The 72,089-nt window shown below is 33.7% G+C and overlaps 2 protein-coding genes across 6 annotated transcripts; both read right to left on the bottom strand.

Moving 5' to 3' along the window:
• Nucleotides 1-17,904: 17,904 nt before the first annotated feature.
• On the bottom strand, nucleotides 17,905-22,632 carry LOC114168617 (N-terminal nucleophile aminohydrolases (Ntn hydrolases) superfamily protein). Of its 5 annotated transcripts, none has more exons than XR_003600712.2 (10): nucleotides 22,414-22,632; nucleotides 22,158-22,329; nucleotides 20,750-20,834; nucleotides 20,498-20,579; nucleotides 20,276-20,402; nucleotides 19,712-19,815; nucleotides 19,392-19,611; nucleotides 18,699-18,822; nucleotides 18,529-18,633; nucleotides 17,905-18,227 (listed from the first exon to the last, which is right to left on the bottom strand). XR_003600712.2 is itself a non-coding variant. In XM_028053504.1 (10 exons), the coding sequence occupies exons 2-10, from the start codon at nucleotides 22,217-22,219 to the stop codon at nucleotides 18,144-18,146; spliced, it is 942 nt and encodes a 313-aa protein (XP_027909305.1). In that variant the 5' UTR covers nucleotides 22,220-22,329; nucleotides 22,414-22,632; the 3' UTR covers nucleotides 17,905-18,143. The 5 variants fall into 5 exon arrangements, 2 of the variants coding, with proteins under 2 accessions (XP_027909305.1, XP_027909304.1); XR_003600713.2 differs by having other exon boundaries at nucleotides 18,699-18,815; XR_014986240.1 differs by having other exon boundaries at nucleotides 18,699-18,815; nucleotides 19,448-19,611.
• Nucleotides 22,633-54,987: 32,355 nt separating this feature from the next.
• On the bottom strand, nucleotides 54,988-58,676 carry LOC114170695 (serine carboxypeptidase-like 35). The gene is made up of 9 exons (XM_028056228.2): nucleotides 58,564-58,676; nucleotides 57,013-57,285; nucleotides 56,737-56,841; nucleotides 56,451-56,639; nucleotides 56,274-56,353; nucleotides 55,857-56,138; nucleotides 55,608-55,747; nucleotides 55,425-55,517; nucleotides 54,988-55,348 (listed from the first exon to the last, which is right to left on the bottom strand). The coding sequence occupies exons 1-9, from the start codon at nucleotides 58,643-58,645 to the stop codon at nucleotides 55,090-55,092; spliced, it is 1,503 nt and encodes a 500-aa protein (XP_027912029.2). The 5' UTR covers nucleotides 58,646-58,676; the 3' UTR covers nucleotides 54,988-55,089.
• Nucleotides 58,677-72,089: the final 13,413 nt, after the last annotated feature.

The following is a 72,089-nucleotide window of genomic DNA, read 5'->3' as shown; positions in this document are numbered from 1 at the left end:
CATGAGGAAGTCTACATGATAACACCACCAAGTGTCTCTCACAAAACTAGTGAAATTTGCAAACTTCAAAAAGCCCTCTATTGTTTTAAACAACCACCTCGTGCTTGGTTTCAGAAATTTTCTACAATTGATAATTGACATTATCATGTTTTTATTTTAGTTTATTTTTATGTTTATTATTATTTTATTTTCAGATTTATTTAATATTTCAGGTTTTATTAAATAAAGGTGAAAAAGATAAATGTGTGGGTTATATTCTGCAAATAAAGGGAAATCTCAGAGATTTGGAAAGATTATCAATAGAATGAGTGAAATATTGAATAGTCAAAGATTATCAATAATATCAGATATCCATAAAATTGGTTACTCAAATTACAAGTCAGAATAATTGAAGATATATATAAAGAATTATAAGATATATATAAAGAATTATATCTTACAATTTATTCAAGTACCAAATGAAATCTAAATTTAGGACCAGTCCAATTATGAAAGTCTATAAGTTGAGGGCCTGACGTAGGCCAAACAAACACTTAAAGAGAAAGAAATTTGATAACTTCACATTTGAAGGTAGGAGGGCATTTTGAAGGATGGAGACATTCAATTTCAACATTAGTCTAGTATTCAGTATGCTTAGGAGTATCTAACTCCCTCATTCACGAGGGATGTAATGTATTCTTAATTCTCCTTGAATTCCATTAATCAATATAATTATTTTCCATCACTCTTGTGTTATATTCTTGCACTAACTTCATATAATTATTGATTGCATATTTATGGGTATCTAATCATTGAACACCCTATTAGAACCTAGACTAGAATAGACAACTAATTGATTATGCATCTAGACATAGAGTACACCATTGGTCATTCATAATATCAAAATTTTGATCATTAATGCGAACTCTTTATAAGAAAAGGTCTAAGACATTAGGATTATTATTAAAGTTTAGACTTGTCGCTAAGACATTAGAGCTTATTATGTGAATGCGAGAGCAGGAATTAGAAGAATATTGTTTGGTGTTTTGCGTTGAATTGGATGATGAAACCCAATTCTAGTGAAACTTTTATCTGATATTTTTGTCAATCAAGTTCTTTATTTCCATTGTGTCAATTCCTTTTGTCTTTATAGTTTAATTCATAATTTATTTTATTTTATCTCAACCTAAAATGTTTTGTTATTCTCTTCTTTTATCAAAGTAACTAACTAATTAATTTAAAATGCATTAGTCCTTGTGTGATACAATATCTGGACTTGTCCACTTTAGCACCTGTATGATTTGGTACAATTGCCAATCCCATAACAATAATAATTGTCTCTCTTGGTTTTGTTGCTAGTCATCATGATTTTGCATTATTTGTCAGGAAAATCAATGCATGACATATTTTGCTATCCTTATATGTTGATGATATGGTTATTATTAGTGATGATTTTAATAGAATTCATCTTTAAAAACTACATTATCTCATCATCTTAATATGAAAGATTTGGGTGTAGTGCGTTGCTTTTTGGGTATTGAGGTTGCTTCTTCTTCCAAAGGTTATCTTCTATCTTAGTCCAAGTATATTGCTGACCTATTTGAGCATGTTCGGCTTACTAACAATAAGATTGTTGATACTCCTCTTGAAACAAGTGTATAATATTTCCCATCGAATGGTGTTCCTTTGACTGATTCTACTTTATATCGAACTATTGTTGGGAGTTTGGTTTATCTTAGTGACTCATTCAGACATTGCACATGTTGTTCATGTTGTTAGTGAGTTTTTTTCAACTCCCACAATAGTTCATTGAGGTTATGTTCTTCATATTCTAAGGTATCTTTGGGGCACTCAGTTTTAGTTTCTTTTACTTTCTTCTACCTCGTCTTAGACTTGCGTGCCTATTATGATGCAGATTAGAATGATGATCCTAATGATCGGAAATCCAATACTGTGTGGTGTATTTTTCTTGGTGATTCACTTATGTCATGGACGAGTAAGAAACAAGATGTTACATCTCGATCGTCCACAGAAGCTGAGTATCACGCCATGACTTTAATTACTTGTGAGATTATTTGGTTGTGTTGGTTACTTGCAAATATGAGTATCTATTTGAAAGATCGTAGGCCTCTACGTTGTGACAATAAAGTGTTATTCATATTGTTCGCAACTCTGCTTTTCATGAGCGAACTAAGAATATTGAAACTTATTGCCATTTTACTCATCATCATCTTCAACTTGGCACTATATCTTTACCGTTTGTTCCTTTGGCTCTACAAATTGAATATATATTTACCAAGCCGCACTCCGTTTTAAGCTTTTGTTTCTTATTTGATAAGCTCTTAATGCATTTAGCCATAACATCGTTGAGGGGAGATGTCAGCATAAGCTCATGTTTTAGGCCCATTTATTTGTAGTTTTTAGGGTTAGCTTTGTGTTTATATATAACACACATTTTGTAACATTTTATACAAAATTAGTATTACAAATCCCCTTCATATATTTCTTTATTTTCTACAATTTTAACCTATAAAGAAATTTATTTTAATTTTTTTATTTAAAAAATCTTGAATGAATTTATTCACAAGTGTATTTTATTTAGTAATAAAACAAAGATAACAATGAAAAAAAATATGTGAGTTTTAGTTTTTCATTTGCCTTTTAATTTTCAATTAAATATATTTTTATTTTATTTTATTTTATGATTAATAAGTTTTAGTTACGTGATGTGGTTAAATGCATGTGTAAACCTTTCAAGCTAGTTATTAAATGTTAACAAATTAAAAATATTTGCTTAAAATAACTTTTGTATTTTATACTTTTACAGGTATTTGTACGTTATCTAAAAATAATATTGTCTTTATGGGTATACGGATATGTTCCTATTCAAAGATAGATGTGAGGAAGAGTAAGTGAATAGATTTGAAGGTGTACATGATAAACTATGTGACTGTATATTTGAAAATGTATGTTGTTTTTGATATTATATAATGGTTATTTTCTATTAGTTTTTCCCATGTTTCATGTTTGTGTTTTTTTATTATGATTGTATGCGTAGAACGAGAGCAGATGTTAATGCAAGTGGTGATGCACAACAGTAGAAGACTGGAGATGCTTTCTCAATCCTTAGGAAAATGTATATATGTACTTTGAAATTTTTATTTTTATACTCCTTTACATGAATCTCTTTGAATAATTGCAAAATCTCAATTTGTAAAAATCTAGTTCTTATTGAGGAATGTAAGTAGTCTTTATATGCATACAATTTTTCTATGGTTGTGAAGCAATTGGTAGATTACCTACGTCTGACGATATATTCCATTACTACTAGTTAGACGATCCACTAAATGACATTTTAGTTGATCTTTAACTAGAGGTGTAATAGAGGTAATGCGAGATTGATCCATTTTCTCTTGTATCTCTTTTTCTTTCTTTTTCTCTAATTGTAAATCTCTCATATTGTTCTTTCAATTTTTTTACAAACTTGTTGTTTTCTTCTTCAACTTAATCTTTATTTATAGATGTAGAAGAGATGATTGTTGAAGGTGACTTTGTTAAAACTGAATCAATTTGAATTTTTTAGTAATGCGTATCAACATCTTCATGTTCAACACTTCATGAGGAAAGTCTTATATTAGTGTCTTCAAATTAATCTTCAATTTTTTTTGCTCGAAGCTTTTTATCATGAAATATCTTCTTTAAAGCTTTAATATTTAGTTTCCATCTTTTGATCAAAGAACGCTTTATATATAATGATGCAAATATGTTTTCTCCATTGCTCAAATTTTCTTCACTGTTAAAGGAAACTTTTCAAAAAATTATGTAATTATTACGTTAGTAGCATAATCAACTAAGAAAATAGATAAGTTTAAGAAAAAAAAAATATTACTATCTTATTGGTGCAAGTGGAATATTTCTATATACAAACATAAAATGATCATTGATGATTTATAATTTGCTTATGAAATATTTTGATTTAGATTTGATTATCTAGAAACATTTTTAACGTTGCAACTTGTTTATTTCTTTTAATTCATTATTTAAGAAAATCATTAATAATAAGAGCAATAAAACAATTAAAATGTTAACATCAAAACGTGTTAATTCTAAATCATAAACCATAAACCATAAACCTTAAATCATAAATCATAAATCTTAAATCCTAAACTCTAAACCATTTAAAAAACTTGAATTTCCCTTTGGCTTAGTTTATTTAAATAGCATTGATATTCATTTTTTTATGGAAATGATACAATTTTATGTTTTTTTTTTCTTTAACACTTGAAATATGATAATTTGTAATAATTGATTGATATTGTGACTGATCTAAATTATGTACGATATAGTGTAATAATGTCATAATCTCCGAAAATTGTTTGGATTGTTCTAAGTTGATAGAAATAGTTGATTTTGAAAGTTTGTGAGAGTTTTCCACCTTGCTTAAATTTTTGTTCGACTTACAATCATTATGTTATTGAAATTTCTTGAATGATGAAAATTCATTTGTTTAAATATGGAAAATGTGAACTTATTTGTGATAAAAGTTGTGGTACTACGTCTATAATGCATTAATAAATATTTTGAAAATCGTGGACAACTTAAAGGCAAAAAATTTTAGTGTTAAATATGTTTTTGGTCCTTAACTTTCAGTTAATTTTGGAATTAGTCTATTTTGAAACTTTGAACGAATTTAGTCCTTCATCTTTCGAAATACGTAAATTTAGTTCTTTTAATCAAATTTTGTTAGGTTTATTTGATGTTTCATATGCATTTCAGAATTATATTTTAGTTGTTTATATTGTTTGACACATTTTTACTTTAATGTTAAGTTAAATACTATTATGAAACACGCTTGAAATAACCAAATATAAACAAGGGTACGAAGTTCGTATAAGATTTATGAAAACCTAAGGGAACACGATAATGGTGATGCACATAATTACTTAGATAAAAGTAATCATAGGCCACACTATCCATTCTCATTCAGTATACTATAAGGCAATTACTTCCAATACCGTATCATTTTCTTCGTTTATCCTATCGCTTTTCTCCTCTATCACTTACGAATTAAATTTTTAAGAACACAATAAATAATTTTTGATTTTGTTTTTTCGACAATCAATCACCATCTTTTGAATGAAAGATATTTTCCAAAAGCTTTTATTGGAATAGGGTAAAACTTGATATGGTACAAGAATATTTTTTTCAGAACACAGTAAATAATTTCAAAATTTATTTTTCGATAATCAATCACTCCATTTTTCTAAAAGCTTTTTAATGTGAGGAGATAAAATTTGATATGGTGCATTTTTTTTTCAAAACACAATAAGAGATTTCTAATTTTTTTTTTCCAGCAATCAATCACCCATATTTTTAGGGAAAACATTTTTCGAGAACTTTTGATGTGATTGAGGTAAAATTTGATATGGTGTAAAAACACAACATATAATTAAATTTTTTTTTTCCAACAATCAATCACTCCTCTTTTTACGAAATATATTTTCGAGAAATGTTTTATGCAATTTTTCTTTTCAATCAATCAATGACCTCTCTTTTAACGAAAGATTTTGATGAAATTTTTTCTTTTCTGACAATCAATCACAACTCTATTTATTGAAGACATTTTCTAGAAGCTTTTTATGAGACAAAGGTAAAATTTGATATGTGCAAAAAAAAATTCCAAAACAAAATAAATAATTGATGGGATAAAGGTGAAATTTGATATAATACAAGGTTTTTACTTCAGAACACAATAAATATTGTCAATTTTTTTTTCCTGACAATTAATTACTCCTCCTTTTATGAAATACATTTTTAAGAAACATTTAATGGATTTTTTTCTTTTCCAACAATCAATCACCTCTCTTTTTATGAAAACTTTTGATGATATTTTTTCTTTTCCGACAATCAATCACAACTCTTTTTATGGAAGACAATTTCTAGAAGCTTTTGATGGGACGAAGGTGAAATTTGATATAGTGCAAGACTTTTATTTCAGAACACAATAAATACTTCAAAATTATTTATTTCGATAATCAATCACCTCTCTTTTCACAGAAGACATTCTCTGAAAGCTTTTGATGAGACATAGGTGAAATTTGATATGGTGCAAAAACAAAAATCCAAAACACAATAAATAATTTAAGAATTTTTTTTCCTTCTAAAAATCAATCACTCATCTTCTTACAAAAGACATTTTCCAAAAACTTTTGATGGGACGAAGGTGAAATTTGATATTGTGGAAGGTTTTACTTTAGAACACAATAAATATTTCAAAATTTCTTTTCCGACAATCAATCACTCCTTTTTTACGAAATACATTTTCCAAAAACTTTTAATGGAATTTTTTCTTTTCCAACAATCAATGGCTTCTCTTTTTACAAAAGTTTTTGATGAAATTTTGTTCTTTTCTGACAATCAATCAACACTCTTTTTATGGAAGACATTTGTAGAAGCTTTTGATGGGACGAAGGTGAAATTTGATATGGTGCAAGAATTTTATTTCGAAACACCATAAATATTTCAATTTTTTTTGACAATCGATCACCTTTCTTTTCACAGAAAATATTTTTTGGAAACTTCTGATGAGACAGAAGTGAAATTTGATATTGAACAAAAAAAAAAAAAACTTCCAAAACACAATAAATACTTTAAGACTTTTTTTCTGGAAATCAATCACATATCTTTTTACAGAAGACATTTTTCGAAAACTTTTGATTACAAGTATGTGAAATTTTATATTGTGGAAGGTTTTTACTTCAGAACACAATAAATATTTAATTTTTTTTTTTGACAATCAATCACTTCTCTTTTTATGAAATACATTTTTCAGAAACTTTTAATGGAATTTTTCACCTCCAACAATTAATGGCCTCCCTTTTTACAAAAGCTTTTGATTGAATTTTTTTCTTTTCCGACAATCAATCACCACTCTTTTTATGGAAGACATTTTGTAGATGGCTTTAATGGGAAGAAGGTGAAGTTTGATATGGTGCCAGATTTTAATTTCAAAACAACATAAATATTTAAAATATTTTTCTTTTGACAATCAATCACTTGTCATTTTACAGAAGACATTTTCTAGAAGTTTTTGATGAGACAGAGGTGAAATTTGATATGGTACAAAAAAAAAATTTCAAAACACAATAAATAATTTAAGAATTTTTTTTTTCTGGAAATCAATAACCTATTTTCTTACGTAAGACATTTTCCGAAAACCTTTGATGGGACGGAGGTGAAATTTGATATAGTTCAAGGTTTTTACTTCAGAACACAATAAATATTTTTTTCAACGATGAATTACTCCTCCTTTTACAAAATACATTTTTCAGAAACTTTTGATGGAATTTTTTCTTTTCCAACAATCAATCACCTCTCTTTTTACGAAAGCTTTTGATATAATGTTTTCTTTTCCGAGAATCAATCACAACTCTTTTTATGGAAGACATTTTCTAGAAGCTTTTGATAGGACGATGGTCAAATTTGATATAGTGCAAGACTTTTATTTCAGAACACAATAAATACTTTAAAATTTTTTATTTTGACAATCAATCACCTCTCTTTTCACATAAGACATTTTCTAGAACCTTTTGATGAGACAAAGGTGAAATTTGATATGGTGAAAAAAAAAATTTCCAAAACACAATAAATAATTTAAGACTTTTTTTTTTCTTGAAATCATTCGCACATCTTCTTACGGAAGACATTTTTCGAAAACTTTTGATTAGAGGATTGTCAAAAATTTATATAGTGCAAGATTTTTACTTTAGAACACAATAAATATTTCAATTTTGTTTTTTCGACAATCAATCACATCTCTTGTTACGAAATACATTTTTTAGAAACTTTTAATGAAATTTTTCATCTCCAACAATCAATGACCTCTCTTTTTACGAAAGCTTTTGATTGAATTTTTTTCCTGACAATCAATCACCACTCGTTTTATGGAAGAAATTTTCTATAAGCTTTTGATAGGACGAAAATCAAATTTGATATAGTGCAAGACTTTTATTACAGAATGCAATAAATACTTTAAAATCTTTTATTTCGACAATCCATCACCTCTCTTTTCACAGAAGACATTTTCTATAACCTTTTGATGAGACAGAGGTGAAATTTGATATGGTGCATTAAAAATTCCAAAACACAATAAATATTTTAAGAATTTTTTTTTCAACAAATCAATCACTCACCTTCTTACGAAGACATTTTTCGAAAACTTTTTATATGACGAAGATGAAATTTAATATAGTGCAATTATTTTAATTAATAAGACAATAAATATTTCATTTTTTTCCCGACAATCAATCACTCCTCCTTTTACGAAATACATTTTCGAGAAATGTTTTCTGGAATTTTTCTTTTCAATCAATCAATGGCCTCTTTTTTAACGAAAGGTTTTGATGAAATTTTTTCTTTTTCGACAATGAATCACCACTCTTTTTATGGAAGAAATTTTGTAGATGCCTTTAATGGGATGAAGGTGAAGTTTGATATGGTGCAAAATTTTTATTTTGAAACACCATAAATATTTAAAATATTTTTCTTTCGACAATCAGTCACCTGTCCTTTTACAGAAAACATTTTCTAGAAGCTTTTGATGAGACAAAGGTGAAATTTGATATGGTGCAAAAAAAAAATTCAAAAAACACAATAAATAATTTAAGATTTTTTTTTTGGGAAATCAATCGCACATCTTTTTACGGAAGACATTTTTCGAAAACTTTTAATTAGAGGATTCTTAGAAATTTATATAGTGCAAGATTTTTACTTCAGAACACAATAAATATTTGAAATTTTTTTTTCTGACAATCAATCACATATCTTTTTACGAAATACATTTTCGAGAAATTTTTTATGGAATTTTTCATCTCCAACAATTAATGGCCTCTCCTTTTACGAAAGCTGTTGATGAAATATTTTCTTTTCCGACATTGAATCACCACTCTTTTTATGGAAGACATTTTGTAGATGCCTTTAATGGGACGAAGGTGAAGTTTGATATGGTGCAAAATTTTTATTTTGAAACACGATAAATATTTAAAATATTTTTCTTCCGACAATCCGTCATCTGTTCGTTCACAAAAGACATTTTCTAGAAGTTTTTGATGAGACTGAGGTGAAATTTGATATGGTGCGAAAAAAAAAATTTAAAATACAATAAATAATTTAAGATTTTTTTTTTCTGGAAATCAATTGCACCTCTTCTTACGAAAGACATTTTTCGAAAACTTTTGATTAGAGGATTGTCAAAAATTTATATAGTTCAAGATTTTTACTTTAGAACACAATAAATATTTCAAAAAAAAAAAATTTCGACAATCAATCACATATCTTTTTACGAAATACATTTTCCAGAAACTTTTAATGGAATTTTTCATCTCCAACAATCAATGACCTCTCTTTTGATGAAAGCTTTTGATTGAATTTTTTCTTTTCTAACAATCAATAACACTCTTTTTATGGAAAATATTGTTTAGAAGCTTTTATATGGGACAAAGGTGAAATTTGATATGGTGCAAGATTTTTATTTCAAAACATCATAAATATTTCAAATATTTTTTCAAACCATCGATCACCTATCTTTTCACGGAAGACATTTTCTAGAAGCTTTTAATGAGACGGAGGTGAAATTTGATATTTGCAAAAAAAATTCCAAAACACAATAAATAATTTAAGAATTTTTTTTTTTTTGTGTAAATCAATCACCCATCTTCTTACGTAAGACATTTTCCGAAAAATTTTGATGGGACGAAGGTGAAATTTGATATAGTGCAAGGTTTTTACTTCAGAACACAATAAATATTGAATTTTTTTTTTCGACGATGAATTCCTCCTCCTTTTACGAAATCCATTTTTCATCAACTTTTGATGAAATTTTTTCTTCTATGAGAATCAATCACAACTCTTTTTATGGAAGACATTTTCTAGAAGCTTTTGATGGGACGAAGGTGAAATTTGATATAATGCAAGACTTTTATTTCAGAAGACAATAAATACTTCAAACTTTTTATTTCGACAATCAATCACCTCTCTTTTCACAAAAGACATTTTTTGGAAGCTTTTGAGGAGACAGAGGTGAAATTTGATATGATGAAAAAAAAATTCCAAAACACAATAAGTAATTTAAGAATTTTTTTTTTCTGAAAATCAATCACTCATCTTCTTAGAGAAGACATTTTCCGAAAACTTTTGATGGGACAAATGTGAAATTTGATATTGTGGAAGGTTTTACTTCAGAACGCAATAAATATTTCAAAATTTCTTTTTCGACAATCAATCACTCCCTTTTTACAAAATACATTTTCCATAAACTTTTAACGAAATTTTTTCTTTTCCAACAATAAATGGCCTCAATTTTTTCTAGAAGCTTTTGAATACATAGAGGTGAAATTTGATATGGAAAAGAAAAATTCTGAAACACAATAAATAATTTAAGACTTTTTTTTCTAGAAGCTAATCACACATCTTTTTACGGAAGACATTTTTCGAAAACTTTTGATTAGAAGAATGTGAAATTTTATATAGTGCAAGGTTTTTAATTTAGAACATAATAAATATTTCAAATTATTTTTTTTCCAACAATCAATCACTTATAAAATACATTTTTCAGAAACTTTTAATGGAATTTTTCACCTCCAACAATTAATGGACTCTATTTTTACGAAAGCTTTTGATTGAATTTTTTCTTTTCTGACAATCAATCACCATTTTTTTTTGGAAGATGTTTTGTAGAAGCTTTTGATGGGACGAAGGTGAAATTTGATATCGTGCAAAATTTTTATTTCAAAAATCCATAAATATTTCCAATATTTTCTCATACCATCGATCACCTCTCTTTTCACATAACATATTTTTTGGAAATTTTTGATGAGACAAAGGTGAAATTTGATGCGGTGTAAAAAAAAAATTCAACACACAACAAATAAGTTAAGATTTTTTTTTTCTTTCTGAAAATCAATCACACATCTTCTTACGGAAGACATTTTTCGAAATTTTTTATTAGACGAATGTGAAATTTTATATAGTGCAAGGTTTTAACTTCAGAACACAATAAATATTTCAAATTTTTTTTTTCCGACAATCAATTACTCCTCTTTGTACGAAATACATTTTCCAGAAATTTTTTATGAAATTTTTTGTTTTCCGACATTCAATCGCCTATCTTTTTCCGAAAGTTTTTCATGAAAATTTTTCTTCCTAACAATCAATCAACACTCCTTTTGTGGAAGACATTTTGTATAAGCCTTTAATGGAACGAAGGTAAAATTTGATATGGTGAAAGATTTTTATTTCAAAACACCATAATTATTTGATATGATGGAAAAAAATAATTCGAAAACACAATAAATTTAAGAATTTTTTTTTCTGAAAATCAATCACCCATATTCTTATGGAAGACATTTTCGGAAAACCTTTGATGGGACGAAGGTGAAATTTGATATAGTGCAAGATTTTACTTCAAAACACAATATTTTAATTTTTTTTCTGACAATCAATCACTCCTTTTTTTACGAAATACATTTTTCAGAAACATTTTTTGATGAAATTTTTTCTTTTTTGACAATCAATCACCACTTTTTTTATGTAAGACATTTTGTAGAAGCTTTTAATGGGACGAAGGTAAAATTTGATATGGTGCAAGATTTTCATTTCAAAACACCATAAATATTTCAATTTTTCTGGAAGCTTTTGATGAGACAGAGATGAAATTTGATATGGTGCAAAAACAAATTCCAAAACACAATAAATAATTTAAGAATTTTTTTTTTTCTGGAAATCAATCACCCATCTCCTTGTAGAAGACATTTTCCAGAAACTTTTGATGGGACAAAGATAAAATTTGATATTATGTAAGAATTTTTTTTTCAGAACACAATGAATAATTTTAGAATTTTTTTTTTGACAAACAATCACGCATCTTTTTACAGAAGACATTTTCCAAAAGCTTTTAAAAGGACAAAGGTGAAATTTGATATGGTGTAAGAAGCTTTAGCCATACTTTATTGTTAGAAAAGTTGGTATCACACTCATGGTATTCGAGAATGGATAGGTTAAACCGTGACTTGCCATACATAAATTTGAAAAGCTGGTTCAAATTTACGTAGATAACATAAATTTTTGATCTACTGATAATTCTTTGTGTGAAGGATTTGCAAGTATAATACGAGAGTTTAAAATGTCAATGATGAGAGAATTGACATTCTTCTTAAGACTGCAAATGGAAAATGGAATCTTCATATCACTGTTGAAGTACTTAAGAAATTTGGAATGGATAATGCTAAGGAAACAAGTAATCCTATAGGAACATCTTGTTATTTGGATAAAGATGAATCATGTATGGAAGTTAATCAAACCATGTGTAGAGGTATGATAGGTTCTCTGCTATATGAATCTATTGATTCTCTCCCAATTGCTTGGACTGTAGGTGCGATGATTTACTTCACGAACGAGGTCTCTGGTTCAAGTCCAGGATGGCCCAGCTGCATCGAGGAAAAGAATAGAAAGAAAACTGACCAAGCGCACTATAACATTGCAGGGAAAGAAAATATCTTCCTTTAAAAAACTAAAGTAGTACTAAATCAAAGAAAGACATGAATTGCCCGAAGGCCAGGTTCTTTATTCCCATAGGCAAAGACCGATCCGTCCGTCCTAAACGAAGAGCGATCGCTGAGAGCGAAATGAACTGATTTGGCCGGAGGGGGCCACGGGATTAGACTCTCGATATATTATTACATTTCTAGCGGGAGGAGAGTAGCCTCGAAAGAAGTCGGTTTTTACTACGAATAAGTGTGATATTATGCAAGTTGTATGTGTGTGTGCTAGATTTCAGGCTAATCCTAAAAAATCACATCTTATTACAGTAAAAAGAATTTTAAAATATTTAAAAGGAACTACTTCTTTTGGACTCTGGTATCCATCAGGAGCCTCCCCTAGTTTACTAGGTTATTTTGATGCTGACTATGCTGGTTGTCAATTTTTCTGGTTTTTACTCAAAATAATCGATTATCTGCTCATCAAATTTTTCTAGTTTTTCAAAGATTGAAACGATAATCAATTATCACCTTACGGTAATCGATTATTACACGTTGTTGGGCAAATAGCTTTCGAAAACTAGTCATTGTAACGACTAGATTTTTCTTGAAAACTTGAATCTGACTGTTGGCCACTCTTCCTCTATAAAATTTTGACTAGGAATTACATTGTTCCCTCACAAAAACACCAAAATTTTTTAGTCCCTTTCAAAGCACTAAAAACTCCTTTCTTCTCTTCACTATTTCCTTCTTTGTTCAAATCCTTATGCATCCAATGACAGAGGCATCTCGCCCGACTCTCAGAAGAACTAGCTCACGTTCAACTCAACCTACCACACGAAATGCTTCAATTGAGGGGTGGATTTTCGATGAAGAACGAAAATCAAAGTTTATAACTTTTTGGAAAGACAAGCCTCTTATCACCCCAAAATTCATCAAATCCCAATGGTTTACCAATCGTGCATTTATGATTCCTACTCTTCTCGCTGAACAAGGAGTAAAATTCTTTGCAAAAATGCAAGGGGCATTCTATCCTGATTTGACAAGGGTTTTCTATTACAACTATAGATTCAGAGATGGAGTTGGTTTCAAAAAAGTAAAGGCAGTGGATATCCTCTTGACGATGATATCTGGGAAAATGTTGCCAAGTTTCCAATTCATGACGACACTTTTCCTATTCTGACTACTAGAATTGATGGGTTTAACAAAATCTTTGCTTATAGGTCCTTTCTCTGAAAAACTTACCAAGAGATGGGCAAATAACTACTTGTAGGACCTCTAAAAGTGGATGAACGTCTTCCCCATTATTTAGTTGTTTGGATCTTATGTCCTCAAGGCATAAATCATGCTTAGTGCAATGAAGCTAACCTCATGATCAAATATGCTTTGCTGAACCACATTCCTATGAACTAGCCAAGCGTCATTTTAGATACAATGCTCAAAGCAAAGTGTCTTCCTCAATATCCATTACTATACTCCTTGCTTATCTCTCGAATTTGTGAGTACAAAGGCATAAACACATTTGATGAACAATTTCATTGCTCCACAAATGCAAACAAAATTTCAGATAACTCCTTGAAATAGATGAAGTTCATTCGTCTTGGAGACTCATACACTCACAAAGATGATATACCACAATATAACAATGAAGAAGAAGAAAATCCTCCTATTGATCTTGTTCCCCCTATTGACACCAATATTGGTTCTTCTAGTGGGGCTGGTGGCTCCTCCTCTTCTTTAGAAGAAAACATTCTAAACATGAACAAAAGACTTTAAGAATTTTTTCTTCTTTCAACTGCCCGACAAGAAGAGGTTATTGGATTAATTAAAGGGCTTGATTCTAGAGTCTCAAATCTAGAAAATAGATTTTATCAAGAATTTACTCATGATGATGATGAAGATGATGACATGAGTATTGAATTTTAAGGGGAGGAGGTACCAGTATTATTTGTTTGTTTTAAATAAATTAATGATCAATGTTGTTGTTCTTTAATCAAGGATTTTTTTTTCTGAGTTATTTGTTCTTTTATGATTATCTAATTGAGAGGGAATTTCTTTATGAGCAATGATTTTTTTTCCCTAATGATTAAAACATGGGGAGAAAAGTTTAAAGAAAACATTCAAATTAACTTATTTAACTATTCTCTTTGTAAGACTTCTAACCACAGAACATTCCAGATACTTTAAACATATTGTTTTGATCATTATCAAAGAGTGGGAGATTGTTGGTAAAAGTGGAAAACTTTGATGATGACAAAGAATCTCAAGCAATTTGGAAGTTAATTTGAAGACAAGTTTTTTATGTTTAAAGTCTTCTTGTAAATAAGTTAATCATATCTTGAAGTAGCTTAGAATCAACAGCAAAGCTCTTAATCTTTCTAGATCCTTTTACTTGTAAATAAGTTAATTGCAAATTTCGTTGTGATAATCTATTATCACTTAGGATAATCGATTATCTTAAGTTATGTTCACTTTTTCAAAAACTCACTGGAACAATCGATTATCCAAGATAATTGACTATTTGCTCATTTTTTTTAGAAAACACACTGGAATAATCAATTATCATAAGTGATAATTGATTATCCCTGACAATTTTGGATTTTCCTTTTCAACTACTAGACCTAGATTTCGAATGGCTTTAAATAGAACACCTTTTCACTTGTAAACTTACCTTTTTGAGAACCAGATTTTTAGTGTTGTGATTGCAAAGAGTTTCTCTAGGTGTTCTTAAAATAGCTTTGAAAGCCTAATGTGGGTAGAGTGACAACTTTTCCTAAGGGGGTTCTTGGGAGATTGGGTGTTACTGTTGTTACTAAGAAAGCTGATTTGTTCTCTGTGATTCAAAGTAAATATTTCTTCATCTCTTCTGTCTTTAAGAGATGTGTTTTCTGTTCCTTATTCCTTTTAATCTGATTGTACTCTGATTTTTATAGTGATTAAGTTAATCTCTTTGTTTAAAGAGATTAACAACCCAACGTAGGGTCTTTTGATCTCAATCAGTATAAATATATGTGTTGAATCTTCTCCCTTATCTCTTTAATTTATCTACTCTTGCATTAAAAGAACTGAGGCTTTAATTTAAACCGTAAATTTTGAGAAAAATTTAAAAGTATTAATTTTATTAATAAACCAATTTAATCCCCTCTTGATTTTTGTCCATTAACAAATTATTCAACTGCTCAATTACAATAACATGACGTCTAAAAGTGGATGGACGACTTATTCACTATCTGATTGTGTGGATTTTGTGTCCTCGGGGAACAAATCACACTCAGTATAGTGAAGCAGACCTCCTGGTCATATATGTGTTGTTAAACCATATTCCCATTAACTAGCCAAATGTGATTTTAGATACAATGTCCAAAGCCACGTGTCTCCCTCAATATCCTCCATCGTACTCCCTACTTATCTCTAGAATTGTAAGTATAAAAGCATGAAATTATCTTATGAATAAGTTCACTAAACCATAGATGCAAATAAAATATTAGATAATTCATTAAAGCAAAGGAAATTTATCTGCCTTGGGGATCAATATATGCACAAAGATGAGATACCCTGGTATGAAAATGAAGAAGAAATTCCTCCTACTGATCTTGTCCTTGACACCAATGTTGGCTCTTCTAGTGTCATTGTTGGGTCCTCTTTCTCCTTAAAAGAAAATATCTTAAACATGAATAGAAGACTTAAAGAATTATTTCTTTTTTTAACTTCTAGTCATGACGAAGTTCCTAGGTTGATTAGAGGGCTTGATTCTAGGGTATCAAATCTAAAAAATAGGTTTGATGAGAAATTCAATCATGATGATGACATGAGTACTGAGTTTTGAGTTTTAAGGGGAGTGTGCTTGCTATGCTGTTTGTAACAATGAATTGATGGTCAATAAATTGTTCTTTAATCAAGTTTTAGAATAATCATTTCTCACTTGAGTTATCTATTCTTATATGGTTATCTAATTTAGGAAGAGTTTCTATCATAAGCACCTTTTATCTAATGATAAAAAAAGGGAGAAAAGTTTAAAGTAAACATTAAAATTAACTTATTTAATTATTCTCTATGTAAGTTTCTTAACTGCATATATTACATATGTTTTAAACACTTTGTTTTTATCATCATTAAAAAAGGGAGATTGTTGGCAAAAGAAGAAGATTTAAGTTAAAGAGATTTTGATGATGACAAACGATCTCTAGCAAATATCGGAAGATAATTTGAAGACAAGTTAATTGATGTTTAAAGTTTTCTTGTAATAAGTTAATTATATTTTAAGTAGTTTAAATTAACTTAGAAACAACAACCAACTCTAAATATTTATGGGATTCTTTTATTTTTGTAAAATTCGATTATCACTTAAGATAATTGATTATCCTAAGTTGTGTTCATTTTTCAGAAAGCTCACTGGAACAATTGATTATTAGCTCAAACTTTTGTTTTTAGAAAACGCAATGCAATAATCGATTATCACTTATAATAATTGATTATCTCTGGCAATTTTGAACTTGTCTGTTCAGTTGCTTGACTTAATTTTTGAGACTCTACTTAAATAACTGCATTCAAACTTCGAATTTACCTTTTTAAGAATCATTGTTCAAGTGTTGTGACTGCAAAGTGTTTCTGTGAGCATTCTTAAAAATTGCTTTGAAAAGTCTAGTGTGAGAGTGATAACTTTTCCTAAGTGGGTTCTTGGGAGATTGGACGTTGTTGTTGTTGCTAAGAAAGTTGGTCATCCTTTGTGTGATTCAAAGGAAGTATTTCTTCATCTCTTTGTCTTCAAGAGAAGTATTTTCTAAACTTTTATTGTAATGTAATTATTATAGTGATTAAGTTAATCTCTTTGTTTAAGAGATTAACAACTGAACGTAGAGTCTTTTAATCTGAACCAGTATAAATATCAGTGTTGATCTTCTTCTTTATACTCTTTAATTATCTGCACTTACATTTAAAGGAACTAAGACTTTAATTTAAACGATAAATTTTGGAAAAAAAAAATTTAAAGTATTAACTTTATTAATAAACCAATTCACTCCCCTTGGTTTTTGTCTATGAACAAATCATTTCGCTACATGATTATAATAGTGTACATGTGTGTGTGTATATATATATATATATATATATATACATATATATATATATATATACATATATATATATATATGTTTATGTGTAGACTTGTGTGTATTATGTTTAAGGAAACTAAATTACAAGCATAGAATAGATCATAGATCAGACAAAACTGCAAGACATTCCGGTATGTTTAGTTTTTATGACATTTTCAGCATGTTTGTTTATACTTTTAAAGTACTACAAATTACCTACCTATCATTACATAATTTCATCTTTGCATTATTTCAATGAAATGCTTTTCTTCATAGCCCATAATTCTAGGGAACTTGGTAAATGTTGAAGACAGATAAATTAATTTCACATGAAAACTAATTAAGTTCTGTATGACTCAATCCATAGAACCATTGACCATTACTTAACAATCCACAATGAAATCTTATATCTTTCATAAACAAAATGGCCTGAACTAAAATGATTATCGATAAACTGTATATAGAAAATCAAGTAATTTTGTTGGTGTCACCAACTTCACCTCATCAGCACGGAAAAAATTTGACCTCGTGGTCACAGTAACTATCCATTTGAAAGATCTATCCGTGCTCCAAATTGATCTATTGACATCCTGCTTTGTTGTTTTGTACTTCTAAGAATGGAAACCTGGATCATAACACAATAGGAAAATATCACTTTACAAATGGTTTTCTGAGAACCATCAGTTTAGAGGGAGGTAAAAGGCAAACCAGACAATATATGGTAACCTTGCTAATTTAAAGATTTCATTCTAAAGACAACTTTCTGAGCTATTTGGACCACCATAATGTGATGATTTCATAATGAGGCATCTTTTTAACATCATGAGATGATTTCTTAAAATGAACATAACTAACTTAAATTTAGAAAAAATTATAATATGAAATCTTCATATGATGATAAATCTCAGTCATAACAGTGCTGCTACCTTGGGACGTTCCATAGAGCTTCCAAAATATCCTACTCCAAAGGACAAGGAAGTGTATGCAGCAGCAATCTCTACAGCTTTCAGTCTTGATGATTTTCCTTGATCCTAAGGAAAGTAAAAGATTAATAATCTTCACAAAACTATTAGGTGGAAAAGCTGAAGGGACTAACTGTTAAAGATGCATCTGATTGCACAATCAAGATCCCTGCACTGCTATCAGTAACACATTGCCTGCCATCCTCAACAACAGAGCGTAAGATTTTTGTGCAAGCAGAAGCAGCGCCAGACTGTGAGCTGAAAGAAAGTCAACATCAAAAATCCACCCCATGGTATATTGAAATACCCCACACATAAATGAAATTATGCAACAATGCATCAATACCAGAAGTTGAAATTTCTAAAGCCAATAATCTAAGCTGGATATTAAAGAGATCATATTTTCAGTATTCACACAAGAGAAAACATAACCTGAACAAATCCTAACCTACCAATTTTGCACAGCAAGTAAATTTGAGATAAAAATAATGTCTTTTTCATTCATTAATTTCTCAAGTGAAATTTTAAAATATTTTAACATGATAAGTGAAATTTTAAAATGTTTTAACATGATATTTAATATGTGTACAACACAATGTCCAGTGACCCATACAACAGCATAAAATGTTTCCAAAATGTAAATTTCAATAAAAGCATCATTTTAGACATTGACTATACACTATTATTTCTTAGGTGGAATGTCCTTAAGAAATATCAGCTCATTTTAATTTTAAAAGAAAACGTCCAAATGAAGTGATTATATTCTACTCCATGCTATCATATCAAATGAAGACACGGTAGAACTTAAGCACACGGACAAATCTTACATAAAAATTCTCCCCTATCATGGAAATACAAACAGATGACCGAGAGCCAACCATACAGTGACAATGAAACACAGCATTCCCTAGCTGCAAATCCTTTCATTAAGTACTCTCCTGCCCCAGATACACAACAACCAGCCATGAACGGAGATCCAAAGGGCCCTTTTGATGATGCCCAACAACCTGCACCATACATTGCTGCCAACCCAACACGTCCACTGACCTGTTGGATATTTCATACATAATTATGTGTAATTACTTAGTAATCTAACGTGGAACTGCAGAGCACTTGAAGAGAAGCAAACGAAGAAAACCATTTTCACCTTTAGAGCAATACCACCACTGGAGGCTCCAGTTGCAACATGCCCCTCGTTATCTATACAAATAACCCCAACGGTGTCCATTACGCGACCTTCTAAAGCATTATCTGCATATGAAAGAGCACATGACTTTGGCAGGTGCATCACACTAGTAACAATTGAAGGCTAGGAGAAAAGATCACAGGCAAGATCATTTTTCCCAAACTCCTACGCATTGCAATATCGTTTCCAATAGCATATGGATACTTAATTTGCAATACAACCATTTAAATCCCTAAGCAATTTAAGATCTCTCTCAAGGGAAGGTTTTAGTTTGGATTTAGAAAAATTATCTATAATTGCTACAAAGGCTTAGCTTCATATCCTAACATTAAGTCATAAGACTTCAAGAATTTGAAGACTTCACAAAATCTTTATTTTGTAGTAAGATTGTTTTTACAGTAGTAGGCTTATGCTAATTTTCATGGGCAATGAATTTAAGATCTCTGAAGCACTGTTGTTTATGATTTGAGAGTTTTAGAAGCAAAAAGTAGGGTGAGGTCTTGCAGAAGTGTGCTACTAAAATACCTGGTATTGTGGTACTTTGACAGACAGAAGAATCAACCTCAGGAGTGTTGTCTGCCTTAGATCTAGCAGTTTCAACCATGGATTTGTATTTTATCCATTGTGCTTTAGCCCTTTCTGTGACCAGCCACTGTTACACAAAGTAAAAAACTATGATTTCAAAGTGGCAAGACATGATTCAATTAAGTTTCAGTGCAGAATTTAAATTATAAGTGAAAATATTACCTCATTGGCCTCCTCTATACTTGTTGGCAAAGCGATGTCTTTAGACTTGGCCCATTTGCGAGCCCCTTCGCCAACCAAGAAGCTGCATTAAGAACAATTCCCATAAGAACTCCAGCAATAGATATTAACAGGAGGACTTGTTTGCAAGGTCAAAAAGGAGAAGGCTTTCTCAAATACTAATTTTGGCAGTGTGTTACATGAAGTAATGCACAGGCTTTGGTAACAGATACAGAGATCTTGAATATTGATTACATTGGAGGAATCCGACCAAGCAAAGGAGATCTCATTAGTTGTTCTTTGGCCAATAAAGCAGCAATTTGTATAGCATTGCGGACACCTGGTCTATAGCGAATGGAATAAATACAAAGATAACTTGGTATAAAATAGTTAAATTCCAAAGTCTCGAACAAGCCAAAAGTAAAGCCAAAACAACATTGTATCCCCACAGCGTTAGATTACCCAGCAATGTAAAAACTTAGAATCTTTCCAGTTGTTCATGGAAGCAGGAAGGAAAATGCATTATTTAGCACACTGTAGAGTCAAGCATGTTTGGTTGGGATAAGTTCTGGAGAAACGCCTTTCTTATTTTTGAAAAACTCTTCCAAGAACTGCAAAAAATATGAGAGAAATGCTAATGACACACTCTCACACACACTTTCCAACACATTCCTATTGAGGGTATGATTTGCACATAATTTAAGCCTACTTACTTTTTATCCAAAATAAAATGATTGTATTGGAAATAATGCAATGACAAGAGTGTCCCTAGAATTTCTCAAAAAGAGGTTTCTCTAAAATAAATTAAACAAAACTAACTAAGCACTTCGGATGTGTTTGAAGGTTCTTTTACAACTTCTTTGGACTTATCTTATCACATGAGCATTTATGTGATTAATAGGAAAAGCTTACAAAATAGCTCAAGATATAAGCTGCTTCCAGCTCTCAAAATGGCTAATGAAAACAGAACAGTTTAACTCCACTTTCTCTTCTATTGTAGAAAGTTAAAAACAACTTTTACACAAATGTTTAACTAAGAGTCTGTTTGGATACATTGCCAGAAATGCTTCGAAAGATTTTCTACTAGAAAAACTTTTACTGAACTATTTGGATAAACTTCTCCGTAGGAATTTCTAAATAAAAACATAAAGACATAAGAAGAAAAGCATACTTCATTAACTTATGCATAAATTAAAAAATAAAAATTTCGAGAAACTATATGAAAGAACCTCTACAAACTAACTTATAAATATATTAATTTTAACTTATGAATGAAAAAGCTTATTTCACTTTCTTGTTGTCTTTGCGGAGAAGTTTCTCCAAATAGGATTTCAAATAGCGAAGCACTAAAAAAGCACTTCTAGCTTGTATACAAATAGACCCTAAATTTTTTTTATCCATAACCTCTTAGAGAACTTTACGACATGGATTTCTTATTCACTAGTAAGCTTGTAAAAGAAGTCATATGCTATTTCCGTGAGCTCCACACAGGCTCTACCAAATACCCAGTCGCTGCTATTAATTATTAACCATTCAAGCTTAAGCAGTATAATTGGAGTCATCTTCATTTCTCCACAGAGCGCAGTTTCAATTCAATTATTGTATGTGACTATCACCATATTCATGGGATCAACGATTTGAGAGGTAATAAGAAATCAAGTACCTGGCACAGCTCCAACAGCCCCAAAAGCTCCAGATTTTCCGTCCATAACACTGGCGTCGCATTCCACGCCACCGTCCTCGGTCAAGTTAGAGCCTCTGCCAGCGTTCGTGCAGGGATCATCCTCCAACACTTGAATGGCGGCTACTACGGCATCTAGGCCAGTTCCCGAGCCCTAGAAACACGAAAGGAGTGAAAGAGCGAAATTGAAAATGAAAAGAAAAGAAAAAAAAAGTTAGGTTGGGTTGGGTTGGGTTACGCTGGACAGAACGGAAGCGGCTGCTTGACAAGCGCGGTTCATGACGGACCTCAGGGCCTTGTCGTTAGACGGAGAGTGGAAACCGGCGCCGACGTGAACCGCCACAAAAAATCTCTTTCCCTCCATCTCATCACCCTCTTTGCTGTTCTACAGTCACTTTGGTCTTTTCTTTCCCACTTTTTCTTTCTCTCAAGCTTAAACCCTATGTTACAAAATTTCAGTTGAAGTTTAAAATGTGAAACAACAATAAAGGAGAGGTAATTTTTTTTTCTCATAATTTTTATTTGATTTTTATTTAAAAATAATTTTTATAAAATTTATTTGTTCTAATCCTAAAATTAAAAAAAAAAAATACATCAAAGGGTAGAGTAAGTTTGAAGTCTATCATAATTTTAAATATTTTTAATTAAATTTCTATTAATTTTATTTCTTTATTTCATATTTTTTATTAAATTTTTTTTTTCATAATTAAATCATTTAGTTGCTATTTTATCATGTTATCTTTTGTATCAACATGTTAAAATAATAGTAAACTGTTATTTATTAATATAAAATAATTTTATGACTAATATAAATTAATAAAGAATTTTGTAAATTTCGAAATGTTATGGTTAATAAGATTCTCATAGACTTGTCATTCTAAATACAATGATAAAATGATGTTTTTTATGATAAACTTCAATGGTATCATGTATACATATAAAAATTATTCAGAATACCATTTTATATTAATTACACAACTTCGCATCTTTTTAACACAAGGAGATAAATGGACAAGTTAACAAAATAATCATTATTAAAATTATAGAAGTTCTGAATATTCAATAACCTAAAAAATTTAAAATTTAAATATATTTTTAATTTCTAAAATATAACAGATTTTATTTATGTTCCAAACTTTAACATCTCACGTTTGAAGATGAACTCCTATAATTATTATCACAAAAATGAAGTTAAGTATTTATTGACATAATACAATCACATCAGCTAGTGACATAATTGAAAAAACCTAGAATTACAAATGCTTAAAACTTAATTAAACTAATGAAGAATATATTTATTTTTTATTATGTTTTTTTTTCATTTTATTGGTTCTCATGCATGAATAAAAAGTATATTTCAATTCTTAAATAAAAATACATGTTTTTAGTAGTTATGTTATTAATATGCAGTGTATGATTTGTATTTAAGAATGAAATGTTATATAAGATACAAACCAAATTTTAAATATTAAGAATTTTCAACAACTTTGACACTTCTTCTAAAAAATACTTATGTGAATATCTACAATTGATCTTCATTATAAACCAAAACATAAAGCAACAAATTTTGACTTGTAACTCATTTTACACCAATTATTTTAGATACTCATTCCATATCATTCTAATATAAAGTTATATTTTTTTTTCTATTCATTACTAATTATAAAAATGCAATTATTAGAGTCAATCCATCTTGAAGATGATATTTGGATCCTTCAAAGGTAGACATTTCAAATTCATTCAGAATTTGTGTCTATCAACAATAACAAAACTCTTGTACCACACAAAAACACTACGCCAAAACAAATATTTGTTTAAAACCATTAACGTAAAGTAAAACTTCATAATCTACAAACACTTGATATAAAAAAAAAATGTTTTACACTACAATCAAGAAGTTCATCACCAAACTATACACTATAGAAATAACCATTCAAAACATATTTTTAAAATGTGATCAAAACTTTGAGAAGTAAGATAAAAAAAAATTGAATACTACATACCTCCCAGTCAAACATCAAGCAGTTGACCAACATAAGGTTGATCGTTCAACTTCATTCATATTGGGATGATCAATCAGCTAGTAAGGCTCAGCGGTGCAACACGATTAACAGCCTAAATGTGGTTTAACAAAGGAAGATCATGAATCAACTAAATAATAACATTAAGATGTGTTTGGCCCAAATTAGGCAAATGGTAAATAAAAGCTCAATGAGTAGTATAAATACAGAGTCCAAGTAAGTTGGTTAGGTTACATGATTACAACATTTAATATAGCCTATACTCGGACCAATACCAACTTAAGCATCCAAGTGTCTTATACAGGTCACTCCGAGTGGTTTGGATGATTAGGAGACCATTGCGATTGAGAAGCAGAAAATTGAAGTAATATGAAGGTCGAAGCATCTAGAGTTGAAGTGGTCAATCATTTCTACAAAAACATTTTGGCACCCACTGTGTGGCCGAATGAGCACCTACATTGGATGCATCACACTCAATTTCAAAAGTTTTGGAGAAGTTGGGGAGGGCTAAGAGTGGTGCATTGATCAATTTTTGTTTTAAAGTTTCAAAAGCCTTTTCTTGATCTTTGCCCCACTTATAGGCCACACCTTTCTTGACCAATTCCTTGAGAGGGGCGGCTATGGTGCTAAAGTTTGGCACAAACCTCTTATAGAAACTAGCTAACCCATGGAAAGACCTAAGCTCACTTACATTCTTTGGGAGAGGCCAATCCTTGATGGCCATCACTTTTTCTTGGTCCACATGGACCCCATGTTGATTTATTTTGAAACCTAGGAAGATCACATGATCCATCCCAAACACACATTTCTCCATGTTAGCATACAAGGATGCTTTCCTTAAGGTTTCTAACACACTCCTTAATTAATGCAAGTGGTCATCTTGAGACATACTATAAATGAGAATGTCATCAAAGTATACCACAACAAACTTCCCTAAGAACTCTCTAAGAACATGGTGCATGAGTCTCATGAATGTACTAAGTGCATTGGTCAAGCCAAAAGGCATGACTAACCACTCATATAATCCAAACTTAGTCTTGAAAGAGGTTTTCCATTCATCACCTTCTTTGATTCTAATTTGATTGTACCCACTCTTCAAGTCTATTTTGGAAAATATGGTTGCACCATGTAACTCATCAATCAAATCATCTAACCTAGGAATGGGATGCCTATACTTGATGGTTATGTTGTTGATAGCCCTACAATCTATGCACATTCTCCATGTTCCATCCTTTTTGGGGACTAGGATCACGGGCATTGCACAAGGACTCATGCTATGTTGCACCCACCCCTTTTCTAACAACTCATTCACTTGTTTTTGAATTTCTTTAGCCTCCTCGGGACTAGTCCTATAGGCTGGCCTATTAGGCAAAGATGAGCCTTGTATGAAATCAATTTGGTGTTCTATACCTCTTAGGGGTGGGAGACCCTTTGGAGGTTCTTGAAAAACATCTTTGAACTCATCTAAGACTAATGACAAGTCTAAGGGACATCTAGAGTGAGGGTTTTGGAAGGAGGGGGAAGATTCACTAGGATAAGTTAGGAAGATGGGTTTTTGGGCAAGCATTACCTTCTTCACCTCCTTGAGGGTGATCATGCTCTTCTTGGACTCATGCCCTTGCGCCTTCTTTTGCGCCTTCTCTTCTTTTCTTTTCTTAATCATTTGCAATTGGTCCTCATTGACTTCTCTTGGTGAAAGAGGTAGTAATGTGATCTTTTTGCCTTGGAAGCTAAGTGAAATCCCCACTAGACATTAAGATAACAAGCTATCTAGATGTGAAGGTTCCTTTCACAAAGCTCAAGAGAAGAAGATGATGGATTGATTCAAACAAAAAGGAAATGGAAAGCACATAAACCATAGAAAACCAAGAACAATTAAAGGAAGAAGAAAACATAAAATGGAAAGGAAAGAAAGGGTAAAAATGTGAGAAGCACGCCACTACAAGACTAGGCTAGAAGCCATGGAAACCTTGAAGATGAGTGGATGTGTGCCGCCACTTGCTATGCAAGATAAGGCTTAAAAGTATTCACTCCCTAGGGAGGAAACTCTCACAAATGGTTGAGACACAAGAGTGTTTTTACTTCAAAATCTTCAACCCTTTTACATGTCTAGGAGCACCCCTTATATAGAAGAGTTTAGGGGCCTCTAAGCAAATAAAAGATACCTAAGGATGTCTCTACAAAAACCTAACCCTAGCTTCTAGAAACTAGGTCAAATAAGGTTACAAAAATGAGAGACAAAAGACCTAACTATGGTGTGTGCAAGGCTAATTTCGTTCTAGCACAAAAGGAGACAAAGAATGTGTCTCACATGTCTCCAAAAAGTGGCCAAAGTATGCTAAAAACAAAGGAGACCAAAGGTACATAGGTACACTTGCTTCATGCCTTTTACTTTATGCTTTATGCCTTTGCTTTACTCTCTCATCCACATCATTTATGCTCCCCAATCACCATGCACCACCTAGCATTGCTTTCTTACTCCTAATTAACCTACAAAGCAAATAAACATAGATTAGCATGTTGGCTTAAGTCAAGTCAACTATAGTCAACAAGTCAAACCTAGTCAAAGGTCAACAAGTCAACTAAAGTTGATTCAACTAAGTCAACTTTGGGAATCAAAAATAACAAATACAAATGAAAGGGATGAAGGATTAGTGACCTTCCTTTCTAAACATGCTTAGTCTTCTTAAGCATGTGCCTCCATCCTTGGTTGGGGTCAATCCTTCATCAAACAACTAATAGATTTCACATGCTAGACATAAATGTGAAACATTTAGTCATTTATGATATCAAAATCTTGATCATTAATTCGAAATTATAGTAAAATTTGCTAGACATAAGATTTTTATTAATCAAGTTTAGACTAGTCGGTAAGACATTAAAACTTGTTACAAAAGGTGTGAATGCTAGAAAAGGAATTAGAAGTATATTGTTTGGTATTTTTGCTTTAAGTTGAATCATGAAACTCAATAGCAGTGAAGCCTTTATCATATATGGTTTCACACCCTATGTTTGATAAAAATACAAAAAGAGTTTTGTTTTTGTTTTTCTGAAATATGTTATCTAATTGAGTTATAAATTACAAAAGTTGTCAAGTGTTGCACAAGTCTTTTGGGAAACGATACTTGAACTTTTCATTTTATTACTTGTGAGATTTTGGTACACTATCCAATTTCGTACACTAGCTAAATGGATCACTCAGACAAAGCGGCACTTGGGAGAAGAATGGCAAAAGGCAGAAGAAGAGATGTAAAGAAGCTACAAGAGGTTGACTTCATAAGAGAAGTCAAGTACACCACTTAGCTTTCAAATTTGTAGATGTGCACCAATTTCACCAGCCTTACCAAAACATGCACGAAGGATTCCTACCTCGTACCCAGCATTGCCCAATTAGTAGATGGGGTGTTCGGTCATCAAATACATAGTTTCTTAGACACGTACTTTGGATACAACTAGATACCCGTGTATCATCCAAACAAAAAAAAAGTTGCCTTTATTACTGATTGAGCCAACTATTGTTACGAGGTCATGTTATTCAGATTGAAGAGTGTTGCCACAACATATCAAAGGCTAATGGATAATTTTTTTTTAATAATAGATAGGTAAGAACATGGAGGTGTATGTGGATGATATGGTGGTAAAGTTTGAGTCAGTCGACGACCATGCTGATGACATTAGGGAGATTTTGGGTCAAATTAGAAGATACAACATGTGCTTAAATCCCACTAAGTGCCTTTTTGGGGTTGGAGGAGGAAAATTCTTGGGTTTCATACTAATGACTAAAGCCATTAAGGTCAAACTAGATAAATGCAAGTCATCATAAATATGAGGAGCCCTGTAAACCTAAAGGAAGTGCAAAGCTTAGTGGAAAGGCTGACCTCCTTATTTTCACGTTCAAGGTGTCAAATAACCAGATAGAGTATGAAAGACTGATGGTTGGCTTTTATTTGGTAAAGGATATGGATGCAACTAGGGTGTGCTTAAAAAATCGACTCATACTTGGTGGTTGGCCAAGTCAAGGGAATGTTTCAAGTAAAGGACTACCTACTGGTTCGATACTACCATAAAGTGGTACAACTAATGAAGGAGTTTGAGGTAGAAAGCATAGAGCATATCCCATAATCCAAGAATACTAGAGCTAACTTCTTATCTAAGCTAGAAAATAACAAAGAAAAATGGCAGTTGAACATAATAATACAAGTCATGATGGGGCCAACAATGAAAATATGTCTAAATATTACAATATTTTTTAAGCCCGATTAGAGGGAAAACGTTAAAGCAAATAATAAAACAACAAGAGGATGGTAAAAGGCTGACACTAATAGTTGCCCAAAAGTTCACACAGTTTGTTATCATCGACGAATATTTTTGCAAAAGAGGGTTCTCGATCCCCATTTTGAAGTGTAATTCGAAAAATGAGGTTGATTATGTTATAATCGAGCTACACAACAACATGTGCGGCATGCATTGTAAGACTCGAAAAAATTAAATAAAGAATAAATATTTAATTACGATAATTGTGGATGGGGGATACACCTAAAGGAATTAAATGGGTCAATCATAACAAGGAACATTGATAGCTCAAGTGGTTGAGTGTGTTGGGTGTTGTTGAGAGAACTTAGGTTTGAGTCCTGCATATGCCATTAGTGGGATATTTAATTATTATTTTATTTTGTATGTATGCATGAGCATATGATGTGACATTATAAGTGAATGTGTGCATGAAATTTCATGATACATGTGATGGCTTGATGGTTGTGCATATGCTTGGTGATTGTGTGCTTGAAAGTTCGAACCTTGGTTAGGGCTAAATACTTTTTTTTACGCTTGATTACAATTGGTCTCATTTAGGGCAGAAAAAAAATAAAGAAGGGTTTGTTTAGTGAGGGAAAGAGGGAAAATTCGTGTGGCAAGGGTAGAGCAATTTCTGGGCAAGGAGGAGCTCTAGGAGTGCATTTGGAGCGGGAATTCCAGGTAAAGGGAGTTGTACATACTTGTTTTGTAAGAATTATATTATTTTTCGTGATGCCCAGAACCATGTGTGCCTCTTTTCCTTAGTTTCATGTTGTTTTTCTAAGTTTTTGCAATTTTGCAAGTGTAGGAAAACATGGGTTTTACCCAGAACCTGATGCACTCCCTGGTGGTATTTAGCTTGCTGCTAGGCGACAACCAGTAACCATTAGTCTTTTGTGGTTGGCTGTGTTTGACGCGAGTTTGAGATTCTTTTGGGGTTTAATTGGAATTATGCATGTAGTAATGGGATAAAATGAGACCAATTGTAATGTTGTGGGTTTAATGCACTAATATGATTGGATAGTTATGTGTAACTTGATTTGGGATGAGATCTTGGGTGAAGGAAATTATGCAGTTTTGGTCAAAGTATATGGTGTGACGTGGGTTATGGCATTTTGTAGTTGTTAGTTTTGTGTTTTTCCATAAGCATGATTATTCCTTTATAGATTAAGTGCTAATTTTAAGGTGATGAATGCATAAACATTGTAAGATCGGGAAAAATTAAATATAAATAAATATTTAATTATCAATAATTGGGGATTGGAGATACATTTAAAGGAATTAAATGGGTCAATCATAACAAGGAAGAGTGGCTCAAGTGGTTGAGCGTGCTGAGTGGTGTTGAAAAGTCTTGGGTTAGAATCTTGCGTATGTCATTAGTGTGTTATTGATTTGATTTTATTTTTGAAAGTATGCATAAATGTGTGGTGTTCCCTTGTATCGCGATGGACCTAGCGAAAATTGAGACGGTGTTGAAATGGGAGCGACCCTAGACAGTAACAAAGGTTTATGGAGGGATTCTCTAAGATGGTGAGTCCATTGACATAACTCATCCGAAAGGATCAACCATTCTCTTGGACTAAAGAAGAGGTTGACTACTACTCTAGTCAGGCGTTACCAGATATGACTAAGGCGTTCAAGGTGTACTGTGATGTATCCTATCAGGGTTTGGGTTGTGTGCTAATTAGGGGTGGCAAAACAGGCCAGTTCGGCCCGCCTGTGACCCGCCAAAAACGGGCCAGGCCAGGCGGGCCCGCCACCAATAAACGGGTTGGATATTGTAACTCGTCCCGTCTTAGGGCAGGCTGGCCCGCCTTTTTTTAATTTTTTTTTTTAATTTTTTTTAACTTGTTTTAATTTTTTTTTATAAATCTATTATATAAATATATATTTATTTATATAATATAAAAAAGTATTATTTTTTAATTATTTTTTATTTTACACATAAAATAATTAAAAAAAAAAACGGGTTGGCAGACCAGGGCAGGCTGACTCGTTTTGGCCCACAAATTAATGGGCTACTCGGGTTACAATGGGTTGACGGGTTGGAAATTCCAACCCGGCCCGCCTTTTTCTTGGCCGGCTGGCGGGCCTAGACCGCTTTGACATCCCTAGTGATAATGCAAGAAAAACGACCTATAAGTGTGTTGTGATTGTCAGATCAGGGTTTGGGTTGTGTGTTAATGCAAGATAAGTCACTTCTAAAGATCTAGAGACATTATCTCTATGGCTCTCAATTTCAAGTCTTTAGTGATCACAAAAACTTGGCGATAACAAATACGACTAAGGCATTCGAGGTGTATTGTGATGCGTTGTATCAGGGTTTGGGCTATGTGCTAATTGTAACATTCGATCGGATATTACGAATTTAAATAAAATAAAATAGGAATTTAAAATCAAAACCTCATTTATTATAACATCATTTCCCAAAACACGGGAAATTTAAAACATTTAACACATCGGTAATGATCCAAAATCCACCATTAATAAAGCTCGATTACAATATCCAAGTCTGGTACATAAAAGGCTTACAAAATTATTCAAAACCATAAATGGAAAATAAAGTCCATAAAAATCATAAACTCCATGAAAAGTGTTTCCTAGCTAGCCCTTCTCTGATGTTATGCCTTACCAGAACCACCTACAACATCATCTGCTTCCGTGTAATGCATTACACGATCATCGTGAAACACAAGCAGATAGGATGAGCTAACATATAAACATGTAAATATATAGTTCAAAAATATGCACACACATCAAAGGAACTTTATCCTTTGATTCCATAGCAAATGGCCGCCACCATGTTATCCATTTTTTACGTCTTTAGATGAATACCTCAAGATCTCCATTGTTGTCACACCTATAAGCCACAACTTGGAGAACACGTCTGGGAAACCTACTACGGACAACACTCTGCAAAGTTAGGTGGAGTTCCTGATACAAACCATAGTTCATAATGTCCCAAGACTACCAAACTCGGTAACCAACACCGAAGAGGGCAATTTATCTAGATCCATCCGTACGAGCCACAACTCGTAAAGTCACATCGAAAACACTAGCCAATCCGAGCCACAACTCAAGGAATGCTCGTGTTCATCCGCCATCCCAAGCCACAACTCAAGAGATGTCATTCCGAGCCACAACTCAAGGAATGCAACACGTTTACCCTCTATCTCGAGCCACAACTCAAGGGATATCATTTCGAGCAACAACTCAAGGAACACTTCAACAAGTCAATCTTTAAGGTATCACCCAAAGCCTTGTAGACCACACATATCCAAGAGTACAAAAGTCCCGCCTCTACATTATCGCTTGGCGCCAGGAGAAAGTTAGTTCCAGACCGCCTGGCGGAAACATCATGTCCTCAGGTGCCATGCGCCCCTAGGTTCTTGTCCCTGCAGAGATCGCCTGGCGGACAATTCCCATTGCCAGGTGCTACACATTCCCAGTACCACTGCCCACTCGTTTATCGCCTGGTGGGACTAATCATGTCGCTAGGTGTTGCATTAGTACAACGAATTGTACTAGTTTTTCTTTCACAAACTTGCATCATTCTTACCATAAGCAATCCTTCCTAAAAATCCCAAAAATACCACAAGTATCATTAGACCTCCACAACACTTACAGATCATCCAAATCCTAGTCACGCATCCTTACTCTTATTCCAACCCTCTCCTAACCATTCTGAATTTTCATCTCATTCAATCTATATCCACTACCTAGTAGTTATACCACTACACCTTTAAAGTGACCATGCATCAACAACCCCAATTACTAAGTATTATCTTGAAATAAACCTATGCATAGTCCTAATTGATTAAGCCTCTTCCATGCATCATTGGTATCCCAATTATCACAACACCAATCAACTCTACCATTAGTCCATAACAATTCTTCACGTCTTATTTACCCTTCTTCATCCTCTCTAATAAGTCCCTAGTCTACTTTACATGACTCAAATTGACCCAATAGAAATTCCTAGTCCTACACTGCCTAACTCAACTACCTGGTGCCACTTTCACTATGCTAGCACCTGGCGGCAAGCATAATGCATCCCGTTCCGGAAAATCCAAAATCCTCCTACACCTGTGAACCCTCAAATCTCAATAATCTCTCGTTCCCTCAATTCTCCACACATTACACTCAAATCATGCTCTTAAGTTCACAATTATTTTATTAGATTACAAATTCACATGATTTTATTGCTTTTTACCACTCAATTTATATTCAACCTTAAAATCCCCAACTTCAATCCTTAATACTCATATAAATATTCATCCAAATTTACTCGAACTACAATGAAAATTTCACAATTAATCCTTGTTCCCAATCACTCATGATTATAACTCCTTTCTCCATTGATCGAAAACACCCTAAAACAAGCACAATCCCCAAATTGAGCCATGTTAGCTCGTGTCGCCTGACGGGTGTTCATCACCGCCAAACCGTTTATATAAAACGCAGTAAAGTAAGTGAGTAGGGATGCATCGCCTGACAATCAATTCATACCGCTAGGCAATTTCCGGTAGGAATCCAGAAACCCAATACAATTCACATGTGTCGCCTAACAAGTGTTCAAGACCACCAGGCGGTTTTTAGAAATTTTCCAGAAACCTCCAGATTTCAGCGAAAATATATGGCATAAAATAAGCATAGATACAAACAATAGTTCATGCCATAATCATGACTAATTTTACAATGTAATAACACCTTTAACCTGGATTCCTTGCTAAATTTCCAAAACCTTGGTTTGTGTTAGCAACGTGCCCTCCTCCTTGTCTCCTTCAATGTGCTTCCAATTTCCCTTTCAACTCTTTGTTTTCAGTGCTAGTTGTGTGCTTGTACCAAAAGGACACTTTATCTCTCCAATTTCCCTACTACCCTCACTCTACAACCTTCATTTTAGTTCCCTTAATGGCTTAAACGAAAACTGACATTAAAATGATTTTAATGGTTATGCAATGGTTGTTTTTAGATGTCTTCCCAGCCCTTGCAATTGATCTTGCAAACGGCTAGGGTTTTCTGACCCTTCACATCCATGCCAAAAATAGTTTTGGCAAAAAGGAACTTATTTCGCATAAGCCAAGGTTCAAACACACAACCACACAATTACAAAGCAAGTGCGCAACCAATTAATGTTTCGTGATAATTCCTATAAACCTAGGATTTTAATATCACTCATCATAATGAAGCATATTACCAAAATAATAAACAATTAAAATAACACGAAAATGACATACACAAGACTCGAACCCAAGTTGATGGAGCATGGTGTTGGGATCACATCACAAGTCCTCTTATAACAATCAAGTACTCTCAATCATTTGAGTAAGTACTATTCCACATCATACAAGCTAACATTTATTGTTATAAAGGGTCCCCTTTCTCGCAGTTATTAATTAATTAATTAAATTCTCGGGCCTTACACAAGAGAGAAGCGACCTCTAAAGACTTGGAGACATTATCTATATGACTCTCAGTTTCAAGTCTTTAGCGATCACAAAAAGCTTGAAGTACCTGTTTGATCAAAAAGAGCTTAACATGAGGCAAGCTTGAAGTACTTATTTGATCAGAAAGAGCTTATCATGAGGTAGAGAATGTGGATGGAGTACCTCAAGAACTACGACTTTGAGCTTCTATACTATCCGAGTAAAGCTAATGTGGAAGCAAATGCCTGAAGTTGGAAGCTAGTGCATAAGTCATCCATGATGGTGAAGGAACTAAAGCTTATTGAAAAGCTTTGAAACATGAATTTAGGAATGCAGTTGGGTTTTGATCATATCTGGTGCAGTGTACGGAAGGTCACAAATGACCTTTTGCAAGAGATCCGAGAGGAGCAAGGGAATGATGCCGAGTTGCAATAGATTGCTGGGTTGCTAGGCACCAAGAAATGAAATGAGTTTAGGATGGGGCAGATGGCATCCTATGCTTCTAAGATAGAGTGTGTATTCCGTGAAAGTAGGAATTGAGGAAGAGGATTCTAGAGGAGGGACATAAAAGTCGTCTTAGAATACACCTAGGTATGACTAAGATGTATAAAGATTTGAAAGAATCCTTCTAGTGGAATGGTATGAAAAGGGATGTAGTAGATTTTATAGTGTCTTGCTTGGTATGTCAGAAAGTTAAGATTAAACGCCAGAGACCAAGAGGCATGTTACAACTGCTAGACATTCCTTAGTGGAAGTGGGACATCAATTCCATGGATTTTGTGACTCATTTGTTGAGATCAGTTAAGAGTCATGATTCCATCTAGGTGATTGTAATCAGGCTCATGAAGGGAGCCCATTTCCTATCGATTAATCAGAGGATGTTTATGGACAAGTTAGTAGAGTTATATGTCAAGGAGGTGGTCCTGTTGCACAAAGTGTCGACAAGCATAATGTTAGACCGTGATTCGAGATTTACGTCGAGATTTTGATAGTTCTTGCAGGCAGTGTTGGGTACCCAATTGCGAATGAGTTCAGCATATCATCCCTAAACAAATGGCTAATCTGAAAGAACCATTCAATCGTTAGAGGATTTGCTAAGAGCTTGTGTATTGGATCACTTGGGTAGTTGTAGTGAAGTACTTCCTTTGGTGGAGTTCACTTACAACAATAGTTATCACTCCACCATATGAGGTGTTGTATGGAAGAAGACGTAGAATGTCGTTATGTTGGTATCAAGATGGGGTGTCGGTTACCATTGGACCCAGTTATTGCGACAAAAGATGGAGAATGTCAAACTAATCCAGGCGGACACACCTGTGCGGATTATAGGTGACAGTTACAAGAATGGCGGGGAAGTGAATAATACCCGGTGACATTCAGGGATCGATGTAGACCTATTGGGTAGGGATAATCATTTCGGTCCTGGGTCGGATGCGTACGACTTAGAGTAGACAGAAGTCTTATGCAGATAAGAGGAGAAAGCCATTGAAGTTTGAGGCTAGAGACCATGTGTTTCTTAGGGTTACCTCAACTACTGTTATTGGAAGAGCAATCAAGTCCAACAAGTTGACTTTGAAGTTCATCAGTTCATATCAGATTATCAGGAGGATTGGTCGGTAATGATGGAGCTCCAATATGTGGTGGTTGGTAGGAACTCCATAGGTAGCGAAAAATGGCATGAAGACAAGTGTTTAAGGCTCTTGTAGCAATGGAATTTGGAGTGGTGAAAGGAGAACTAGACTAGAAACTAGACTAGTGGAAAGAGGAAATGTTGTAAACCTCTAGCTTAGGTACTCTCAAAATAATAGAAGAGTGGAGTGATCTCAACACAAACATTCAATTAGAAATTTCAAGAGTGATTACAATAGCCTAAAATTTAGGCTTTTATATGAAAGTAAATACACATAAGCACTCTTAGCCCTTAGATGAGAAAGACATTCAATCTTTGTCGTGGAAGATGGCTTGGAGAAGGAGCAAGGCTCATGGCCATTGGATGATGCCTTGGAAAAGGAGGAAGCATTCCTAGCCCTTGGATGCATTAGATTCATGAGGTGTAGGAAGCAATGTTGACTTCCACTTAGTCCACCTTGGACCTTTGGTAGCTAGAGGTGATCGTGAATTGGATTTTTAATGATCCAATCCACATCCATTTTGGATCCAAATAATTGGATTAGATTTTCGATCCAAATCCATTTTTTCAAAAAAAGTAGATTGGATTTTTTAAAAATCCAGATCCAAATATTTAGATCAAGTTTAAATCCAGATCTAACTATTTGGATCAAGTTCAAAATCCAAAATCTATTTTTCATAAAATAAATTCAAATTAAATTTTTTAAAACTTGTGTTCATAGGCCTGACACCATAGAATTTGGCAGATTTTTTGTGGGGGCCAACGAGGCCAAATTTCAGCATGGAATGAACTTGGATGACTTTCGATCGAATTTTGGTCGGATACGGCGTGACCAAATTTGGGCCAAGGTCGACATGACAAAATTTCAGTCGAGATCGACTTGACTGGATTTAACTAAATTTCGGCCAGGGCCGATCTTTCCTAATACGACCAAATTTTGGCCAGAGCCGACTTGCCCAAATATGGCCACATTTGAGCCAAGGCCTGATCAATCAAATTTCGGTCAGGGTTGACTCCACTAAATTCGTCGGTCGGGACCAACTTGACTGAACATCGCCAATTTTCGATCACACTCGACTAAGTTGAATATAGTCAAATTTCGTTTGGGACTTACTCGATCGAATACGGCTAAATTTGGGCTAGTGTCGACTCGACCAAATTTTGATCATGACCAACTTGGCTGAATTTGACCAAATTTAGGTCAGGACCGACTCGCCTAAATATGTTCAAATTTCGGTCGCGATCGACTTTGCTAAATACGACCAAATTCAGGCCAGGACCAACTCGGTCAAATTTTGGTTGAGGCCAACATGACCGAATTTTGACCGGAGCCGACTCGACTAAATTCGGCCAAATTTCGATCGTGGCCTACTCAGTTGAATACGGCCAAGTTTCAATCGTGACCGACTCATTTGAATATGGCCAAATTTCATCCTAGGTCGTCTCAGTCGAATACGACCAAATTTGGGTCAGGGCCGACTCGGCCAAATCTCAATCGGGGCCAACTCGATTGAATTCGACCAAATTTTGACGAGAGCCAACTAGGCTAAATACAGCCAAAGTTTGGTCGTAGTTGTCTCGGCCGAATATGGTTAAATTTTGTTTAGGTTGACTCAGCCCAATGTAGTCAAATTTGGGTCGGGGTGAACTCAACCGAATACTTCCAAATTGTTTCCAGGACTAGCAGGGCCAAATTTCGATCGGGACCGACTTGACAAAATTTAGCCTAATTCAGCCAAATTTTGTATAGGGTCACGCCAACTCAATCAAATACGACTAAATTTGGGCTAGTCTGTCTTAACCTTTAGCCTAACCTAACCAAAAATATAAACTGAAAATTTGGATTGGATATTTTGGATTATCCATTTTGAAAATCTAGATTTAGAGTATGGATATACAATCCATAAAATATATAAAATGTAGATCAGATTGATATCCAAATCTAATAAAATGGATTGGATTTTTAATAAAATGAATATTAAATGGATTGGATCATAGCAAAAAATGGATTGGATCATGAAAATTTGATTTTTTGCCCATCCTTAGTTTAACTTTTTAGATTATCCTCTGCTTCCTTTCGCTCATTTAAGAGTTCAATAAATATAAATTATTGTTGTTATCCTCATAATTTTTATTTTTATGCGTTAAATAAACATTAATTATTACTTTTACCCTCATATTTTTTATTCTTTCAATTTTATATGTATTTAATCTCTTTATATTAATACATTTTTTTACAAGAGTATAATTGAAATTTGTTAGTACAAATTTATGGATACATTAACAATTCTTTTATTAAACTTCTAAAATTTTCATTTAAATTGTAAGCTTTAAAGTTTATGAATATAAATTTCAAGTTTTAGTGTTTACAAACGTCTCACGTCTCACGTCGCATGTCTCACGTCGCATGTCTCACGTCTCACGTCTCACGTCGAACATTGCACGTTGAACATTACACGTCACACGTCGCACGTCACACGTTGCACATCTCATGTCTCACGTCTCACGTTGCACGTCTCTCACGTCTCACATCTCTCACGTCCCACGTCACATGTCCCACGTCCCACGTCCTACATCCCACGTTCTACGTTTCATGTCTCATGTCTCATGTCCCACGTCTCACGTCTCACGTCTTTCACATCTCACGTCCCACGTCTCACGGCTCACGTCTCACGTTTCACGTCTCTCGTCTCACCTCTCTCGTCCCACATCCTACTTTCCACATCCTACATCTCACGTCTCTCATACGTCGCAAGTTCAACGTTTCACGTCCCACGTCTCGCGTCCCATGTCCCACGTCCTACGTCTTACGTATCGCGTTCCACGTCGTCTCATGTCTCACGTCTCACGTCTCACGTCTCACACCCATGTCCCACGTCCCACGTTCCACGTCTCACGTCCCACGTCCCACGTCTCACGTCTCACGTCTCTCGTCTCACATCTCTCGTCTCACGTCCCTTGTCACACGTCTCACGTTTCAGGTCTCACGTCTTACGTCTCACATTTCACCTCCCACGTCGTCTCACGTCGCACGTTCCACGTCCCACGTATCATGCCCACGTCTCACCTTCCACGTGTCACATCCCACGTCGCACATCTCACATTATTGCACTGAAATACTTGATTTTTTCATAAAATAATGGTGCTTTGATTTACTGGTTGCAATATAGCTAAGGTTCTTCTTTGCTTTTTATCCTTCTTCAGATAATAGCTTCTTATTGATCGAAAAAAGGAAGAGAAAGAACATTATTTTACCAGAAATAGGAAAATGTCTACTATCATTACATGGATGATTTTAGAAAAATGTTTAGATGTTAGTAAGCAATATTTTTTTATTGGTTTTTTGTTCTGACATTTAATATGCGAAGAAATGTGTCACAAAATTTAATCAAGGGTGGGCAAAAAATCCATTTTTTATAATCCAATCTATTTTTTCTATGATCTAATCAATTTAATATCTATTTTATTAAAAATTCAATTCATTTAAAATCCATTTTATTGGATATGGATATCAATATGATATATATTTTATATATTTTATGAATTGATATCCATTCTCTAAATCTAGATTTTCAAAATAGATAATCCAAAATATCCAATCCAAATTTTCAGTTTATATTTTTTGTTAGGTTAGGCTAAAAGTTGAGACCGACTAGTCTAAATTTAGTCGTATTTGATTAAGTTGGCGTGACCCTATAAAAAATTAGGCTGAATTCTGTCAAGTCAGTTTCGATCAAAATTTGGCCCAGCTGGTACAGGACAAAATTTGGAAGTATTCGGTTGAGTTCACCCTGACCCAAATTTGACTACATTGGCCTAAGTCAACCTAGACAAAATTTGACCGTATTCGGCCGAGACAACCCGACAAAAATTTGGCTGTATTCAACCTAGTTGGCTCCAGTTAAAATTTGGTCGAATTCAATCAAGTTGACCCTGATTGAGATTTGGCCGAGTTAGCCATGACAAAAATTTGGTCGAATTTGGCTAAGACGGTTTAAGGTGAAATTTGGCCGTATTCAAATGAGTCGGTCACGATCGAAATTTGGCCGTATTCAACTGAGTCGGCTATAACCGAAATTCGTCTGAATTCAATCGAGTCGGCTCTAGTCAAAATTCGGTCGTGTTGGCCTCGACCAAAATTTGACCGAGTTGGTCCTGGCCTGAATTTGGTCGTATTCGGCAGAGTCGATCGCGACCGAAATTTTGTCATATTTAGGCGAGTCGGTCCTAACCTAAATTTGACCAAATTTAGTCGAGTTGGTCATGACCAAAATTTGGTCAAGTCGACACTTGCCCATATTTAGCCGTATTCGGTCGACTAAGTCCTGAACGAAATTTGACTATATTCAACTTAGTCGGCTGTGATTGAAAATTGGCCATATTCAGTCAAGTCAGTCCCGATCGACGAATTTAGTGGAGTCAACCCTGACCAAAATTTGACTAATTAGGCCCTGACCTAAATGTGGCCATATTTGGCCAAGTCGGCTTTGGCCAAAATTTGGTCGTATTAGACAAAATCGGCCATGACTGAAATTCAGTCGAATCTAGTCAAGTCGATCTTGACTGAAATTTTGTCGAGTCGACCTTAGCCCAAATTTGGTCACGTCTTCCCCGACTGAAATTCGTTCGAAAGTCATCCAAGTTCATCCCATGCTGAAATTTGGCCTCGACAAAAAATCTGCCAAATTTTATGGTGTCAACCCTATCGAAAATCTAATCCACATCCATTTTGGATCCAAATAATGGATGTGGATCCAAATTTGTGTCCATAAGGCTGACACCAAAGAATTTGACAGATTTGGCCGAATACTTCCAAATTTTATTCAGAACGTACTGGTAAAATCTTGATCAGGACTGGCTTGACAAAATTTAGCCTAATTTGGCCAAATTTTGTACAGGGTCACGCCAACTCAATCAAATACGACTAAATTTGGGCTGGTCCGTCTCAACCTTTAGCCTAACCTAACAAAAAATATAAAGTGAAAATTTGGATTGGATATTTTGGATTATCCATTTTGAAAATCTAGATTTCGAGAATGGATATCAAATCCATAAAATATATAAAATGTAGATTAGATTGATATCCAGATCCAATAAAATGGATTTTAAATGGATTGGATTTTTAATAGAATGAATATTAAATGGATTGGATCATAGAAAAAATTGATTGGATCATAAAAATTGGATTTTTTGCCCATCCTTATTGGTAGCTCATGGCTAAATCTCCTATTGGGCTTAATCAAGCCCAATTTTATCAATTCAACTACACGTTGTTTGACTTATTATTCTAGAAAACAAGGCCTAAACAGTGCGCCAATCTTATTGTTATTCTATTGCTCTTTGATATACCTCTTCAAATCTTCACATCTTCTTTGGGCCATGTGAAGAGTGTGAGAAGCCCATGTGGGTTTGGGCCATCTTGGTTGAAGCCTAATTGGATCTTTTTGAGCATGCCCCTTGTTATTGGGCCTCTTGGTGGGCTTTGGGATTGAGGTGCATGTGGGCCATGGATTGGGGCTTGAGCATGATTTAGGCCTAGGCGTTGGCCCAAGCTATAAGCCTTGTTGGGATCACATCATGTAACATATTGATGAGTTCAAATTTTTGCCCTCATTTAATATTTAAAGTTGGGGATTTAATTGAATTTTAGTGCTTAAAAGATCTATTTAATCAGGATTTGTGATTATTGGATTTATTGAGTTCGTAAAGTAAAAATGGCGTAAAAAGTGATTTTATTTGCATAAAATATTATTGAATATTCTAACATTTGTTAATGTAGATAAAATTTAATTTTGGTCATTAAAAGTGTGGATTTGGAAATGTTTCGAGTTACAAGTTAAGTCCAAAATCAATAAATTCTGGAAAGAAGTAATTCATGAGCTAAATATACCCAAAAGTTTTATTTTATACACTCCTTCTTCAAGTGAACCACCCAAAAACCTGTTTTGCACCCTTATTTTCTACTAAATTACACCTTTCCTACCACTTAAACTCCACTCAACCAAATCATGTCATATGGAAATCCTCCACTCATTAAACTGTCCAACCAAAACATGCCATGTCATCTATCCACCACTAAACATTTAAGCCAATAACAAACTGCCACCTCATCATCTTCAACCTTCTCCCAAATCAGAAACCCTAGCCACCATTCAATCCCTAAATGTTGTCACCATTATCTTCCACCATCACGCCGTCAGCCCTCTGACCACCATGGACCTTTCCTGAATCTGTTAGTATATTTTGTAATAAGTCAAGCATAGATATGTTAAAACTGTTAGTTAAGACAGTTGTGAATGAGTTTGTTTACTTTTTAGCTTTATAACAATAACTCTCATGTATAAATACTCTCTCTTTGCATGAATACAAAGATATACAATGCCCAAATATACTGTGTATTCACACAACTGTTCCAATAGAATTGGTATCCAAAGCCAGGTTAGTCTAGGACCTGTGAAAGTGACTTCAAAAATCACGTTTGACAGATTGCGAGAGGTTATGAATGGTGGTCAAACAGAGTGATTGAAGCACGAAGGAATGTCTCTAGGTTAACAGTAGTGTCCAAGAATTCATTTCTTGATCAAGACGGGAAAAGGGATGGCTGGAAGGAAGCGAGAATCACATTTCCTCCATGAATTTTCCGACACTCATTGGGAAGAAATGGGATCGGTGGAGCACACAAATGCGAGTACTGTTCAAATTTCAAGATATCAGTGATGTGGTTGAAGGTGGCTGCCAAGTGCCTGCTGATTCAACAGATGCACAGAAAACGAGTATGAGAAAGAGGGATAACAAAGCCTTGTTTATCATTCATTAGTGTGTTGATGATGTTCACTTCGAAAAGATTCAGAATGCTGTTACGACAAAAGAAGCATGGGGCATCTTGGTGACGAGTCACACATGAGGAGAAAAGATAAAAAATGTGAAACTCCAAACATTGAGGAAGAAATATGAGTTACTACAGATTGAGGAAGATGATCGGATTGGTGAGTATTTCAACAAAGTACTCACCGTCACGAACCAGATGAAGGGCGGTGGAGAAAGCATCACTGACATGATGATTGTGGAGAAGATCATTGCCTAGGAAATTTGACTATATTGTAGTGGAAATAGAGGAATCACATAATTTAGCAACAATGAAGGTTGAAGAACTCCAAAGTTCTTTAGAAGCGCATGAAATTAGATTGGTTAATAGAAGCCCAATCAAGAAAGCTGACCAAGCCCTAAAGGTGCATCATTTTAAGAGTGATGAAAAGAAACAACAAAAGAAATGGAGAGGACAACAAACCAGTGGAAATTGGAAATCTGACAAAGGAGAGAGTGATTCAGCAGAAAGAAAGGGGAGAATAGAGAAGAATTTCAAGAAGAAAGATTAGAGTAAGGTGGAGTGCTTTAATTGTCATAAGCTAGGACATTACTCTTATGAATGCCACACCGATAAAGGAAATAAGAAAAGGCTTCAGAAAAGAGAAGCATATATGACCAAGGAGGATTCTGACTCTGAACTATTTATCTTGATGGTGACCACCACTATAGAAGATTCAAACTCAAAGGCTGAGTCTTGGTATCTTGATTCAGGATGTTCGAATCACATGACGTGTCACAAGGAGTGGTTGATAAACTTTGATGCAGCAAAGAAAAACAAAGTTAGATTTGCGAATGATAACTATTTAGAGGTAGAAGGGTTTGGAGAAGTTGTAATCCTAAGGAAGAATAGGTCAAAGGCAATCATCTCAGACATTTTGTTTGTTCCAAAAATGAAATGCAATCTTCTCAGCCTTGGTTAGTTGGTCCAAAAGGGGTTCACAACAGTTATGGGGAGCTACGACAAAGTTGAAGTGTTCGATGCTACTAGAAATCTCATTTTGAGAAGTAAACTCTCCAAGAATAGAACATTTCAGGTGAACATAAGGGTTGCTGATGTACACTGCCTCTGTGCAGTAAAGAGTGATAATGATAGCTGGTTATGGCACTCCCGATATGGCCATCTAAATTTAAAGAGTCTACAACAACTTGGTACAAAGAAAATGGTGCTAGGACTGCTAAAAATCAACTTACCTGGGACTATTTGTGAAACCTGCTTGGCTGGAAAACAAACTCGAAAATCTTTTCAAGAACACCTAAACATGAGATCAAAGGAGTGTTTGGAGGTTATACATTCAGATGTTTGTGGACCATTTGAGGTTCCCAGCAACCATGGCAGCTTTCACGCACCACGCATCTGAGCATTCTTCCTCACGACGTCAACCATCATCTTCTCCACTGCAACATTCAACCTTGCACCACCATCTTCATCAGTATAACCATCGCGATGCAAATGCAGCATTCTCCACCGCAACCAACCGCAACCAAATTTGTTCCCGCACCTGCACCGCAAAACAGCAATAGATCTGCGCGAACCTGCATCAAGCAACCATTGAAGTTCAATTTGCATCAGTGTGCTCAACCACCGTCAGCCTTGCACATTTTCCTAGTCGGAAAACAAACCAAGCTCGCGAGCTAGAAATTCGAACAAGTTGCTCCACCATGAATGAACCACCACTACAATATGCCTCCATCACGCACATGAACAAACTAGAGATGGGCTGCAGTAGAGAAACCTGCACCTACGTCAAGAGCCACCACGAACAAAACTCTTTCACCAGAGATAGCCACACATATGCATTGTGCCGGATTCCATCAACCACCATACGAAAACTACAAAAACATGGAAGCAGAAACCTTAAGGGAGGAGAGAGAATTGGCCTGATGAGAGAGAAAAAGGAGAGGCCATGTGTCAGTTTGCTATTGCACAGTCAATGAGTCAAACTGGTCAAAACTGGTCAAAAAGTCAATTCTGGTAAATGTTTGGTCAATATTGTAAAAATGGTCAAACGGGAGAGGCAAAATTGGAAATTGGACAAAAAATAAGTTGCTAAATAATTAATTAAAGATTTGTAATTAATTATCCTTGGTATATATCAAATCATCAATAGAGAACATCTTTCAAATATTTTAAAAATTGATGAAATCTATTAGTTATTTGAGAAATATTATATCAAAAGATAAAAGATTTCAACAACAGAAAAGATAAAGTCCAAGTTCAATCAAGGCCAATATAAAGATACCTAGAGGAGCAGAAGAATGTCACTTAGCAACTCTCTAGTTTTGGAAAGATACCATCCACCACATCTCTCGTTTTTCCATCCTTTTTATTTTTCTTGCGTTCCTCATTTATCATGTATTCCATCCAATCCATGGAGGGCTAAGCTTTTAAGGTTGGTTCCATTGTAAAATCATTATGGATTTTGAGGTTAGATTAAAATAATGTCATTGTTCTTTTGATTATTGTTTTTATTTTCATTCATCTATGTCTTTTATTTCTGAATCACATGAAAAGTAATGATTTTACATCATAGCTAATTAGTGAGATGTTTAATCTACATGTATGTTGATCACATGAGTTCAAGGGTTTTTAAATTTAATTGAGAATTTAATTTAATTAAATTTAGAAACTTTCATGTAATTGAATGAGTTTTTGCTAATGATTGAGAATGTACTTTGATTAGAGGTAAAAACTTTAATTAGAATTAATTAAGAATTTACTTTGGTTAATTATATTTTTGCTTGATTTTAGAGGTCAAAGAATAGACATGATTAGGCATAGTAACATTTAATTGAGAATGTATTTTGATTAAATCTACTATGATTAATCTACAAAGTTCTTACTTTTGATCGATAATTTACTTTAGTTAATAGTAAGAATGTTGACAAATCAATTAAGAATTTACTTTAATTAATTTGAAGTAAAAAAACAATAGTTAATTGAACAATAATCTGAAGATAATCGATGAAGAATCTATAGTAAAAGCAGTGGATTTGGCCTATTTTATTATAATTGTTTCAAAGTCTTTTATTAATTTTCAATTTCATTCTTAAGTTATTCTCTAAATTTTTGCATGTCATAGTTTAGTAGTGTTAATTTGATCGCTTCACGACAACGATATCACATATGAGATCGCTTGGCCACCACACTTGGCGAACTTGCACAATGTATTCCATGTGTCCCAATTGAGGAAATACATAGCAAGTCCCACTCATGTGCTAGAGGAAGATGACATTCAGTATCAAGAGGATCTAACCGTGGACGTTGAGCCAGTGAGAATATTGGATTCTCAAGTTAAGAAGTTGAGAGGGAAGGATATTCGGGCAGTGAAAGTCATTTGGGACGAAGCTATGTGGAAGATGGAGGATCTGATGAAGCAATCCTATTCGCACTTGTTTCCTGGTAAGTGAAATTTTTTAGGATGAAAATTCTTTTAAGTTGAGGAAATGTAAGACCCGAGAAAATTAAATATAAATAAATATGTAATTATCAATAATTTGGATTGGAGATACATTGAAAGTAATTAAATGGGTTAATCATAACAAGGAATAGTGATAAGTCAAGTGGTTGAGTGTACTGAGTGGTGTTAAAAGGTCTTAGGTTCAAATCTTGCGTATGCCATTAGTGTGTTATTAATTTGATTTTATTTTTACAAGTATGCATAAACATGTGGTGTGCCTTTGTATTGGTTTATGTGCATGAAATAACATGAAATATGAAAGGGATTGTTGGTTGTGCATATGCTTGGTAATTGTGTGAATGGGAGTTTGAACCTTGCCTAGCACTAAATAGTTCATTTTTGCACTTGAATTATTTTTGCTACATTGAGGAAAACTTAGAAACCCTAGCCGTCTTCAGAGAAGCTAGAAGGATAGAGGTATGGCCATTATTGAGTTGAAACCACCATGTAAAGGCCAATTGATGGCAATTTAAGTAAATTTTCGTTGTTTTTGTTTTAATTTATTAAATTTATGGGCTGAAATGAAAGAATAGGAGGGTGTTATAGTGAGAAAATAGAGGAGATTAGTGGGACTATTGAGGACAAAAAATTTAGAGCATTGAAACAGGATAGAGGGAGAACTTAGACCCAAGGTTAGAGCAAGTTTGGACCAAGAAGGAATTTTAGAGTTCATTGAAGTGGGATTTCCAGGTAAAGGGAGTTATTTTACTTGTTTAGTTTCTTAATTATATGTTTTCGTGGTATAATGAATGCATGGAATCCCTTTCCCTTGCATTTTGTGCAAAAAAATTCACGTTTCTAGGTTTCTGCCCAGAAATCGCCTAGCAGTGTTCTTGACCCGCTAGGTGACGCATGCCATTTGAACCTAGTTTCTAGGTTCTGCCAATCGCTTGGCAGGTCTTCATTGCCGCCAAGCGACATGAGCTCTGCGAATCTTTTTCTACGTTTTGGATGGTGCTATGGTTGTTTTGATGCGCTGAAGGTGTTTTATTGTGTTTTGTTGAGTGATCACTAATATAAACTACTAAAATGACCAATGTTTGAGATTAACTGAATGATTTGGTAATTGTATGAGTTTGAGGGGTTCACGTGGGATTGGGGATAATTGGAAGCATGAATTTTAGACGTGAAATGGTTGTGATATCATGTGTGTTTGATGCTTAACTTTAGCATGGTATAATATGAGATCTTGATGTACTATCTATATATGCATGTTAGCTGAATGGATCGAGTTTTGGGGTTTAGGTTTTTCATGCAGATGCAATTAAATATGGGATTTTCCCATAAATTGATGGATCGCTTGGCGGTACATAACCTACCACCAAGCGACAACACGTAATCAACAACCTTAGTGGGTGGCTCTGTGTTGGTGCGAGTTGGGGATTCTTTTGGGGTATATATGGAATTATGCATGTGCTAGTGGTGCAAACAACAAAGGGTATGATGAAGGGTCTAAGGCATGAAATGTGATTGAATGTTTGTATAGCCTAAATAGTTAAGTATATGTGAACATATATGATGTGTGGTATTGTAAAATTGAATCATGTGCAATACATGGACGTAAAATATTATATTCTAGATTTGTGCTTGAGTTGTTGAGGTGTTAAAATCTATGGTGAAGTGAAAAAACCAGCAACTATCACGCTAATGGTATAGCGCCTGGCAATACTGATTGGACCGCCAGGCAATAAGATACCCAAGGAAGTCCTTGAAATAAGTGGCACCCTATAGTGAGTTGAGACCGTTAGGCGGTCTGTGTTGCAATTTCTCCTAGTGGCGCTTAGGATGCGTCAGGTGATAGTGCAATGGCAGGATGCGTTTTGCATGGCTTGTTGCGAGGGTCTCAGTCTAGGATATGCTTGGATGAATTACAATTAGGGAGGTTCGTAATAGAGTTGTAAACACGTGATTATTACGGACGAGGAGGTTCATTTTGGATGTACTATTGTGTCAGGATATGAGCGGGGAGGTTCGTATGTTTCGTGCTTACACTTGAGGCTATTATGAACGGGAAGGTTCATAACAGATGGTGTTCACGCGTGTTGGACTACGAGCGAGGAGGTTCGTAAAGTTGGACTACGAGCAGGAAAGTTCATAGAGTTGGATCACGAGTGGGTAGGTTCGTGGAAGCATTGGAATCCCTAAGACCATGGTGGAATGTGTGCTCGTCTCAAACAGGTTATGAGATTGGGGTGGCAAGGTATAAAGGCTTTAAAATGTGAACGTGGTTAAGTTAGTTTGGGTAAGGGGTACTTATCTTCTTTTATGTATGTTTATTTATTTAGCTCACCCTTTTTATTTGTATTTGGCGATGATCGTGTGACTTATCACAACGGGAGCAGATGATAATCCAGGTGTTGAAGGCGATGCCTATAGACAGAGTGGGGGCTAGCGTATGGGACTATGATAGAGGAATTATATTTTGAAATAAACTTGTAATTTCCTTTTTGGTTTTATTTTTTGATTTGGGATATGTAATAGTTAAATCGTGCTTTATGGATTTGGTTTTTGGCACGATATTGTTTTTAATGAAATTTTCCCACATCTTGGGAATAATATCCGATGTTTGGATTTAATTTAAATTATAATTTTTTTAATAAGTAATATTTGTCTAGGGTGTTACAATTACATATACATATAAATCGTTGTAATATATATTGGGTGATTTAGTAATTATGCCATGTTGGAATATAAGAATATGTACGGCAGTAGTCGAGTGTTGTTGTTTTATATCTCCTATATTGTAAGATACCCCTTGTTGAATTTGAATGTTGGTATGACCTAAATAGTTAAGTATATATGAACATATATGATGTGTGGTAATGTAAAATTGAATCATGTGCAATACATGGACGTCAAATGTGATATTTTTTATCTGTGCCTAAGTTGTTGAGGTGTTAAAATCTGTGATGAAGTGCCAAAACCAAAAAGTTGTCACACTGCTGGTGTAGCGCTTGGCGGTCCATTCTGCACCGCTAGGCGATAAAGTAACAAGGGATGTTCTTGAAGGGTATGGCGCCCAACAGTGAGTTGAGATCGCCAAGTAGTCTGCATCGCAACTTCGCCTGGCAGCGCTTAGGCTATGCCAAGCGATAGTGCAATGGTAGGGTGGATTTGTGTTGAGTTTTACATGCCTCATGGTGGTGGTCCTTGGTCTGGGATATGCTTGCATGAATTATGAGCGGAGATGTTCATAATCGAGTTGGAAACGTGTGATTATTATAGACGGGGAGGTTCGTATTGGATGTACTCTTGTGTGGGAATACGAGCGGGGAGGTTCGTATGTTCTGTGCTCACACTTGAGGATGTTATGAGTGGGAAGGTTCGTAGATGTTGACCACGAGCGGGCAGGTTCGTGGAAGCATATGGAATCCTTAAGACTGTGGTTGATTATGAAATTAAATCCCAATGGTCGTGTGATTAGTCACACGGGAGCAAATGATAATTTAGGTGTTGATGGCAAGGCATAGAGACAAAGTAAGGACTAGCACTTGGGGCTTTTATAAAGAAACTAGGATTTGGGAATAAAGCTTTGTAATTTCTTTAAGTTTTTCTTTTGAATTTTAAAACTTGTATAATTTATTTGTGAATTATGGATTTGGTTTTTGATGCGATAATAATTTTTAAATTTTCTCGCATTTTGGGAATAATATCAAATGCGATAATAGATTAGTTTACCATGTGGCTAGAGTCGTAAACATTGACTACCATTATTGTCAGGCAAGTAAGATCATTGTACAGAAGAACATCATATGCCAATTCTACATCCACACATTATAGTCACAAATAATGGTCGACGGTTGATAGAACGTTGGGAAATCGTAATAGTACGAGCATAAGCCTACAAAAGTGTTGGATATTTGGCTCCCTTCCTATGTGGAGAAAAGGCCCAAAACTTTAGAAGCCCATGTCTCACTTAACCTAGTGGAGAGGGGGCTGCAATATAAATAGAGAGGCAGAACAATAGAGTCAGAACACACTAAAAGCCCTCACACATAGAGGGAGAGGTAGAGGGAAAATTTTGTTCACGTTTTTCACAGAGCTGACACAGTAGAATCGGCGCTGCGAATTCGTTCACCGTTGGATCCGGCTGAAATTTTTACAGCAAGTTCGGAACTCATTGCTCTTCATTCTGACCGGTTGGATCTTTGATACGAGATCTGAGTTGGGAGATATTAATTTCACACTGCAGCAGTGATATTATAGGTTTTCCTCTCTTGTTCTTCTCTATTTTGAAAGCTTTATTGCTTTGTTATTTGGTTGGGTGTTGGCACTAATTTGTGCTATTGATTTAGATTCTTTTGTACTCTTGTTGATCATAGTGGAGCTATTTCTTTGGTCCGGACGACTCGTGGTTTTTACCCTTGATTTGAGGGGTTTTTCACGTTAAAAATATTGGTGCCTTTATTTGTGCCTTTGGTGATTTATTATTGCTGCTATTTGATTATTGCTCCTCATAGATTCTTGCAAGTTAGGGGAAATTATATCCGCTGCATTCTCTAGTATATTGTTTGTGTTATTGTTTTCCCCATCAAAGTGGTATCAGAGCTCTTGGTTGGGCTATATTTACTTGCTTGAATGATGGAGGCAAATGCAAAGATGGTTGCTTTGAATGGTACAAATTATCATTTGTGGAAGGGCAAGATGAAAGATTTATTATTTGTCAAGAAATTGCATCTTCCGGTCTTTACTACACAGAAGCCAGATTCTATGTCTGAAGAAGAATGGGACTTTGAGCACCAATAGGTATGTGGTTTTATTCGGCAATATGTTGAAGATAATGTTTATAATCATATTGCTAATGAGACACACGCCACAGCTTTATGGGAGAAGATTGAGTCTTTGTATGCTTCTAAGTCGGGCAATAATAAATTGTATTTGTTAAATTGCTTGATGAATTTGAGGTAGAGGGAGAATTCTTCTATTTCTGATCACTTGTCAGGAATGGGTATAAAGTTTGATGATGAGGTTATGGGATTATGGTTGCTTAATACTCTACCAGATTCTTGGGAGGTATTTCGGGTTTCAATTACGAACTCTTCCTCGAATGGTGTTGTTTCTTTTTAGATGGCAAAGAGCGGTGCTCTTAATGAAGAGATGAGGAGGAAGACACATGGTTCTTCATCTCAATCTGAGATGCTTGTTACAGAAGCTAGGGGGAGAAGTTAGAAAAAGGAACATAAAGGTGGTAGAGAGAAGAGTAGGAGCAAGTCCAAGTCAAGATACAAGAATTTAGAGTGTCATTTTTGTCATAAAACTGGGCACATTCAGAAATACTGTTTTAAGTGGAAAAAGGAGAACAAAGACAAGAAGGGTAAGCAGAGAGAGAATGACCATGATGATGATGATCGTGTCACTACTGCTACAGATGGTGATCTTGTTCTTCTTCGTGACTTTGAGTTCGTTAATCTTGTATCTAATGAGAGCATGTGGATTATTGATAATGGTGCTACACTGCATGTTACACCTAGGAAGGAGTTCTTCACATCTTACACTTCTGGTGATTTTGGAGTGTTGAAGATGGGTAATGATGGTGAGTCTAAAGTGATTGGTGTTGGTGATGTTTACCTACAAACCAACATGGGAGTGCAGTTGTTGCTTAAAGGAGTCAAACATGCTCCGGATGTTCGTTTTAATTTAATCTTTGTGCAGTTGCTTGATGATTGTGGTTATGACAATCACTTTGGTTCTAGTAAATGGAAGCTCACTAAAGGTAACTTGGTTATGGCCAGAGGGGAGAAACAATCTAAATTGTACTGGACTAAAGCTTTGGTTGCTAAAAACAGTGTGAATGCTATGTATATGGAGGCATCTTTGTGGCACCGGAGGCTTGGTCATATAAGTGAGAAAGGGCTTAACTACTTAGCTAAAAAGGATGTGGTTGTGGGATTGAGGAATGCAGAATTGGAGAAATGTTCTCATTGCATGGCTGGTAAACAAACTAGAGTATCTTTTAAGAAGCATCCTCCCTCAAGGAAGTCAGAATTGCTTGAATTGGTGCATTCTGACGTTTGTGGCCCATTAAAGGTAAAGTCTTCTAGTGGTGCACTTTACTTTGTTACTTTTATTGATGATTTTTCCAAGAAGCTATGGGTCTATGCTCTTCAGCGGAAAGATTAAGTACTTGAAAAGTTCAAGGAATATCATGCTATGGTTGAGAGGCAATCAAGCAAGAAGCTGAAATGCATCCGTAGTGATAATGGTGGTGAGTATCGTGGACCTTTTGATGTTTATTGCAGGCAACATGGTATTAGACACGAGAAGACTCCTCCTAAAACTCCTCAGTTGAATGGTCTAGCAGAGAGGATGAACAGGACCTTGGTTGAAAGGGTTACATGTATGCTTTCGGAAGCAACGTTGCTTAAGCACTTTTGGGGAGAGGCATTGCTTGCAGCTGTGCATGACAATCACACTTACGACTTGGTAAAATTGCCTAAGGGCAAAAGGGCATTGGAAACTAGGTGGATTTTTAGGGTGAAACAAGATTCAAACTCTACACTTCCAAGGTACAAGGTCAGATTAGTGGTGAAAGGTTTCAACAGAAAAAGGGTGTTGATTTCAATGAGATTTTCTCACCTGTAGTGAAAATGTCATCCATCAGAACTGTGCTAAGTTTAGCTGCTATTCTTGATTTGGAGGTTGAGCAGATGGATGTGAAGACAACTTTCCTTCATGGTAATTTGGAGGAAGAGATATACATGAAGAACCTGATGGTTTTCTTGTTGAAGGCAAGGAAGATTATGTGTGTAGGCTAAGGAAGAGTCTATACGGTTTGAAGCAGGCTCCAGGACAGTGGTATAAGAAGTTTGAGTCTTTTATGTGTGAGCAGGGTTACAAGAAGACTACTTCTGATCATTGTGTCTTTGTTAAAAGTTTTTCTAATGATGACTTTATTATCCTGTTATTATATGTTGATGACATGCTTATTGTTGGGAAAGATATTTCCAGAATTGATAGGTTAAAGAAGACACTTGGCGAGTCTTTTGCCATGAAAACTTGGGAGCTTCTAAAAGGATTCTTGGCATACATATCTCACATGATAGGAGAGAAAAGAAGATTTATCTATCACAAGAGCAATACATTAGGAAGGTGTTGCAGAGATTCCAGATGGAAAATGCTAAAGCTGTAAGTACTCCTCTTGCTACTCATTTTAAACTGAGTGTTAAACAGAGTCCTTCAAATGAAGTTGAGAAGACCAATATGAGTAGAGTTCCTTATGCATCTGCGGTGGGCAGTTTGATGTATGTGATGGTGTGTACAAGACCAGATATTGCACATGTTGTTGGTGCAGTTAGTCGATTTTTGTCAAACCCAGGTAGAGAGCATTGGAATGCTGTGAAATGGATTTTGAGGTATCTTCATGGTATAGTTGATATGAAGCTTTGTTTTGGAGGTGATAAACCTACTTTGATGGGTTACTGAGACTCAGATATGGCTGGGGACATTGATTCCAGAGTCCACTTCAGGCTATTTGATAAAGTTTGCAGGAGGAGCTGTGGCTTGGCAATCAAGACTACAGAGGTGTGTAGCATTGTCTACTACAAAGGCAGAGTTCATTGCTATTACTGAAGCATGCAAGGAGTTGCTATGGTTGAAGAAATTCTTGTAGGAGCTTGGTTTTGTGCAGAACAACTATTCATTATTTGTGGATAGTCATAGTGCTATCCATCTTGGTAAACATTCAACTTTTCATTCTAGATCCAAACATATTGATGTGAGGTATCATTGGATACTTGATGCTTTGGATGCTAAGTTGTTGGAGTTGGAAAAGGTTCATACAGATGATAATGGTGCTGATATGATGAATAAAGCATTGCCAAGAGGGAAGTTTGAAGCTTGTTGTGAGATCGCCGGTTTGGCGGTTATCTCCACATAGTTGTGAGGGGGAGATTTGTTAGGTATTGGGCTCCCTTCCTATGTGGAGAAAATGCCCAAAACTTTAGAAGCCCATGTCTCATTTAACCTAAAGGAGATGGGGTTGCAATATAAATAGAGAGACAGAACAATAGAGTCAGAACACACTGAAAGCCCTAACACATAGAGGGAGAGGTAGAGGGAAAATTCTGTTCACGTTTTTTCACAGAGCTGTCACAGTAGAATCGGCGCTGCGGATTCGTTCACCGTTGGATCGGGCTGAAATTTTTACAGCAGGTTCGGAACTCATTGCTCTTCACTCTGACCGGTCGGATCTTTGATACGAGATCTGAGTTGAGAGATATTAATTTCGCACTGCAGCAGTGATATTATAGGTTTTCCTCTCTTGTTCTTCTCTATTTTGAAAGCTTTGTTGCTTTGTTATTTGGTTGGGTGTTGGCACTAATTTGTGCTATTGATTGAGACTCTTTTGTACTCTTGTTGATCATAGTGGAGCTATTTCTTTGGTCTGGACGACTCGTGGTTTTTACCCTTGATTTGAGGGGTTTTTCACGTTAAAAATATTGGTGTCTTTATTTGTGCCTTTGGTGATTTATTATTGCTGCTCTTTGATTATTGCTCCTCATAGATTCTTGCAAGTCAGGGAAAATTATATCCGTTGCATTCTCTGGTATATTGTTTGTGTTATTGTTTTCCCCAGGATAGTAACCGAACGATATAACAACAAAGTCAAACCAAGAAGCTTTTCCAAAGGAATCTTGGTCAGGAGGAAAACGAATGAAGCAAAAAAGAAATCCACTCAAGACAATTTCTCACCAAATTGGTAAGACCCATTCAGAACCACTGATAACTTGAATAATGATGCCTATGGACTGCAACATCTAGATGGCGATTGCAACATCTAGAAGGGAAGGAGATACACAATACTTGCAACACTTCTCATTTAAAATTTTATTTTAGTTAAATGTAGTGACCGGTGTACTACACTTAAACTTTGTATGATGTTGATAATCAGGTATTATTGAACATTGCATCTATTATTCTTTCCCTTAATCCGAACATGGTAATAAAATACGTTTCATTGTTAATTTATTGGTATTTTTATAGTTAATAGATAATATTTTTGTCAATATAGGTGATATATATATATATATATATATATATATATATATATTTGTTTTATTTATTAATTATGGCAATAACTATTAATTATTAACTTTTTAATAGATTGAGACATGATTTAGAATGTATAAACATATATATTCCATAAATTAGGACTGTGATGATGATAATTTCTCTTGAATATGAGTAAATGTAAAAGGATAAAGACGGTGGAATGAATCAAAAGCGAGACGATGGAAGTGGTTGAGCAGAGAGGAAGTGGGAGAAGAGAGAAAGAGCTTCTTGTGGTTTATAAATTGGAACGAAGTGGCCAGTACCTCTAATAGAGGCAAAAGTGAGACCACCCTCGTACTCCTCCACCCATCCTCCCACTTCTCTTCCTTCAAACCAAGCTCTCCACTCTTTCGTTACATTCAGTTTCAGCTCTCGCAAACCGTATCTCGTTGATAACACTGGAATTCTACCATCAGTGTCTCCACTGCATGCACACATGTTTATACATGTTAAAATATCATAATCAAACTTCTTCAAACACTGTGCAAGTATAAGAATACCTGTACATCCAAATGCGTAAACCGGCACGCAAGAGTTTCTGAATCACTGGGAGAACTGTGGTTGGTGAATCATTCCATTTTTTAATTTTAGTGCTTCATCACAAAAACAAAAATTATTGCGTTAATTTAATTAGTTAAAAATTAGCAATGAAATAAATACATATTATATATCAAAATAGGCACCTGCATAGGGTGTAGGGATCAGACATGTTAGGGAAGTATGCATGAATGGCCTTCTGAACATCCTTCTTATTGAAATACTTTTCCACATCATTAACTTTACAAGGATCGTAACCCATTGTTGGAATCATATTCTGGAGGTCCTAAAATCCAACACAAATATAATTTACTTTTTTATATTATTTTCTTCTAATATAGGTGTATTATTAACCGACAAATGAATAAGTTTTAAACCAGACAAATCATACTTACAATTTCTGAGACAGCATACGGAACAACATGAAGCATACTTGAAACTGGTCTTTCATAGTCAATGAGACAGACGGGAGAGTAAATACTAAATATATTTATGTCAGAATAGGCCTGCAAAAATTTGCCCACGTTCCAACTACATTCCTTTGTGTTGTTTTTTGCCATGAAATCGCAATTCTCTCTTATGCCATCATATACTTGCTTTGAAATTATGGCATGGCACAAAGCAAAATCAAATACGCCTTTCAGATCTGTGACATCGTTAATCACAGCATTTCCCATCTGTATTTCAAGCAAACCAAATTCATCGGTTAACAACATTACTAAGCTAAGCTGTCAAATTTAATGCAAAAAGGTATTTCATTTTTTTTTTCAGTATCTAATTAGTTTAAACGTTTAGTATGAAATCATAGTTACCATGAATCCCTTAAGATTTATGTAAGTGCCATTTTTGTTTCCTTCATGTATAACCTCAGCTAGTTGTGGAGCATAATGTCCTATGATTTCAAACACACGAAAAACCGCATTAGAACATGTGGAAATATGTATAATTGCAACTTTATCACTCCAATAAAATTAATTAGTAAAAGGTACCTCCATAGCTCTCTCCTATGATATAAAATTCATGGGATTTGAATCTTGGAAATCTCTTAAACCAACCAACTAAAAAAGCATAGTTATCAAGGGCAACCACTTGATCTCCGATCTTGCTCAAGTCATCGGAATTATTAGTGTAAGAAAAACCCACACTAATAGGTGATTCCAAGAATATGACGTTGGCGACTGCAGAATTGAAACAACACAACCCAAATTACATATTCAACCAATTAAGCAAATAAATATCTAAAATTTACGACAATGATATAATAATATTGTATACCTCTATTCCAGGAGAATTTGTTGAAGGTAATATGCTCAGGGTCATCTACATGAAATGGACCAATCTCTTGTGCTGCTCCAAAAGCAACAGATGAACAACCAGGTCCTACCAAACACGAAAAATTAATTTATCACTTAGCGACAATACACGAAAATGTAAGCTTATATGGTTTTGCTCTTAAAAATGAACATAACTCAAAGATTAAGATACAGAAAATTTGAATGACTTGAAAATGAATTAAAATGAAGAAACAGAAGTGGTGTGGTCCACGCATACCTCCACTAAGCCAAAGCACAAGAGGTTTATCCGATGGAGACTCTTGAGCTTCAAAGAACCAGTAAAATAGTGCTTTCTCTTCTTCTGGTCTTAACTTCACATAACCAGCATAGTGACTAAAATTCACCGGTGGTTGTCCGGGCAAATTTGTCACTTTATCATCCTCCTCCCGTGTCTCGTCTCCGGCGAAATATTCTGCTCCGGCGACATTGTTAAGGAGGAAGACAACGAATAAAATTTCCAAAGTGAGTGCCATTGAGCGGGAGCGAAGAGCTGCTCATTCACCACAAGTATGTTATAAGCTGATTACAAACTATAGAATATTCTATACAGATGTAGAATAGAGATAAATTTAAAAGTTGATTAAAAGTGAGTAAAAAAAAGTGGTATTTTATAATCATGGTAATTACAATTTATACGAGTACATTTGTAATCATAATAAAAAGTTATAAATGTGTTAATAAAGGCATCTATATTGAACTAAAAAAATATTAACTGTTTATATAATAATGTAGTTCACAACAATGATACATTTTTATCTAATAAGTATTCTTTCCTTCACTACAATCATTTAAACAAACATAATTTTTAAGTTTAATTCATTAAGAGACAATTTTGCATTGAGTAAAGTTTAATTCGTTAAGAGACAACTTTACATTAAGTCTAACAATATCATTACGTGTATTTCCTTGATGTTCCTAAATCTTGTTTCTACTTTTTTATTCAACAACTTTAATCTTTTATCAACTAAAAGTCAAATGTTAAAAGTATAAAAACCGAACATTTATTTATTTATGTTATCTATTTTAATTCTATTAAGAGATGAATAAATTCAAATTTCTCTCATAAACCATGAAGCATATGATTGCTTAAAAAACTTTAAAGCAAACTTTGGAATACTATTAAAAAACATGCGTATCTTAGACAAAAATAAAAATATAATTACTTTATATATATATATATATATATAATAATTCTAGAAATTTTCAAACAATATTTTATCAATTTTTTATATTATATATATCGATGAATATCGATTTCCGACGCATTTTCTTGTTTTAACCATCACCTTTGAAAGTTTATTTTACACTGTGCCCTGATGGAAATTTTATGGGCACAAATTGGAATTAATTTGCCATAAGACCTGCAAAATTTGATTTATCTACATAGATGGAGTGTATAATTACATATCAACATACTACTTTATATAAATAAATGTGAAATGAATTAAGGTTTTGAAAATGAGTATGAGCAAACTCCACTACACATAATGAGTGATGGACCTAAGAACTAAATGAGTGAAGACAATTAGGAAATTTAATTAAAAATTTTTGAATATAAATCAAACATTTTTTTTTTTAAATATGGGGAGTAAAATTAGTGGGGTAAAATTAGGAGATTAGGGGCAAAATACTTTTTCTTCGATATTTGATAATAATTTAAAAAAATTAGAGAAACACTTGCCCACGCTTAAGTATACGTAAATCCGTCGATGCACAATATGCAATTCAATCCATGAAAAAGAGACCAAGCAAGTAGATGGAGAAAGACCTTTTGTGGAAACACAATGTTGAGCTGAGAAAAGAATTTCAGAAAGAGCAGCAAAAAAGAATTTCGAGCACCAAAGAGCCATTGCCGAGTGGTGAAGCACAGAACAGAAGAAGTTGAAGTTGAAGTGATGAAGTGAGGTCATTATATAGTATTTATAGAGTTGAAACCCGAATAATCTCAACCCAAATATCTGCCTATGTTTCTCTCTCATGAGTCAGTAACACATAAACTTTTTCACACCACTAAAAGTTTTCATTAATGGCTTATTAATAGCAACACTGAAACTCTTATATAGCACTAAAGTTTTCATTAATGGCTTATTAATTATTCCATGGTAGATAACATGCAACAACTTTATTTTGGTAATAGTTTTCGTAGCTCTTAGAATTTCCTTTTAATGCCTGTTATTCCATTATACATAACATGTAGCACCTTTAGTTTGGTAGTAATAGAAAAAGAAAAAATGATATTTTGTTTTATATTTGCAGAATTTATATAAGTAGAAGACTATGCTAAGGAATAGTGTAGATTTCATCACATATTTAATTCTATTGGTATATTTTCCGTCTCTTAGATACATATGAATTACTTTATTCTTTCAGAAATAAATTTCCTTTTTTGGATTTACTTTTCTGATGACTCTGTAAGACACAAATTTGTTTAAGAAGTTTCTAGATATCATTAAATTATTTTCTTTTACTTATTCTTGAAGTTATTTTTACTAAATCATTATAAAGAGGACTTGATTATATTATATTTTCCAAAATAAAGACCAAATTGAAATAGTTTATCACATTAATTATAATGAACAATAAAATATTAATATAAGATGACAAGCTAATGGTATTTGACCATCTCAACATTCTAGTTATTCATATATTTTATTTGTGTTTGTAATATATTATTTTTTTAATTAAATGTAAATATTTATATAAATAAAAGACATTTATGAGGATATATACGTTTAATGTTAATTTTTTATATTGTAGCAATAAAAGGGTTGAAGAGTTATATCAATGCATGTTTTGTCTTTCCAAAACCATTCTAAAGCGGTCTTTTCAAAGTTGTGAAATAAAGGTTTAATTTTTATAAACATATATTTATTTTATTTTAGTTATTTTTTATCTTCTTGTGACACATATAGCTCCATTAGTTCAATTATTTTCCATCTTCTTATGACACATATGGTTCTATGTTGTACGTACTTTTTTTATTAGTGTTATCGAATGAGACTCGATAATAATGGGTGGTTTGATAACAGTCTAATAGCGGGTGAAACAATCACTACAAGAATGTTTCATTTTAGTTACAAACAATTTGCTTCTACATCAAGTATAACGCTAATAGTGTTAGTCATATGTCGACTAAGTTGACTAGATGTAAGAAAAAAAAGATAAAATATTCAAAATGGTAGTCCGAAAATAAATATTTTTATTTAATATTATTATTTAAGTTGTGCGTTGCATATAGTGTCTTCCATGACAATGTTGTAGCATCACACAACTTTGCGACATAATAGTGTCGTCGTTTACGGACTCTATGCCAACACTAGGTTTAAGAAAAAAGGAAAAATGAAAATTTAAAAGGATTAGAGCATATTAAAATTTTCCCTTTTCATTTGGAGCCCTGAATTTTCAGCGCGAATCCACTACCCATTTCCTATTTTAGAAACCATTTGCACACCATTTCTTCAAGCAAGAAGTTGCATTTCTCAATTCTTTCAAGGAAGAAGTTGTATTTCTCACTTCTTCGAGCAACAAGGTGCATTTCTTTTCTTTTTTTAGTTGCATTCGCGTACCTCGTTTCTCATTTCTTTACCCGCTTCATTTCTTTTCTTACGCACCTCCCGACCTCCATTTTGTTTGAAGATTGGTGGAGCTTGAGCAAATGAGTTTGAGGGTTCGTGGAGCTTGAGCGAACCCACCTAGTTCTCAATTTCACACATTTAAGTGAGAGTTGCGAGGTAAGGTTAAAACTCTTCTCTGATTTGTTGATTACTTTGCATTACCAAACCTTGATGTATCCCCAATGTTGAATCGAAGGTGATTGAGATCTTTGTGGGAAGGAATAATTAGGAGGAGTTGAGGTTCTTGGCAGTGAGTCGTGGAGTTCAGTTTTGAGGGTGAGATTTATGATTTCCTAAAGTAAAAAATTGAACTTGTTATTTGACTTTTAAATGGATTTGTGTTGAAAACAGGTTGGTCTCTCGAGTAGTAGAGGGGGGTTTTGGTATGGAGGTGAACCATGTGGCACGACAGTGAAGGTTAGTTTTTGGAGTTTGTATTGATACTTCGATTATTTTTGTACACATTTATGAATAATTTTTTTTGATTAGAATATGTTGTTTTGAGTTCTCTAGTGTCAATGTTAGGTATTAGTAGATGTGTTGAAACTTTTTGTTATTAGTTTGTTGGGTTGTCAGTTCATGAGGCACATTGTTGACAAAATTAGTTGAAACAAGTCACAACATAAACAACACTTAAAGTTGGATAAAGACATTAGAATATACTAAGTTTTTATTATTTAATGTAGTGGTAATGGATACAGACATTGAATAAAGTCATATAGAAAAGTAATTTTGAAATGTTAACCTCATGTTTAGTGCTAAGGAAGTATTATAGCTACATCCTTGAATCTAGATGAATATGTCCTTGTAGCAAAGAGTCCTGGTTGTGTTGCTTCTAATTAATATGTGTAAGCTTCTGCTTGAGGGCTGCATAATCCAATCATATCTTTGGTGTTGTCAACTATAACAAGATATACAAGTGATGTTAAAAGTTAGATAATGATTCATCATTTAAAAGTTAAAAACTCCAAGCACTCTTTCATTTACTCGCCATTTGGTGTTTCCAAGAATATCCAAGGCCTTTAAAAGTTAGAGATACATTACACTCTTAGTAGTTAGAAATATAATTTAGTGAATTTAAATGTAGAAATTGAAATTGTTCATAACCACTAGTTTGGTAACGCAGGCAATGCATCAAATCTTTTAAAAGATCGTATTTTTACACATTACTGTGACACACTTTCATTGAACAAAAGAAAAAAGGACTTGCAATTTACAAACACTATGATGAGTCATTATTTTCCCTTTATTTCATTTCCCTTTTGTGTTCATCTTGTTGGATTTTGGTGCTTAATTGTCTACTTTTAGTGCATTTTCATCAATTGGGATTTATTGGGCCATTACTATGAATTTTGATTAATATGGTATTAATTGGTCTAATTTTTGTTTGTAATTATTTTTAGGTATTTTGTGAAGTAATTTTGGAGCTTGAACACTAATCTTAAGATGAAAAGAGAGTTGACACATCATTGCCACGTCTGTCCATGTCATTTCCAAATCATTTAAGTGATTGGGCCAACATTTTGGGTCCAGAGTGGTATTTTTGTAATTTTGCTTACCAGAATGACATTTTTGTAAATTTGTGCATCTTTGGTGATGTGACCACGTTGGGGTTTAGGGTTTTAATAGTAGAACCCTCTTTTTTTCGTTTTTCATCTCCTTTTTTGTGTTTTTGGAGAGCTTGAAAGAGCCATTGATGGCATCCACCCTATTTTCACGTTTTGGTGCATTTGGACAACACCCATGTTAGGGTTTCATATTCTGGTTTGATAATTTACATTGCAATTCAATCTCCCTTTGTTTATGATGCCTTTTGATTATGGTTTATATAATAACTCGTGTTTCATGGAGAACTAATTTGGAGTATTGATTCTTTGATGAGAATGTGATGAAATCTTGAAATTTTGTGCATATTTTTTGTTGTTTATGTTGCTCATCATTTTAATTGGTGGTTTGTTGTTCGATACAAATTCTGGGCATGCTTAATGTTTGGGTTTTCATTATTGCATTGAAACATACTTGAATTTGTGTTTAATGACTTTGGGTGTTGTTTCTGGATGGTCTAACAGATGCTTAATCAGTGGGTACGGTTAAATGATGTCATGAAATCATGTTAATCCTCCCTTAGTGGTTTAATTATGAGTTCACAAGAATTTCTAGACAGTGTATGTATTTTTGGTGATCTGTGACAGATGGAATTGCATTCGAAATTAGAGAATCAATGCATTTTATCAAATCTGCAATTACATTTTAATTTTGTGTTGAAATTGTGAATCTGCAAAACCCCCCTCCCTCCCCCCTTTTTTGTTGAATCTGATAAGCATTTATTGAAAACAATGACCACTAGGAGACGACCTTGGGTTAACTCCTAAGTACTATATTTATCTGTTTAATTTGGTTGGATACGACCTCGATCACACTACCTCAAAAACCTTTTGCATTTGCGTTGCATTTACACTCTTCATTACATTTTGTTGCTTTCAAGACCTATGAGTACGCATAATATAAGATGGTAAGAAAAAATGTCTGCCCTTGTCATATCTATAAAGAGTATTATAAAATGTTATACAAACAGATGCATAAGCATTTAAACTATGAAACATTATAGTTTTTTTTAAGATTTAAAAGTTACTTGCATCCTTCACTATTCTTATATTTTGCTATTTTGCAAATTCAGGTTCATTTTTAAGTTTAAAAGAAGTACCTAAAAGTTCATTTACTAGTTACATTTCTTTCTCTTGGGTCTTGAAAGTGTTCAAACTCTACACAATAAATCATGTTATAATGATATAAAATCAAAGAAAATTAGGCATTTCCAAATACAATACAAGTGAGGCATTCATTCCATTTGTCATACCCTTTCCATTTTTTTTGGGTGCTAGCATAGGCATGTAAGGCATGAATATATGTTTAGCCTATAGAAATAAACAGTTATAGCATCTCGTATATAATCCAACACATCTCCTATAGTCCGCACCACATTTAATGACCCAGTGCAGCCCACCACATATGATGTACCTAATGAGGAGCTGCATCGTGATGTTGTAATTGAGCACATGTTGAAATTCATTCAGCTAGAATTTTGCTTACTCAATCAAAGGCTACTTACAACAAGTGAATTTTGGCTTGGCAAGTGAAAATTCAACCAGTCCAATGAATGATCACTAGAAGCTTTTATAAAGAAAATGAATTGAATTGCATATTGCCCAAATGGAGGATAACTAACGTGCCACGTTGATGCAGTTTTTTTTATTTAAATAAGGGCCCAATGCTTTGTAAAATTGGCTGACCAAATTTTGTTTTAGGTTAACCAATTAATGGGCTTTAGTTTTTCTTTATTTTCAAGTTAAATAAGGGCTCATTTACCAACTTAAGAACCAGCCTTTGGAAGACCAAGAGGACCCTTGCTGAATGCTTATGGATGACTTTTGGTTGCACAATCAGCAATTCAGTAGTGGATCATTATTAGGTTGACTGGATCATTAATAACTTTAAGTGGGCTGTAATTGAAAATTATGTGTCTTTTGTAATTCTAATGGTTAAAGCTCCAATATAAGCTGAACCATTTTTATCAATGAAATCAAGTTGAGTTTTATTCAAAACTATTAGAGTTTACCTATTTTATTTTAGTGAGAGTGATTCTCCTATGTTCTTGAGTGATTTAGGAACCCTTGAGTTTTATCAAAGATCTTTCCTCCCTTTGTGTGTTTAAACTCTTAGGCTTATCTTCTATCCTTGGAAGTATGACGTCTATCAATTTATCAAATTTCTTGCTTGTTAGCATTCCAACCTAGATAGATCCATAAAATGAATCCACCCCTCTAGATTCACATAAGAAAATCTTCACTTAGTGCAAATACGGTTCACCCAATGATTCCAAACACTTGGAAAGGCTTGCCCAACAAGATTTGGCTCGTCCGTAGAACGACTTGAACTATCTGGATTTTAAAGTTTTACCTTTGCTTAGCAACTAGATGATTTTTCCAACAAGTGTGCATAATTTTATAGGTTTCTCACACACACACACACACACACACACACACACACACACACACACACACACACACACACACATATATATATATATATATATATATATATATATATATATATATATATATATATATATATATATATAATCAGATGCTCGATTTGATTCTATTTGAATGTTTTTACTCACTTTTAATGCCGAAATCACTACCTTTAGCTCAAAATTGATATCAAATAGAATCATTCGACCTAACTGAAATATCTTAAAGGACCAACTTAACAAATAACTTAATCAACATCAATACTCAACATCCACTACAAAAATATTTTATTATAGTAGGGGTTTATTAGTTGAGGTTGTAATAACCTCTAGTAAATAGTAGAGATACTGGAGGTTTTAGAAACCCCTGTTAAGTGGCAGGGTTTTATTAAGAACCCCCGAAAGTTTGGACAGACTTTTTCATTTTTCCTCTTTTAGATTATTTTTAAAATTTTTAATTAGATTGATTTTCTATCCTTTTTTCGTCATGAGTGTGTTTACACTAGGGAAGAAAAGCACCCTTCTTCACGTTCTCCTTTATGCCTGCAGAGCGTTCTCAAGTAACGAAGACCTTTTCTCGCTTCCAATTTCATCTCCCTCAATCGGTCTTTCTCTTTCGATTTCATCTCCTTACATTTCAATTTCGTTTCCTTGTATCACTACGTTCGATTTCGTTTTCTTGTGTCACTGATTTCGATTTTGATTTTGATTTCGTTTTCTTCTTTTAATTTCATTTACTCTTATGCTAACTCACTTCTTTTTTTGCCACTGTCAAGTAGCAACACTAACCGTGCATCGCAATCGGAGTGTGATTCCTACTTGTGATTCCTATTTTTGTTTAGGTACTCCTCTTTGCTTACCTTAAATTTTTTGCTTTTAGATTTGTTCATCTCGATTCACACACTTTGCCTTCTCTTTTTCCTTTTCCATATTTATTCACTAAAATCATATTTTTTATAAGTCGCACGTTAGTTTGTAGTTGTGTTTAGAATTTCATAAAATTTGAAAAACATACGTTTCTAGTTTAAAATTTGCAAAGAGTAGTGTTAATCATTATCAACTCAATGACTCAAGCATCCAATTGCTCCTAATTTAAAAGTACTTGCACTAGGAATTCATTTTCTATATTTTCAAGAGAATGACACGAGTCACAAACCCACTGATATTAGTAATGGATGAATAGAAGTTGATTCCTGATGCTACTTGAGTGAGATGTTGTTTGTTTGACAGTCAGATTTGAAGCTGAAAAATTCTTGCATATAATTGTAGATTCCTCTATTTTCCATGTATTATGACAGTAAGAGTTATTGTGTTTCCATAGTATCCTTCTATTTACATTTCAAAAGATTTGAAATCTTGGCTCTCATCTGTGTTAGGCTACAAAAAATGCCATCCAAGATACTATTTTTATTTCTTCTGGCATTTATATCGTTAAAATTACTCATTTTGATGTTATTGATTCATTCTTTATTTTCTTGATCTTGGTACTATTTTTTATACATGCCTATTTTTTGTTAATTGGAAGAGAAAACTATACATAGATACACTAATCTATAAAGCCTATAAAGTTATTATTTTCTTTTTTAGTTGAAGCATATGCTTGACATTTTGAAAACTGTTGCTCGCAACAAAATCATCTAAAGCCTATAAAGTTATTATTTTTAGTTTTTCCTTTGCATGTTTGATGTTTTTAACATAAATCTTTACAACCATATTTTCCTTTTTTGATTTAGTTATATATTTTCAATCTTACATTTTTTTTCTCATCAGAATAAAGACAGTTGATTGTCTATAATCTATACTAGAAGTAGCGTTGATAATCCTTCTTTGAATATAATGATTGAAACTTAGAAATTTAGAGCAAGACCTTAAGCTTTCCCAAATTGACTAACCTAATGATAGAGAATGCAGCTGGATTTGACAACTCCAGTTTAGAGACATTGGCTTTCAAACTCAAAGCAAGAGCATCTATATTTTGACCTAGTGTTTAGAGAGATAGTCGCAAAAGACATCTCCATTCACTTCCAACTTCATCGGAACCATTTTTAACCCAAACTACTTAAACTGAATGTTAACAAATCTATTTGTCTGGCTTGGCTTCAACCACCTTTGATTATTTGAAAAAGGTTGGGACACAAACATAGTTTATTTTTTCAAAATATATTAGCTTCAAATTGTAGTTGTCTAGGATCCCTAGAAAATATAGGATTTTTTGTGAGGGTTCTCATAGCCTTTGAAAGCTAAGAGATCACCGAACAATCACCACCGCCACAGTCACCGCCCATGATGGCAAAGGCAGTGAACAAATTTTTTTTCCTATAACTTGTAAAAATATATAAATCTGTAAAGATGATGAACATTTTTTTATACGTTTTTATTCTTGTTTTATGTTCAATCTTACATATCATTCTGTATTGTCCAAATCATTATTATTAGAGAAATGTGGTGATTAACGTGAATGTATTTAAAGAAATTAATCAAACTAATAAATGTTATTAGTATACTTGAATTGAAGATTTGTTTAATTGTACCTTCTACAATTAAACCAAAGATTAACATATATAGATAAAAAATGTGGTGTATTTTAGATGATGATAAATTCTTTACCCTGATAACACAACACAATTAGAATTATATATATATATATATATATATATATATATATATATATATATATATATATATATATATATATATATTACAAAGTTGAAAGTGCAATCATGACTTTAATTAATATATATATATATATATATATATATATATATATATATATATATATATATATATATATATATATTTCCACTCGATCATATATCAATAAATTAAAATGAAGCTAATCGTCTTGCTGTTATATTTAGACATCCTCTTGTAGTTCAAGGTCTGTCCTACCAAATTCCATTTCAACATTGCATTTAACATAATAAATTTTGGTCATTGACTTAATCATGCTATAGTTGACATAGGTATCACCTTAAGTTTGTAGTCCAATATGTAATCCATAGCTATTAGAAACAAACTGAAGATGAAGTTTGCAAATATACTATTGAAAGCTATATTACATTAAAAAAGAGATTAGGAAATAACTATCCATATTAAAAGCTTTGAAACAAACAGAAAATAATTAGGCAAGCGTGATTCTAATAAAAAGGGATCAGACCTGATGGGTGAGATAATAGTGAAATAGTTAGGCATTGTTCGAAAAGTGATGGTAATAGTTGTCAATTCATTCTGTAGACTAATTCCATTGAATAAAAAACTTTTGATTGTATCCAAGATGAACAGAAATCCTTATAGCTTTATACTTTTCCATAATTGCTGCAGAACTACTCTGTTCAATTCCAATCAATTGTTAACTTAAGGGTTTTAGTTTATTTCAAACTCAGTTACTTCAGAAAACTAAGTAAGGAATAAGCTAACATCATTGATACACTTTAGGTCACATTTCATAAACAAAGGAGTTCAAATTAAACACATTATCTTCTTTCAATAATCGAATTTATCTTACAAGACATAATATTTCTTATGGCACATTCATTGTATTTTAATACTTTTTTTTCTTTGCTCTTTGTTTATCAATTTCTTGTTATATATACATATGACTTGTTTAACCAATTTCTATATACATATGGTTTGTTCAACCAATTTCTGCTTTAGATAGGAAGGAGAATTCATTATTCTCCTTTGTTATGTTTATTATTGTTATACTATAATAATGTATGAATTATTTTGGCCTGAACATATCCTATTTCCAATAGATAAATCTTGGATAGACATGCCAAGAAACACACCTCAATATATGAATGGCTTAAACAAATTTTTGGACTTTGTATTTGCTAATAGTGGTGTAAGGGGGAAAATAGTATGTCCATGTCAAAAATGCAACTTTAACAAATGGCAGAATCGTGAAGTAGTGTATGAGAACTTGATTCTTAAACCTTTTCCTAAAGGATATACAATGTGGCTTCTACATGGGGAGAGAAGAGGAGTAAATGTGATAAATGAAACACGTGTAATGCCGCAAGAAGATAATGAAATAAATCCTGCTAATAATCTGATGTTTAACATGGTTAATGATGCATTTGGGTATCATCAATATAACAATGACACAGTGGCCGATAAGGAAATGGGTCTAGAGTCAAGCCATGTCGGGAATGATGATATTGGAGATTTTGTTGAGTTAATGCAAGATGGTCAAGAGAGTTTATATGAAGGGTGTGATAAATATTCTAAACTTTCATTCTTGATCAAGTTGTATCACATCAAATGTCTTTGCAAAATAACTGACAAGGGAATGTCCATGATACTAGAGTTGTTGGCAAATGTCTTTGAACATGTTAAAATTCCATGCTCATTCTATGAGGCAAAGAAAATCATTAACAAGCCTTGTCTTCATTACACCAAAATCAATGCTTGTCCGAATGATTGCATGTTGTACTTTGGAGAAGACGCAAATAAGTACTTTTGTAAGAAATGTAAAACGTTTAGAGGGAAGGCAAAAAGAAAAGGTACAATTGGTGCTACAAGTAACACAAGAAAAAAGATTCTTGCAAAGGTGTTGAGGTATTTTCCTTTGAAGCCACGCTTATAAAGGATGTTTATGTCCTCCAAAATAGTTGAGCATATGCGATGGCATTCATTGGGAAGTACAAATGAAGTCATCTTAAGGCATCCAAGAGATTCTAAAGCATGGAAGACATTTGACTTTAAGCATCCTCAATTTGCCTCAGACCCTTGAAATGTGAGACTTGGTTTGGCTACGGATGGGTTTAATCCATATGGTAATCTAAACACTAGCTACAATATTTGGCTAGTTGTACTCATACCTTACAACCTTCTGCCTTGGATGTGTATGGAACAAAGTTCATTCATTCTCTCCATGATCATTCCTGGAAAGCGAGCTCCAGGAAATGATATTGATGTATATTTATAACCATTAATAGAAGAGTTGAAAGAGCTATGGAGCACTGGTATCAAAACTTTTGATTCAGATGGAAGTGAAGTGTTTGATATGCATGCAGCTATATTGTAGACCATCAGTGATTTTCTGGGTCTTGGAACCTTATTTGGATAGAACACACATACTAGGTTGGCATGTCCTAGATGTAATTTTGACACAACTCCTAAGAAACTTATTAAAGGTGGTAAATTTTGTTTCTTGAGTCATCGTCGTTGGTTAGATAGAAGACATAGATTTAGGCTGGTTCGAATGAGATTTGATGGAACTATAGAAAATAGAAATCCACCTTTGGTGGTCTTAGGATATGATGTGTTACAACAAGTTCAAAATTTAATGTTGAATTGGGAAAGAACCATTACTTGAAGAACGAGGCAAAAGACAACGGGGAGTTAATCATGCTAAGTTAGACACTCAACAATGGCGAAAAAAGAGTATATTTTTTTAACTTTCTTATTGGGTAGACAACTTATTACATCACAATTTGGATGTTATTGAAAAAATGTATGTGATAATGTTGTGTCTACATTGTTGAATGATAGTTCAAATAAATGTAAAGACAATCTAAAAGCACGAAAAGATTTACAACTTTGGGTATTATACCTGATCTGTGGCCTGATGAGAATGGTAGATATCTCCCTACTATATATACATTGACAAATGCAAATAAAGATATCTTTCGCAAAACTTTGAAGAACATAACAGTTCCAGATGGCTAGTCTAGTAACATTAGTAGATGCATTGATGTCAAACAACTTAAGCTTGGAGGATTAAAAAGTCATGACTCACATATTTTGATGGAGCAACTTCTACCTTTGGCAATGAGAAAGACACTTCCTAATGAAGTTTGCTCAATTTTAATTGATTTGTGTTTGTTTTTTAGACAATTGTGTAATAAAATTTTGAAAATTGATGAACTTGACCAACTACAAGGTACAATTGTTCTCACATTGTGTCACATGGAAATTTTATTTCCTCCTTTCTTTTTTACAGTCATGGTTCATTTAATTGTGCATTTAATGAAAGATGTTAAGCTTGGAAGACCTGTCCAATACCGATGGATGTATCCCATTGAGAGGTATCTAGGAAAATTGAAGTTGTATGTTCGTAATAAAGCACAAGCAGAAGGGTCAATAGCTGAAGGATACATGGCTGAAGAGTCTTTAACATTTTGTTCTAGATATTTAGATGGAATTGAGACTGTACTCAATCGATTGCATCGTGTTGATGATGAACCTAGCAATGTGTCTTGTAATGTAAGTACATTGTTCACCAATCGAAAAACCAGTTGGGAGTTTTACTTATTTCACTCTATCTACAAAGGAAAAGTTGCAAGCACATCGTCATGTGTTAACAAATTGCCCCATAGTTGACCCCTTTCTACAATAAGTATTTATAGAGCAAAGCATATTTTATATATTTGGTTTTTCATTTAACATTAGATAACATATTTTACATGTTTCACAAAGGAAATTTAGAGACATTATACGAAGACAACTAAGAAGTCGCACACGATCTTTCTCTGTGATAGACAAAAGGGTTCATAAAGAATTTGTTGAGTGGTTTTCACGTCGTGTATGTATATTTTGTCTAGAAATCTTTGATTTATGAGTATGTTACAATTTATATGATTCTTATTTTTTGTGTTTTAGACACGGAATGAATCATTTGATATCCATTCAAATTATTTAAAGTTCTTAGCCATAGGTCTTATTGATTGTGCAAAGAAGTATAGTGCCTACAATGTTAATGGGTTCAAATTTCGTATATTGGAGCGTGATCTATGGCTTAAAACACAAAACAATGGAGTGTTTGGTACATTTGGGACAAGGAGTTATGCAAGTAGTAGTGATACTCAAATGCAGTTTGGAGGTGTGTCATATTATGGTCGATTGGTAGACATAATTGAGATAAACTACCATGGTCGATTCTCAATTGTTTTATTCAAATGTAACTAGGCTAATACAACTACTTCTAGAGGGATTATGAGTGATGAGTATGGATTTACATTAGTAAGTTTTGCACGCGTATTCCATACCGGTGATAATGATGATAACGAGCCTACATTAAGGCATCAGAAGCTCAAATAGTGTATTATTTAGATGATGAGTTGGATAAAAATTGGTGCATACTTGTACATGTAAAGCCTAGAGACTTATACAACATGGGTGGAGATGATGTTGACAATTTTCATGAATGTGAGCCATTTGAACAACAAAATCTAGAAATATTATTTTCTAACGAGGATGGAAATATACAACTAGCAAGGTTTGTTTTTTCTTTTTTCAATTGTTGAGTCATTTTACTAATTCATCTTAAATTACTATCCTTCAATATTGAATTTGATGTGTTTATCTTATTTGTAGACCACCTGAAGATGAAGAAAATATCAACCAAGAAGAAAATATCAACCAATAAATCTTTTACATGGGGGCATGTAGTTACACCTCCAGCTCATCATCAATCTCATATTGGTAATTTTGTACTAAAAATTCCCTAAACATTTGCATATAAATATATGCCTGAAAAGTGTATACAATTAAAGACAATGATATAAGATTGTAGGGCTAAAAATTCGACCATCGAAATGAAAGAAAAAAAAATCTAACCTGTAATAATCTAAAATTAAGAAATTTAGAAATCCAAATAATCACGTAGGGGCAAGTATATACATCAAAGAAACTAGATTTTATCAT

Source organism: Vigna unguiculata, chromosome 11 (assembly GCF_037176805.1).
Source record: "Vigna unguiculata cultivar grain cowpea cultivar isolate G323 ecotype 2 chromosome 11, ASM3717680v1, whole genome shotgun sequence".
Taxonomy (NCBI): Eukaryota; Viridiplantae; Streptophyta; class Magnoliopsida; order Fabales; family Fabaceae; genus Vigna; species Vigna unguiculata.
This window is presented reverse-complemented; position numbering and strand designations above follow the sequence as displayed.

Coding starts and splice junctions, on each gene's coding strand:
- LOC114168617 (XM_028053503.1), bottom strand. CDS start 22,539: ATGGAGGGAAAGAGATTTTTTGTGGCGGTTCACGTCGGCGCCGGTTTC. Junction 22,330..22,413: donor CCGCTTCCGTTCTGTCCAGC/GTAACCCAACCC, acceptor TCGTGTTTCTAG/GGCTCGGGAACTGGCCTAGA. Junction 20,580..20,749: donor CTTGGTCGGATTCCTCCAAT/GTAATCAATATT, acceptor TTCTTAATGCAG/CTTCTTGGTTGGCGAAGGGG.
- LOC114170695 (XM_028056228.2), bottom strand. CDS start 58,645: ATGGCTCTTTGGTGCTCGAAATTCTTTTTTGCTGCTCTTTCTGAAATT. Junction 57,286..58,563: donor ACATTGTGTTTCCACAAAAG/GTCTTTCTCCAT, acceptor GTGAATGAGCAG/CTCTTCGCTCCCGCTCAATG. Junction 56,842..57,012: donor TGTGCTTTGGCTTAGTGGAG/GTATGCGTGGAC, acceptor CGTGTTTGGTAG/GACCTGGTTGTTCATCTGTT.